General features: G+C 41.2%; 1 pseudogene; it reads right to left on the bottom strand.

Moving 5' to 3' along the window:
• Nucleotides 1-41,395: 41,395 nt before the first annotated feature.
• Nucleotides 41,396-41,882, bottom strand: LOC109273605 (60S ribosomal protein L21-like; annotated as a pseudogene).
• Between the last annotated feature and the right edge of the window lie 30,207 nt (nucleotides 41,883-72,089).

Below are 72,089 nucleotides of genomic sequence, written 5' to 3'. Positions count from 1 at the left end.
TATTTTAAAAATATTTTATTTTTTCCCCCAAATCTGAGTTTGATCTCTTCTGGGGAGCAATAGGAAGTGAGTTAGGGGCCAAACCAAGAGGATAAAAACAATTCACAGCCCAGTTTTCCAGATCTCCTTGTGGTTCCTTTAACTAAATGGATGTTTTGTGGACAGTTAGGTTATTTTTTACAGTAAATAATTTCTTTTCTTTTCTTTTTAGCCATTTAATGTGGTATCATGAAAGGAAGATCAACTTCTTAATGAAAAAAAGCTGAAAGGGGAGAGAGAGGCGAGTACATGAGGAGCACTTCCAGGCTTACATAAGTAACATTCCCGCTGCATAAACATCTTGGCAAACCCAGAGACTAAATCCCCATCCCACACTGCTGGCCTGAACCAAACACTGTATAATATTTTTAAAAAATCCTGTTGATGGTAACATTTTTCTGTCCAGAAACAAGTCATTAGTTTGGACAAAGGAATCCAAATGCATCTGCTTCATTCCCCAAAGTTCTAGTGGAAAATATTATCTAGAGAAAAAGTAAGTGAAGAATAAGAGTGGAGGATTGTGATTTCTTAAGAGTGAAACGGAGAAAAGACACAATCTCATGAAGCTCTTCTTAGCACAAAATTACAAACTCCAAACCAAATTAAACCATCCTAATTTGGCAAATGCCAACCAGAGTCCAAAACAAATCATTTTTCAAGAATTACTATTTCTATTGGAGATTTTAACCAAAATTGAATCTTTACTTATTAACCTAACTGAATTGACATGACATTGAAATATGCACTTGGTGGTTTTGGGGATCCCAGCTCTATTGTGATATGTACACACCAATGTATTTATACAAAGTTTTGTTTCAAGTAAAGAAAGGTCTTAAAGAATGCTATCTGTTTCACAACATACTATCAAGGACATTCAACTTCCGAAAAGATTTAATGTAAGTTGTGAAGAAGGACTATTTCTTCTTTCTATTGTGTTTAAAGCATAAAAACAAAGTAATATACCAATAAAAACAGTACCATGATCCCTGACCTGCAAAGAATATTTGCATTTCTTTGACTCCTGCATGTCATAACCCACTAGAAATGGCCCCCTTTCTTCAAAAAGTCTGAACAGACCAATTATCATAGAAGTAATAGAGAAAGTAGTTAGAGCTGTCCCCCAGCACCCCAAAAGAACATTAAGCCCAAATAATTTCTCAGGAGAATTCTAACAAACCTTCAAAAATTGGGTAATTCCAGGGCTATGTAAACTATTCTACAGCATAGAAAGAGAGGGAAAAGTTCTGACTATTGCTAAGAATATCATTTGAAAATATGAAAAATTAAAACTACAAACCAATATCACTTACTAATATTGATATGAAAATGTTAAAGAAAAACCTAAGCAAATAGAATCAAACAGCACATTAAAGGTAATACATTATGAGCAAATAGTGTTTGTTCCAGAAATTCCAGTGTGGTTCAATATAGGAAATCCAGAAATATAATTCATAATATTTATATTATGTAATATACCTAAGAACTAAGGATAAAAATAATGTGACAGTCTCCAAAGATACAAAAGACATTTGAGAAATGCAGCACTCATTCATACTAAAAATACTTTCTCATTGAAGTCAGAGCCAAGACAAAGATGTCCACATCACCAATACTGTGCCAATTTGTGTTGGAAATATTAGGCAAAACAATGAAACAAGGAAATATTTAGAAGCAGAAGAATTTGAAAAGAGACAATAACAAAATGATATCTGTTTATAGATGATATGATAATATATTGGGAAAACCCGAGAGAATCTATGGAAAAACTAACATAAACAATAATGAAACTCAAAAGTAGCAGGCTGTAAAATCAATAAGCAAGAGCAATGGCCTACATATTTATAAAGAAAGGCCATTTGAAAGAAACAATGAAAGAGGAGATTTCATTCATGATAGAAAAAGAAGACTGTGGGTATGAACTCAATGAGAAATGTTTAAATCTATGCAAGATAAATATAAAACTTTTGTGAAAGTAGCAAAAGAAATGGGGAGATATACCATGTTCATAGATAGAAAGACTGAACATCAAAAGATATCAATTCAATTTACCTTAAAATAAATTATGAATTTAACATAATACCATTTTTTTCTGGAGCTTGACAAATTGACTCAAAAGTTCAAGCAGAAATAGCCAGGGTAATCTAGAAAAAAGCAATGTAGAGAAACTAGCTTTACCAAATATTAAAATATATTACAAAGTCTTTATCACTTAAAAAAAGTGTAGAATTAGTAAATGGATAGGCAGACTGATAGAACTGAATCAAAAGTCCAAAAATAGCCTCCATTGCTTATAGAAATTTAGTATATACTAAAGGAGGTATCTCAAAAGATACACTTTTTAAATAAATAGTGTTGGGATAGCTGTACAGCTGTAGGGAAAAAGAAAACTGAATCTGTCTCTCACTCTGTATACCAAGATACATTCTAAATAGCTCAGAAATTAAACAGAATATTTAATAATATAGAATAAATCCTAGAAAATATAGAAAAAAAGGATTAATTCCTAAAATTCAGAGACTAAGGAAAACTCTTTAAACTATGATTTGAAAGAAAAAGTCTAATAAATCTAATAGCAAACACATAAAATTTCTGCATGGCAAAAACAAACCAAACAAAAACATCATAAATAAAGAGAAAAGCCAAATGATTAACTATGAAAAACAGATTCTAAAAGACAGATGGAAAAAAAATCCAACAATCTCATTTAAAAAACAGGCAAGAGCTATCTATAAACAAGTAGGTCAGAAAAGAAATGCAAATGGCCCTTACAAACATATACAATGCTTAACCTTCTTTATAATAAGAGAAATTTAAATGAAACCCATACCAAGTATCCCTTCTAACCTGTTATGGGACAAAAATTCAAAAGTTTGATGACAAACTTATTGCCAGTGGGAATAAAAAGGTGCTACAACTCTATGAGAAGAAATTTGGAAAGATTAGCTACATTACATAAGCATTTAATACAGAAATCCCGTCCATATAAATCAATACTGAAAATATAGTGCCAAGTATGAAAAAAATTATACACACAAGGCTATTCATAGCAAAAGAAAGGAAGCAAACCAAATGTCCACCAATGGGATTGTATAAATTAAATGTATAAACTATAGTACTTTCACTCAGTAGAATGCTATGTAGGTTTTAAGAGAAATTAAGAATATCTCTATACATTGCTACAGATAATCTCTAGAATATATTATGATGTGAAGAAGAAAATTGGACAATAAAATTGTAAAACTAATATATAACTAGACTTCTATGAATGTACCTGTTTCCAGTACTTGACTTTGCAGCCATGTAAATGTTTTACATATGCATAAAATTAAATAAAAGGAACACTTATAAGGTAATTTCTAAAAATAGAAAGCCAAATTGGAACAAATAAATCTTTTTATTCGACTGGTGGCTTATTCATACAAAGGGGTATAACTGCAAATGGTTTTAAAACACAGTAATTTTATTGAACATTTTTTTTGGATATACTCCAAAGACAAAAAATAACTACAAGGGACTCTTAACTGTTACTAATCATGATATTATAAATAATTTTGGAACTGATATTCTGAAAACAATATATATATACATATTTATATTATTTATTTATTTAATATATATGTATTTATATAAATATATATTTGGGGAATATATAATATATATAAATAAATATATATTTATATAAATATATATATTTGGGGCAAGTAAATAAGTAAGTATGCTAATCTTGTTAGGAATCAAGATTTAATGTAAAATTTCTGTAATCCTAAATTTGAATTTGAAAATAACATAAACTCATGATGTATTAAAAAATAAAGTTTTTTTCCTAGTTCTGTTCAGTAGCAAAGGCCTAAAATCAATGGCCAACCAAAGATCAGTGAAGACCAGTAATGCCCAGATTTTGGTCTCTCAATTCTATTTTCCACCAGAAGGAACAGGCTCCTTGAAGAAATGGCTAAATCCTAGTCTGGTACAAGAACTGTGCAAGAGGAACCCACAGCACCTTGTCAAGCTGGAGAACAAGGAAGTGGTTGTGGACTTCTAGGGATGGGCTAAAAGGACTCAGGAGCCAACTTAGAAGGTTCCCAATGGCCAAAGATAGTACAAATTGAATATCAAAAAGAATAGTGGTTACCAAAGAACGAAGCACATGAAACATGTTTAACACATGAGTTCATAATGATGAGGAGACACACAAAACAACACAAAATTCAAACTTATTTTACATTTATAGCCTGATAGAATGCCAATTCATTATTCTGAAACTGGTAAACAAAGGGAAAGAATCCAACATTTATCCTCTGTGTCTTCTATGAACTGTATCTCAGAGTAATCAAGTTGTTGATGAAAGGAAATTTCTTGTTGTAGATGTAGTCCAGCTAATAAATTAAGAAGGAATGATGGAAGTAGGAGATCACCATTTTGCAGCCTCTGATGACCATCAATGCCTGATAAAAGTATTAGGTGAAAAACTGATGGGGAACTTTATAATGGATGGATCAGGCTAACAATATCTGAAACCCTATTGATCAATTCTGATAGCATAGACAGGACCAGAGATTATGTACACAGCATGACTTATGAAATATTCTTGTCTCCAAAAGCCAATATGTTTATAATCAAGTCACCAAATCTACCATGTTACACAAGGAAGACTGCAGATGGAAGAGTATGGTAAATGACATCAGGGGTTGCAATCAGCAAAATCTAAAATACCACGAACTCCATAGGGTGAATAATTTAGACATTCAACAGGTACCTTAAGGGAGAGAGGAAGTTTATTATGGATTAAAAAAGGTTTAGGAAACTCATCAACCAATACAATGTACGGACTTTGTTTGGATCCTGATTCAAACAAACCAAATGCAAAAAGAATTATAAGATATTGGAGAAAATAAAAAAGCTGATAATATTAAGACATTTAGTCAACATTTTTAGGCTTGATAATAATAATATGGTTATTTTTTTAAGTCTTATCTTTTGTATATACATACTGAAGTATTTACAGATTAAAAGACTTGATGTTTGGGATTTGCTTCAAACAAATCCACTTAAGGGAAGAAAGGAGAGATGAAACAAGGTTGGCAATGAGCTAATGATTACTGAGACTCAATGATGGGTGTTCATTATAGTTTGTATGTATATTTGAGTATGCTCAAAATTTTCCTAATAAAGTTGTTCTTGGTATCTCAGCAGCCCCCCATTGTCTGGTGGGAAACCACAGAGTCCCCATCTGCTTATAGCACTACTTATGGCCTCAGAAAACAGGCCATCTGGTCACCTGTCTTGTATCCTCTATACCAGACCCTCATGGTGAGGACTACCAAAAATAGAAGAAGAATCTTTATGGTTCACATATAAGTGGGGATGATATATTTGGTAGGGACTGGTAGCTAAAGCCCTAGGTAAAAGGTGAGGGGAGTGGCAGTAAAACTTAATAGTATAATGGAAAGTAACCATAATAAAACTTCTTTTGAATAATGGGAGGGAAATTATGCAGCTTTCAATCTGAAAGTCATTATTTTTCTACCAAAAGTCATAGTACCCACACAGACCTAAATTCATTAACCCCATTCATAAAGTGTCATACTGTACCCAAAGGTGAATCCAAAATCACCCACAAGTTGCTATATCAATCATCTTTTCAGGCTAGCACTTTATTTTTTTTAATATGAAATTTACTGTCAAATTGGTTTCCATACAACACCCAGTGCTCATCTCAACAGGTGCCCTCCTCAATGCCCATCACCCACTTTCCCCTCCTTCCAACTCCCCATCAACCCTCAGTTTATTCTCAGTTTTCAAGAGTCTCTTATGGTTTGGCTCCTTCCCTCTCTTTTTTTTCTCCTTCCCCTCCCCCATGGTCTTCTGTTAAGTTTCTCAGGATCCACATAAAAGTGAAAACATATGGTATCTGTCTTTCTCTGTATGACTTATTTCACTTAGCATAACACTCTCCAGTTCCATCCACGTTGCTACAAAAGGCCAGATTCCATTCTTTCTCATTCCCACGTAGTATTCCATTGTGTATATAAACCACAATTTCTTTATCTATTCATCACTTGATGGACATTTAGGTTTTTTCCATAATTTGGCTATTGTTGAAAGTACTGCTATAAACCTTGGGTACAAGTGCCCCTATGCATCAGCACTCCTGTATCCCTTGGGTAAATTCCCAGCAGTGCTATTGCTAGGTCATAGAGTAGATCTATTTTTAATTTTCTGAGGAACCTCCACACTGTTTTCCAGAGTGGCTGCACCAGTTTGCATTCCCACCAACAGTGCAAGAGGGTTCCTGTTTCTCCACATCCTCGCCAGCATCTATAGTCTCCTAATTTGTTCATTTTAGCCACTCTGACTGGCGTGAGGTGGTATCTCAGTGTGGTTTTGATTCATATTTCTCTGATGAGGAGTGACGTTGAGCATCTTTTCATGTGCCTGTTGGCCATCTGGATGTCTTCTTTTGAGAAGGGTCTATTCATGTCTTCTGCCCATTTCTTCACTGGATTATTTGTTTTTTGGGTGTGGAGTTTGGTGAGTTCTTTATAGATTGTGGATACTAGCCCTTTGTCCGATATGTCATTTGCAAATATCTTTTCCCATTCCTTCAGTTGCCTTTTAGTTTTGTTGATTGTTTCCTTTGCTATGCAGAAGCTTTTTATCTTCATGAGGTCCCAATAGTTCATTTTTGCTTTTAATTCTCTTGCCTTTGGAAATGTGTTAAGAAATTGCTGTGGTTGAGGTCAGAGAGGTTTTTTTTCCTGCTTTCTCCTCTAGGGTTTTGATGGTTTCCTATCTCATATTCAGGTCCTTTATCCATTTTGAGTTTGTTTTTGTGAATGGTGTAAGAAATTGGTCTAGTTTCATTCTTCTGCATGTTGCTGTCCAGTTCTCTCAGCACCATTTGTTAAAGAGACTGTCTTTTTTCCATTGGATATTCTTTCCTGCTTTGTCAAAGATTAGTTGGCCATACTTTTGTGGGCCCAATTCTGGAGTCTCTATTCTATTCCATTGGTCTATGTGTCTGTTTTTATGCCAATACCATGCTGTCTTGATGATTACAGCTTTGTAGTAGAGGCTAAAGTCTCTGCTTTGGTCTTCTTCAATATTACTTTGGTTATTTGGGGTCTTTTGTGGTTCCATACAAATTTTAGGATTGCTTGTTCTAGCTTTGAGAAGAATGCTGGTGTAATTTTGATTGAGATTGCATTGAATGTGTAGATTGCTTTTGAGTAGTATTGGCATTTTAGGTTATGATTAGCATTGAATAGATCTGTGCAGTATTTTATATACTAGAAAGTTAGATCTACAGAACTAAGATTGACCCAACTTAAAGTATGAACTTTGAAGGAGGCAAAGGATAAAAGACTCTGGTGCATAGAGTGAGCCCAAAAGATGTTTGATTGTATGTTAGAAGAGCAACACTGATACCTACCTTACTCTGTTATACTTAGAGATAGAGACACTTCAAATTAGATACAAGTCACAAAAGTAAGTGCTCAATAAATGGTAACCATAAGAGAAAGACTAGCTGGGAGACAAAAGAAAGACTCATGACCAAGAACCAGTAGCTTAAAGAGAACTGAATAGGTCCTTGGATAACAGTCTTATGGAAGTCTTAATGAGGAAGAGTGGGAGCTGGACATTCCATTTAAATGTTGACTGTTGTGTATATATAGTGAATCATTTGGTTCATTCCATAGAGTGTGATCATTATCTTTATAAAATCCTAAGCAAGAAAGCACATCAGGAATCATTCCAGAGAAGGACTTGGACTAGAGAACAAATGGACCTTGGAAATCAATATTCTTGTGCACAGAGTGGCAGCTTGGATGAGCAGCATTCTTACAAAATGGTGTCTGATCTGCTCCTGCTCCTTTTGGTGGATATGTTGATATTAGATTAAAAATAATAAATGTAATAAAACTGTTGATATTTTGACTGTGAAAACAGCAACATCATAGGATTCTAAACTGATTCTGTAACTTCAACATGCAGAAGGTTGGGGAAGTAGGTCAGAATGAGGTTTCTCAAAGGTGGTAGTTCTTAACACTACCAGATAACATCCTCTTTATAACTAATGCTTTGCAATGTCTCCTTCATTTTCTTCAGAGTCAGGTAATATCACCCAACCATATGTATTTTTAGAAAAACAATAATGGTCTTCAACTTTATCATAAGGGAGAAATTAGATGAAATTGCTTTATAATAAGGTAATATTGTGATGGCTAATTTTATGTGTCAACTTGGCTAAGGCCATGGTATCTGGGTATTTGGTAAAATACCAGTCTAGCTTTGGCTGTAAAGATATTTTGGATGGATTAGGATTTAAATCAATAGATTTTGTGTAAAGAAGATTGCCTTTAATAATGTTAGTGGGTCTCAAGTAATCAGTTGAAAACCTTAAGAGACAAATAAATAAATAAATAAATAATAAAAAGAAAACCTTAAGACACAAAAACTGAAGTCCCCCAAGGAAGAAGGAATTCTTCCTCTAGACTCCTTTGGACTTGAGCTGCAACATTAACTAGGTATCCAGCTTGCTGGCTTGCCCTATGGATTTTAGACCTGCCAACATCCACAATTGTGATGATCACAGTCATGTAAACCAATTTCATAAAAATCTGTGTCTCTCTCTCCCTCCCTCTCTTACCCTCTCCCTCCCTATCACACACATACAGTTCTATTTCTCTGTAGAACCTTGACTAATACATTTTAATAACAAATTTTGGAGACCTCTACTTTTGGGAAGATGGAATAGACATACTTTTCCCTATTCTTCACACCAAGTGCAACTAAAAACTAGACATTATATATAAAACAAAAGAAGACTCTGAAAAGTGAAAAGAAGAAGACAGGCTGGCTAAGTGCCTTGAGAACAAGGAATGACAACATGGTGATGGCTCCCCTGGGGTTTCTTCCTGCCTCACATATACCAGTCTTGGAGCCAAAAGAGGTGGAACCCTTTAAATACCAATGGGGACAAACAAACAAACAAAAAAAAACAATAATAAAAGCCGTCTCTCTCAAACCAAAGGACCAGAAAAGGACAGCCTAGCAAGACCAAAAACTTTTACACAATAACTGCTCTATTCTAATAAAAAACCACAGAAAACATTACCCATGCCAGCAAAGACCAAGTGGGGAGCCTAGACTTCTATATTTGTGAAGCTCTAATGACATGTCCCAACACCCCCACAAGGGTGGTGTCAGAGAAGACCAAGCAGAAACCTGGGTTTTTATCCCTAGTGACTGAAACACTCCACTTTAACCAGGGTCAGAGTGGTGACCACGTGGGAAGCTAAATCTCCCACCTACATGAGGCTATAATGAAAAGCCTTATACCTCTGGTGTCTATAGTGACTGAGTGAGGGTACTGGACTTATACTTCCGTCTGACAATAATGAGGCAGCACCTCTGTCCTTCCCCTGCAGAGTAGCGGCAGAGAAAGCCAGCTAAAATAGAAAATTTAAATGAGATATAGATTCATAACATAATACAAGAATGTCCATTATAAAATTGAAATCAGGGGCGCCTGGGTGGCTCAGTCGGTTGAGCGTCCGACTTCGCTCAGGTCACGATCTCGCGGTCCGCGGGTTCGAGCCCCGCGTCGGGCTCTGGGCTGATGGCTCAGAGCCTGGAGCCTGCTTCAGATTCTGTGTTTCCCTCTCTCTCTGCCCCTCCCCCGTTCATGCTGTGTCTCTCTCTGTCTGAAAAATAAATAAAAGTTAAAAAAAAAAATTAAAAAAAAAATTGAAATCACTCATCATATCAAGAACCAGGAAGATTTCAAATTGAATGGAAAAGGACAATACCATATGATTTCACTCATGCAGAATTTAATAAACAAAACAAACAAATGTAAAAAGGAGGGAAAAAACAGAGTCTTAAATCTGGAGAACAAACTGGTGGTTGCCAGAGGGCACTGGGTGGGGTGGGGAGATGGGTGGAATAGATAAAGGAGATTAAAAGTGCACTTATGATGAGCAGAGTTAATATATAAAATTGTTGAATCATTATATTGTAAACCTGAAAGTAACATAATACCGCACATTGATTGTACTTCAGTAAAAGAATAAAAAAAATCAGATGCCAACATGAAGACAAATGAGAAGTTAAAATTATCTAAAAAAGATTTTAAAGAAGCCATGATCAAAATCCTTGAGGAAGCAGTCATGGTCACACTTGAAACAAATGTGGAGAAAGTAGAAAGCTTCAGCAAAGAAACGCAAAATGTAAAGAAGAACCAAATGGAAATTTTAAAAACTTTAAAAATTAAAAAAAAATTAAAAATACAATAACTGAAACAAACAGCCTGATGGATGGGTTCAATGGCAGAATAGAAGATGCAGAGGAAGGAATCAACTAAACTTGAAAACAGAAAACTAGAAATAATCCAATCTGAACAAAGAGAGAAAATAGACTGGAAATAAAATGAACAGAGGCTTAGGGATCTAAGGGATTATAACAAAAGGTCTAAAATTTGTGTCATCAGAATCCCACAAGGAAGAGGACAGAGATGAAAAAGTACTTGAAAAAATAATGGCTGAAAACTTTCCAAATGTGGCGATAGATTTGGCCTACAGATTCAAGAAGTAGAGCAAATGTGAAAGAGGATAAACAAAGAAAGGCATGCTAAGACATATAAAAACAGAACTTCTGAAAGCTAAAGGAAAAAATAAATCTTGAAAGGAGCCAGTGAAAACAACACATTACTTACAGAAGAAAAACAATTTGAGTGATAGCAGATTTCTCATCAGAAACCACAGAGGCCAGAAGGAAGAGGCATAATATTTCCAAGTTCTGAGTGTACAGAACTGTCAACCCAGTAATCCTGTACCCAAGAAAGACATTCATCAGGATGAAGGGTAAATCAAGACATTTTCATATTAAAAAAAAAAAAACCACTAAGAATTATCACCAGCAGATCTACCCCAAAATAATAGGTGGAAGAGAAATCTCCATATAGAAATGAAATAATAAAGAAGGAATCTTGGAACACCTAGAAGGAAGGAAGAACAAAAATATGAGCAAATAAAAGAGATTTTTCTTCTTCTCTTAAGTTTTCTAATTTATGCTTAATGGTGGAAGCAAAAATTATGACACTGTGTGATGTGGTTCTAAATGTATGTAGAGAAAATTGTAATACAAATGTAACTGGAGAGGGCAAATCCCTTTACTCTCCTTGTAAAGGAAGGCAAGTTTTCTATGCAAGCTTCAATTAAAATGGTAAAAGGACAATACCAGTAGACTGTGATATGTTATTATATGTAATGTAATACTTAAAGTAACCATTTAAAAGCTATACAAAAAATAGACTCAAAAACACTACAGATAAATCATACTGGAATTCTAAAAAATGTTCACAAAATCCACAGTAAGGCAGGAAAAGAAAACAGAGAAACAAAGACAGAGATAGCAAACAGAAAGCATGTAACAAAACGGCAGACTTAAGCCCTAACATATCAATAATTCTATTAAATGAAAATCATCTACTTTTTAAGTTTATTTACTTATTTTGAGAGAGGCAGAGACAGTGCAAGTTGGGGAGGGGGCAGAAAGAGAGGGAGAAAGAAAGAATCCCAAGCAGGCTCCTCACTGTTAGCATGAAGCCCGATGTAGGGCTTGAACTCACGAACCGTGAGCAAATGCCACTGAGTAAGCCACCCAGGCGTCCTTGAAAACAATCTAAATACACCAATTTTTAAGACAGAGATTGGCAAAGTCTATTAAAAAACACAATCCAAATATATGTTGCCTAAAATAAATTCACTTTAAACATAACAACATAAGCAGGTTAAAAGGAGATGAATAGAAAAAGATATATCATGCAAACATTAATTAAAGGAAAGCAGAAAGCTATATAAGTGTAATATAAAAGCAAAGAAAATTGTCAGAGACAGAGAGAGACATTATATAATAATGAAGGGGTCAGTCCACCAAGAAGACAGGAATCCTAAGTGGGTAGGCACCAAAAAATAGCCACAAAATATGTGAATCAAAAACTGATAAAAGTGAAGGGAAAAATAGATAAATCCACAGTTGTAGCTGGAGATTTTAATATCTCTCTCTCTCAGCAGCTGAGAGAAAAACTAGACAGAAAGTAAGCAAGGATATAGGAGAACTCAACAACACCATCAGATAACAGTATCCAAATAACATTCATAAAACACTGCACCAAACAGCAGAACTTACATTCTTTTCAAGTACCCATGAAACATATACCAAAATAGGCCACAACCTACGCTTTAAAAAGGAAAAATCAACAAATTTAAAAGAATTGGAGTCATACAATATGTCTCTGATCACGTGAAATTCAACTAGAAATCAATAGTATAAAAATAACAGGAAATTGTCTGGAAACTAAACAATACACTAAATAATCTATGGGTCATAGAGAAAGTCTCAAGGAAAAGTTTGAAAATATATTGAAATTAATAAAAATTAAAACAAATATATCAAAATTAGGGGGACACAGCATGTAGTGGTAAGAGGGTAGTTATAACATTAAATTCATACATTAGGAAAGAAGAAAAGTATCACATCATTAATCTAAGTTCTTACCTCAAGAACCTAGAAAAAGAGCAAAATAAATCCAAAGCTAGTGGAAGGGAGGAAGTAATATAGATAAGAGCAGACTTCACTGGAATTGAAAATGTTAAAGAAAAATCAAGAAAACAGGTAACTAGTTCTCTTTAAAGATCAACAAATTGTGGGGCGCCTGGGTGGTTCAGTTGGTTGAGCATTGGATTTCGGCTCAGGTCATGATCTCACAGTTCGTGAGTTCGAGCCCCGCATCGGGCTCTGTGCTGACAGCTCAGAGCCTGGAGCCTGCTTCAGATTCTGTGTCTCCTTGTGTCTCTCTGACCCTCCCTCACTCTCATTCTGTCTCTCTCTCTCAAAATAAATAAATAATTTTTTAAAAGTTTATTTATTTATTTTGAGAGAGTGAGAACATGAGCAGGGGAGAGGCAGAGAGAGAAGGAGAGAGAGAGGGAAAGAAAGAATCCCAAGCAGGCTCTGCACTGTCAGCATAGAGCCCAACATGGGGCTCGAGCCCATGAACCAGGAGACCATGACCTGAGCCAAAACCAAGAGTCAAAAGCTTAACCAACTGAGCCACCCGGGCGCCCTAAAAATTTTTTAAATACAACACCACTTACAATCTTTCAAAAGAAATAAAATAGGTGTAAATCTAACAAATTATTTGTGGGATTTTGTAAGCTAACACTACACATGCTGATGAAAGAAATCAAAGAAGATAGAAATAAATGGAGAGGCATATCATGTTTGTGAATTGGAAGTCTCAACATAGTAATTATTCCAAACTGATATATAGGGCTAATACAACTCCTATCAAAATCTCAGCCAAGATATTTTATGGATATGAACAAAATTATTCTAAAATTTATATTATTTATAGTATAGCCAGTATTTATAGTAGCCAGTATTACTATAAATACTATAAATAGCCAGTATTTATAGTAATTAAGACTTTGTGGCATTTGTAGGATAGACATAGATCAGTAGAGCAGAATAGAAAGCCCCAAAATAAGCTCATATAAATATGATTTTTCTTTCACATTGGAACAAAAACAATTCAGTAGGGGTAAAGATAGCCTTTGCAACAAACAGTATCAGAGCAACTGGGCATCCATAGGCAAAAAAAAAAAAAAAAAAAAAAAAAAAAAAAGAACCTTGCCCTGCAGTGTACAAAAATTAACTCAAAATGAATCATGGGCATAAATGTGACATGTAAAATTGTAAAACTTTTAGAAAAAAATAGGGGAAAGTATTTCCCTATTTTGCCTGACTTGGGGCACCTGGATGGCTGAGTTGTTTAAGCATCAGACACTTGATTTCAACTCAGGTCATGATCTCAGGGTTCATGGGACTGAGTCTTGCATTGGGCTCTGTGCTGACAGAGTGAAATTTGCTTTGGGATTCTCTTTCTCCCTTTCTCTCTGCCTCCCCCCGCCACCACCAAAATAAATAAACAAAAAAAAGTTCTTAGACTTGATATTAACAACATGATGTGTAAAAGGAAAAAAATGGATAAATTAAATCTCATCAAAATTTAAAACTTTTGTTCCACATAAGGCCCTGTTAAGATGATGAAAAGAGAAATTATGGAGTGAGAGAAAATATTTGTAAACCATGTATATGATAAAAGGCTAATCTTTAGAGTTTTTTGGAACTCTCAAAACTAAACAATAAAAAAGCAAACAATTCTTCAAAATTGGGCAAACCATGAACAGACATTTCACCAAATCAGATATATGGATGGCAAACAAGCACATGAAAAGATACTGAAAAGATACAGAGAAATTGGATTATTCCTACATTGCTGATGGGAATGTAAAATGGTAGTCACCCTGGAAAGCAGTTTGACACTTTCTTTTAAACCTAAACATGCAACTAGTATTGTACTCCTGAACATTTATCCCAGAGAAATGATTTGTGTTCAGACAAAAAACTGTATATGGATGTTTATAGTGGCTTTATTTGCAGCAACCAAACACCTGGAAGCAAGGCAGATGTCCTTTAGTGGGTGAATAATGGAACAAGCTGTAGTACATCCATGCCGTGGAATACTACTGAGCAATGAAAAAGGAACAAACTTGATTTACACAGCACCCCAGATGAATCTCCAAAGAATTATGCTGAGTGAGAAAAGCCAATATCCCGAGCCTACATACTGCATGAATCCATTTATATACCAATCTTTCAATGAAAAAATTATCAACATGGAAAACATATTAGTGTTTGTCAGGGGTTCAGGAGCGGGTGGGGAGGAGGGACGTGGGTGTGGCTACAAAAGAGCAATGTGAGGGATCCTTCTGGTGATGGAAATGTTCTGCGTCTTGGCTGTGTCAGTGTCAATTTCCTAGTTGTGATACTGTGCTATAGTTTTGGAAAAGGTTACCATTAGGGGAAAGTGGGTAAATGATTGTTGGGATTTCTTTGTGTTATTACTTTTTTATTTTTTTAAGATATTTATTCATTTATTTTGAGAGAGAGAGAGAGAGAGAGAAAGAGAGAGTGGGGGAAGGGTAGAGAGAGAGAATCCCAAGCAGGCTCCAAACTGTCAATGCAGTGCTCAATGCGGGGCTCAATCTCATGAACCTCGAGATCATGATCTGAGCTGAAATCAAGAGTCAGACACTTAACCAACTGAGTCACCCAGGAGCCTCTATTATTTTTTTTACCATTGCATGTGAATCTGTAATTTTCTCAAAATAAAATCTTAATTACAAAAATAAATACAGAAGCCACAGATACGATAGTAGACAAGATTCTTGTATTTATGGGATAGTCAGGAGGACAACAACAGGCTCAAATCCAGGATAATTCAGGAGTTTGTGCTGGTAACTCAAATACCACAAACAACATTGCCATTAATAATGTGTTTTCCAAAAGGATTAATAACTCTTAGTAAAGTTCTGAACAAAGCAACATGTAATCTTCTCTCATTTGCCATGGTAGTTGAATTCTTGGAAAATACTGAGTATATTAAAACTATGCAAACATTACTTTGTGTTTACATGTAAAATGGAGCTAGATTCCTGGCTCAGTTAATAGTGCCCTACAACTAATATGACAACTAAAAATATCTACAAAAAGCAGTACATTTTCCTGACACTAATGCCCGTGGCTCATTTTGAGTGGCTCTCAAACTGTCTATTGAAGCCCAGTGGGCCCCACCAGGTCAAACCTATTTTCATAATTAACACTAAGATGTTATTTCCCTTTTTCTTATTTCTTCTAAAGTCTCCAGGATGTGATTTATCAGAGCACATGGAATGCAGAAGCAGATATATGGATCCAGCTGCCTTCTATTAAATTCAACATTGAAAAAGTCTTATGGAATTTATTTCACATTAGTAAACATGTAAAACTATGTCGCTTCTTCTCATTAGCTTTCCCCCTGCCCTGTTTTGGAGAATAAAGTGGAAGAGCAAAGGGATTCTGAAATCAGAAAGTTTGAGAATCACTGCTCCAGGGCGGGATCCCATCTTTTAACCTTGCTCTTGCCAGCCTCTAATAAAGGGCCTAAGACATAATAGGTGCTAAGTAAACATCTTATTGAACTGAACAAACAGATCAGCTAAAAGAAAGTGAGATCTCAATTGACCAGAACTCCATGTGTTCCTTCAATACGCCGGATTTAATGAGTGGGGTGTAGGCTCCCTGAAGTTGAGTTCTTCCTTATGTTCTCATGCATCCCATAGCAGCATGGACAGTGCCTTGCACAGAGCTCCCAATTCCCATACTGGAGAGCTGAGGCCTAGTCTGGTCCAGGAACCTGCCCAAGGCCACAGTTGGTGAGAGAAGGAACCAAGACTTTTGTCTCAATTACCTCGATTTTCCCACCATGCTTGGCTACAATTTCTCTCTCCTATCTAGTTGGCTGTGGGGCAGAACAAGAGGCTATAAAAACTGTGACTCTGACTCTTTCCCCCACAGAATCCTGTGATGGTTGAAACTTTCTTGTGAAAAGGCTGGAAAAGTCAGGCTCTTGCCTCTGAGTTAGGAGATATCCCATCTTAGGGAAGGACTCAGCATTGGCCATTCTGGAGAGAAAAAGACTCATCTGGCTGCTACTAACTCTCAGACATGGCACCCATGCCCTGGGCCTTTGTGAGATCTCCAGGTGGTATTGAGTCAGGCCATAAGGACACCTTCCCACAAGACACAATCAAAGGCCTTGGTCCTTTGTGTGGGCCAAAGAGGCACCAGGAGAAATCTTCCCTGTGCCCTACTCACCCACCCACTGCAGACTCTGCAAGGGCCAACCAATTGGTAGGGGCCAGTCAAATTTCACTGAGTTCCAGGGGTATTTGGTTTGCAAGAGGCTGAACCAGACAGATGGTAGCTTGCCCCTTTGTGGGCAAAGACTGTGACCTTCACTGTACCCTCATTATGCCTACCAGGTAAAAAAGAGGAGCTGCCTCTGGAGCTCCACAGCTACCACCACCCAGCCCGGAGTGGGTTCTCTTTGGGACCAGGCCCATTGAACACATGAGTTTTCATTCACCCAATATCTCTCATCAACTGGTTCCCAGGGCCTAGAGTGCATGCAACACTGTTAAGTGAGAGTGAACAAGACAAGGTGCATGATTTCATATGACCTTGGGGGGCCCTGGAAACCCAGCAGGGAGGTGGTGGAGACCCGGAAGCCAAGGTACTGTTTTTACCCTCTTGCTTCCTCTCCATCCTGGCATACGGGAGCTCTCTTCAAGGTACAGTGTCCCTCCAGGCTTGGAGATGGGGGCGCAGGTTCCCACTGTGCTCAGTTCTCCCAGAACTGTCCTGCTCTTTACCTTCTCACCCCATTTCTCAGAGACCCATGCCCAGATGTGATGCTGTTTCTCTCCCCACCAACTGTTCTCCCTGCATCCCACAGGAGTTTTGTCTAGTTTGAACGGTGGGAAAAACTGGCCCTGACCCATTCATTCCCTTTGCACCAGGTGTCAGCTGGGATGCTCAAAGGTTAGACTTTGTTTCTGTTGTTCTCAGTGATCCTCAGTACCTTCCCTAAGGTGATAGAAGTCAAGACAGCATAAACAGGAGCATTGGACAGAAAAAGCATGGAAGGAAAACCAAAATAAGGTCCACAACCTAGTTTCCTGGAAGGTTGTGTTATGCCTGCCTGTGTGCTGCTGGGGCATTGTCACATCATCAGCAAGATGGTTCTGGTCATAGGGCAAAATATTATACCAAAACCCAGGTGTGAGATCTGGCATTAGAACTTGAGGGGCTGGAATTTCAAGGGAGATGGGTGAGAACCCTCTCTTCAGGACCTCCCAGGGCCTGGAAAGAATTTCCCCTGGCCCAGCATGGACCATCTTTGCTTATCAGTCTCCTAAGAGGCCCACTTCCCAAATATTAGCCAGTCTGTGCCTGTGATGGCCAATTCTACGTGTCAACTCAACTAGGCAATGGTACCCAGATATTTGGTCAAACATTCTAGATGTTTCTGTGAAGGTATTCTTTAGATAACATTAACATTTTAATCAGTAGACATTTTTTCCTCATTTACTTAGTTATTTAAATTCAAGTTGGATAACATACAGTGTAGTCTTAGATTTAGGAGTAAATCAGTAGACTTGGAATAAAATAGATTACCCTCTATAATGTGGATGGGCCCCATCCAACCAGTTGAAGGCCTTAGGAGAAAAATGACTGGTCTCCCCCAAGGAAGAGCAATTCTGCCTTCAGATGACCTTAGGACTCAAGCTGAAATATCATCTCTTCCCTGGGTCCCAAGCCTGCTGGCTCACCTTGCAGAAATTAGACTGCCATCTTCTACAATCATGTCAGTCAATTCCTTACATTTCTTGGAGAGAGATGGAGACAGAGAGACATATATATGCACATCCTATTTGTTCTGTTTCTCTGGAAAACCCTGATTAATACAATAACCTCCTATAGTACCTGCTAAAACATGTCCTTTAAAAGTGTTGCAGTGAGCACCCTCCACCAGGTCAGCGTGCTGAGTGTGTGTTTTCTCCAAGCCTCAAACTCTCTGAGTCTGCGGGACCGCCTGAGACACAGACACCAGGAAGGAGCTCTGGTTGAAATCTCAAATGTTAATCCAGTTTTTCCATGTTTAAAGGACATACTTTCCAGGATCAGAGTGAGAAATGTCTAGAATAAACCCCTCGTCAATTTCTTGTATCCGTTTTGATGGTCCTCATCCAGGGAGAAGCTAATCTTCTGGGCAAAGAGTGATGGTGGCATAGGCCGACCATACCCCAACTATAGGCATGTTGAAGATTGGAAGCTTCCCTCTGTTTCTTCATGTTAACATGAACAATAGTAAACCTTAATCTCCAGGCCTAGAAACATTCTACATTGGACCACTATGACTTTTCAAAACAAGCTAGAGAACACTTCATTCTGAAAATCAAATGAATCAAGGCAAAAACAAACAAACAAGAAAAAAAACCACACACACACACACACACACACACACATACACACACACACATGACTATGAGAGTTTTTAATTAAGCAGTTTTGTAAACTGGTTTAATGACTGACTTCTGCACAGCTGATCTGATGGTACTCAGGCGTAAGCTGTCCCGCACCATGCTCACTGGTTGTGTTTATGGTGGGGATGTGGAAGTAAACTAAAATTGCCATATTTTGTGTGTTTTCTTCCACAGGTAATCATCACTCAACAGAAAGTACAGCTCAAAGATCCAGAAAAGGCTCGATGTGCTGGATATGCTCAGAGCTATTAACTGCTTTGTGGCTGTTGCTGTCCTATTGAAGGATAAGAGAAGTAGGTAGAGGAATGGCTGTATGAGGCAGTGCCCAGCTCAAGAATGAGCCTGCGCTGCTGGCCGGAGGCCCGCCTTTCGAAGCCAGACGTGATGCTGGAGGTGTGCGCTGCTCTGCCGTCCTATGCCTGGGGAGGGAGACACTTATCCTGACCTGCGCTCAGATCATCTTCGGTCCTTTGAGCCTGAAAGCTGAGCTGCCTGTCATTTCATTGGGGCTATTGTTACCGGTGGCGTCTCTCAGTTTCCCACTTGGCAGGGCGCTCCTGGCTTCTTGCTAAGCCCAGCCTAGGGTTCCCCGCAGTGGTGTGCCCCGCCATTAATTATTTGTGGTCTGAGAAGTCTGTGATAATCCTCCTAGGATGGGTGGCCTTTTTGTTCCTTCTCATTGACAGAGGCTTGTAAGACAAACCAACCCGTCTTCGTTGTGCCCTAGGCTGCAAGGACAAGGACAACGCATGGGTTCCAACAAGACCCTCAGCTCCTGGGGAACACGTGGCAACGGTCAGAAGCCAATGGGCACAAACATCATCAGGCATTAAGCGGCATCAAACCACGCATGCGTAAAACACCCTGCTCACAAAGTGGGAAGCTGTGAATCCATTTCAACCTGTGGATATATTTTATTTAATTCCCGACAGTTTCACTTTTTAAAAACTTCGTTACACATTTGATTTTAATCAGGAAACTTTACATGAAAATCTGCACTTCTGGCTTCCTCTGAAAAATCAGGAGACCTGGCAGCATTAGGTTGTAATCCCCAAGGCAACCGCAGGCTGGCACTGGGGAACCAGCGCCCCCTTCAGGGAGGGCGGTGGTCCTCAAGGCGTGGTCCCCAACCAGCAGCAACAGCTACCCCTGGGCACTTGGGAGAAATGCCCGCTTTCAAACCCAAACTCACTACAGCAGAAATGCGGGGCCGGGGGGGGGGGGGGGGGCAGTAGTGTGCGTCCTGACAACCCTCCAGCGGGTTCTGCTGCCTGCTAGAGTGAGGACCTCTGAGGTAGAGCCAATCTGCCCAGGGGCTTGGAGGAGGGGGTGGAGCAGGCCCAGAGTTCTTCCCGCTTAGGTGTGAGCTGCCAAGGTCAAGGGCATGTGGATTTGTCTTAGTGTCCCAATCTGGCACTGTGCATTTCACAGAGCAGGTACACCCTAAGGTGTGCTGGGAGAAAGGAAATGAAAATGTGCTAAATGGAAGCTGAAGGGGAGAGTTCCATTTCTCATGTGCTCACCCAGCCCTTCATCCATTTACTGTGTGGGACACACAGGAACCACATCCTGCTCTGGGCGCAGGTGAGGCAGGCGGTCAGTGGCCGCTGGATCTACTAGGGAGAGTGAGGCACACGCATCAACACCTGCATGACACAGCAGGGAGAAGGGAGGCAGGGCAGGGGTGGCGCCAGAAGCTCTCAACCATTTCACTCATGGACCTATCAGGTGGCTACTCCTGTCTCAGCCGATGAGGGCTCCTTCCTCACCAACCCCCTGGAGTATGATGTGGGTCACCCCCACTTTAGCAGAGCAAGAGGAAGACAGAGCACTACCTACTCTGTGCAGTGTGGTGCTAGGAGCCTTGGACCCTCACCACCCTGAGGAGGAGGTGTTGTCTGCATGGGAAAGAGGATCTTAATAATAGCGGGCACCGATACTTACAATGAATATTATTATGACAATAGAAGTGGTAGCAATAGCTACTTCCTTTTCTCACATTCTCACTAAGACCTAGACCCGTGTCAGGGTCCTATTTTCTACTTTATAGCATTTACTCATCCCAGCAATGGAAGTTGATTTTTTAGCCTGAATTTACAGATGAGGAGCCCAACAGTGTAGGCATCAGGCATCTTTTCAAATTCAGTGAGGTACTTCAGAAGGAGAGACAGCAATGGAAAGAAAATAGAATTCAAGGCCAAGGTCCTGAGTTTCACCTGGCTCTGTTAATGATTAGCTACAGGGACACTATGTTCAGCTACCCAGGTAGTGCACTGCACAACTCCAGGAGGTGCCATTCACTTAGATCACAATGTGAATGTTGCCCCAAGTAGTGCAGCGTAGTGGTTCTGGTTAGCTCTGTGACCACCTAACTCTCTCTCTCTCATAGTTTTGTGAGGGTTCAAGCAGATGTCTGCACAAAGACTTTGTGAGCAGAGCAGGGAAGTGCTAGTCAGATACCTGTGCCTTTCCACAGGGTGTCCCCTCGATGGAGAATCTTCCATGCATCACCCAGGATTAGCCAAGACCTGGCTGGCAGAAGCAAATGCTCTCACAATAGCAGTTTTCTGCCTCTTTTTGCATGACAGGACTCATCATGGCCCTGTGGAGAAGTTGTATGGATGCTAGGCTTGCTCTCCCCATCCTCAGATGCTTCCAGGCAGGTTTGGAGGATGAAAGTTATGCATCCTAAATGAGTTATGGATCAGGGTTGGACTCCTGGACGGACAACTTTAGGAGGCCCTGGTCCTGCTGCACTGAGGACAATCCCATTGGGAGGAGTGGCTGACACAGTGTGCTAGGGCTGAGCTGGGCCCCTCCTTGTAGCTGATTGGTCTGGGGGTGAAGACCCCCATGCTGGGCCTGGGAACTTGTGGGTGGGATTTGGAGATGTCAATGTTCTCTGTTGCTCACCTGAATTGAAGACATGTCAGCAAGGAGGTTCAAGGTCAGCTACCTTGTCCCATGGGCCTGGCCACAAGCCTGCTCAAGAGGCAATGTGGAGAGGCAGACAATGAGAGAAGGGAACCCAGAAGGAAAGAGGGTTTTCCATGGCTTTCCCATTCCTGGGTCCAGGTCTTCCTAGGCTCACATATTTTGAGGGGTTCCCTCTGCTTTGTGATAATAAATGCACCTCATTTATACACCTTTTTTTTTTTTTTTTTTTGCCTATTTGAGTGGGTTTCTGCTAATGGTCACCGAAAGCCGTGACTATCAGAGCTGCAGACTTGGCACCCCACTCCTCACCCCAGTGGTGCAGGAGAGAAAGATATGGAAGCCACAACATCAGACATTCCCCAACCTTAGGATTAAAATATGGGGTCCAGACATGGAAACTTGCATGAGTGCCTGTTAACAGTCAGACATGCATGTTCCTCATCTCAATTAATTTTTTACAATATCCCTTTGAGGCAGTTCTTGTTCCCGGTTTATAGGTAAAAACATCGAGGCTCAGAGAGGCTAAGGAACTTGCCTGCGGTCACACAGAGCCAGCTGATTCTGCATATTTATTCCTCATCTTGCTCAATCCATTCCCAAGTGCTAGAGACCCCTGGTCAGAAGTGCTCACAGAATTAAAAATGTTAGCCGGAGCAGGACTCTGAGGAGTTTACTGGTCCTATTAAGGCCTGACACATGTTTTAAATTTCATTTTCTCAAGCCCTGGGGAAGACTTGCTAAAACAGCCGAGTAGACGGCAGCTGTGGACACAGATCACTTCCTAGGGGCCCCACTCAGTGACTCTTCTCATCAGATGGATTCTCTGTGCTGCTGTGGCTATTGCCTGGAGAGGAGGAGACTGTTGTGTTTCTGAGAAACCCCCTGCTCTGCACCCCCAGGCCCAGTACGGTCCCAGACCCCCAAGTCAGAACCACTAGGGCCACTGGCCATAAATGCAGTTCTCTGGGTCGCTCTCCCCCCCCCCCCCCCGGTTGCATTGAATCAGAGCCTGCTAATGTCAGTCCTGGGATCTGCACATTTAAAGGCAGATGCAGAGAGTCTTACGCACACTTGACATTCAGACTTGGGCATCGTTTTGGAGACGTTGAGGACCCTGTGTCCTCCAAGTGAGCCAAGAACCCTCCTCGTGGGACCTTCCCAAGTGTTTCACTTACATTCCTTTCCTTCATTAGTGCTTTTGGTTTCCGTTGGAGCCACTGTCTGACTCGGCCAGGGAGTGCTTGGGAAAGCAGATGCATTTCTGCCGTCCCACCGTCTTCCAGGAATGCGGGAGGTCGTCCTGGGTGGCTCTGGGAAGTTTGCTGTCCTGCTGACCAAGAGAGTGAAGACCCCCAGGAACAACTGGGTGATTTCCAGGGGCTACAGAGGCCTGGAACCTGAAAGGGACCAGGGAAGTGGAACCCCCTGTAGAAAGCCCCTGAGCAGGGCAGGGAGGGGTCCCTTTAGAATCTTTACAAAAGAAGGTCTGGGAGGCAGTTGGGTGGGACAGAGGAGCTGAGAGGTTGAGACAGTCTGATACTTCATGCAAGTTTGAGAAAATCTGAATTCCCCCATCTCAAATGTGGGGGGCAGGTGTGCAGATGGACACTGAGAGGGTCCCTGGTGGTTGTGGACTGAGCTACCACTAAGGTCTAATCCCTTGAGCCACGTGGGAATACAACCTGAGGCTGAAAAGAACATCTGATTTTTCCACAGAGGTTGGAAATCCTGATTTTATGTGAAGTCTCCCCATTTTCAATAAAATGTTAGCAACTAATGTAATTTACAAACAAGATTCTATGCCAGCCAGATATGTCTGCTGACTGGATGTGGCCCCCTTGCTTGCGTTCAGCTTTGTCTGGGAGGCAATGACTCTGCAAGAGGTGAGTAGAATTCAGTCGGACACAGGCCCTCTGGTGGACAGCCTCACAGGCCCAGGCTGAAGGCGTTGTTGTAGGCAGAACCACTCAGGACACAGGCTGGGGTCTTGAACCCTTGGGTAGACCAAAGCTGGCTTGGGGAGCATCCTTGGCTCCTTGGCTAGGAACATTCATTTATGCTTTCAACAAATATCTATCAACTATCTGCCATGGGCCAGGCACTGGGATATGGTAGTGTATTTACTTTCTGTGGCTGTTGTAACAAATCACCACAATCTGGTGACTTAAAACCACAATGAAATATATTCTCACAGTTCTGAAGACCAGAAGTCAGAAACCAGTATCGCTGGGCTGGAATGAAGGTGTGGTAGGGCTGCGCTCTTTCCGGAGACTCCGAGGAAAGAATCTGTTCCTTGCCTCTTCCAGGTTCTGGCAGCCGTGTCCCTCACCTCCCAGCTTCTGTGGTCACATAGCCCTCCTCTCCTTCTGCCTCTCTCTTAGAAGGGTACTTGTGATTTGGTTTAGGACCCCCCTGGATAATTCAGGATAATCTCCCGTTCTCAAGATCTTTAATCATATCTACAAAGACCCTCTCACTTTATAAGGTGACATTTACAGGTACCAGGAATTAGGACTTGATATCGTTAGGGGAAAAAGATTGTTCAGCCTGCCACTGGTGGTTAAAAAGAAAACAATAAGTCCCTGGCCTTGTAGACCCTACTTTCTCGTAGGGGAGGCAGAAAAATGCCAACAAGCCAACAAATACATAAAATAATGTCATACTATGCAAGTAGTAGGAAGAACATTCAAGCTTCTTTAGGTACCCTCCAACCTCAGGGGTGCTTTATGGGACAGGAGGGTCTCCTTGCCCCATTGGGCCTGCCCTGGCCTCCCTCCAGACAATCAGACAGACCCAGAGTGTCCCCAAGCTGCACTTCTGTGTTTCTCAGCTCACACCTGTTGCAAGTGTGTGTTGGAGCCCTTGGGACTTGGTGAATGAGAATGTCATCTGGTGGAGGTTGAAAGCACAATGGGGTCAGGACCTTTCCAGATGTAGGATGTGGTCAGCCTGGTTGTTGCCAGGCTCCTGCAGGGCTTACCTTGATAGATGAGAACAGACTTGGAGTATACTTCCTTTCTAAGTTCCAAACCCCACTGGGGGAGATTTTCCAGGCTCATGAGGGCACACATCATGGCTTCCAAACCTGCCTATCACTGGGCAGGTACCAAGGGAGTCTCAGTGGCAGTGACCTTCACTGAGGGAGAACTCTTGGTGGGAGGGTGTGGCAACCACCACACAAGGCCCCCAGAACAGTCACCTCAAACTTTTGATATCTGACCTGACATAGTCTTTTAACCAGTGAGCCCAGCCTTGGAGGCATACCTTGGAAGGGCCTGCTGAGAAGGGGCCAGAATGGGGAGTCTTGGACACCTCAAGGTCACACGATGCATTTCAACATGTAAGTGCCTTCCCCAGTCCCACTTGATCTCCCCTGCCAGGCGCATTACCCTGTTATTGTCCCTTTATGAATGAATGGGGAAACTGAGGCCCAGGGGTAATGTCCCTCATCTAGAATCGTTCAGCATGCTGTACCTGCTGGCATCTGAATTTAAATGTAATTTGTATATAAAACCCCACACCACTCCCTCCTCCCCTCCCTCCACCCTCTGTCAGCCCCACATCTCCCCTCCTGGACATTGGGAAACTCTGGAATAGGGAACCTGGTCTACTCATCCCCAAGAGCAGCAGGAGCTGAGGCCTCTCCCTCCTGTCCCCAAGAGCGTGGGCTGCTGGCAAGTCAAGCGCTTGGTATCTCCATTGTGAAATGTTTCTTCACCTTTTTTCAGAGGGGGGAAATGCTGGGGCAGGTCTATGGAAGCCAAGGACAGCCCTAGGCCCCAAGGCACCCTTGAGGACAGGGAAGGGATGGGGAATGTTCAGGCCTTGTCGCAGTGCCAGGAAGCAGCTGGGCATGGTGGCTTCAGAAAGAGTGGGGACAGCATTATCCTGCTTACTCACCTGCCAGCTGTATGACCTTAATGAAGACCCCTTGTGGGGACTATTGAAAAATAAGAAGAAAGCTCTCTCTTGCATTGTTGTTATGAAAATTAGATCTAATTTCAGCATATCCCCTAACACAAAATAGGCACTAATTAAATGGGAGAATATTATTGTTCTTTTTCATTTAAAAAATATTTTATTTTAGAGAAAGAGATAGAGCACAAGTGGGGGAGAGGGGCAGAGTGGGAGAGAGAGAGAGAAAGAGAGAGAATCTTAAGTAGGTTCCACGCTCAGAGCGGAGCTCAGCATGGGGTTCCATCCCACGACCATGGGATGATGACCTGAGCTGAAAATCAAGAACTGGACACTCAACCCACTGAGACATCCATGCACCTGGGGAAAATACTATTATTATAGCTAATACGACATGACTTTGAGAAAGCCATTTCATCTCTCTGGAATCAGTTTCCTCAGCTGTCAAATGAGGCATTCTCAGGGTCTTTGGTTTTCTCGTCTTTAAAATTGGAACGGTTCATAGCAAGTTCCCTATCAGTTGTTGTGGGGGTTACTCAAGTCATTTGGGCACAGAGTTACTGCCCCCAGGCCCACCACTTTAGCCTGGCCTCTGTGGCCGTGGCTCTGCCATATGGCAGAAGAGGATAGCATTGTGCAGAGGTCACTTCAGCAATGACCTGGAAGGTCCAGGCCCAAGAACAGGCTGCAGGATCACAATGTGCATGGTGCCTAGGGCATGGGATATACTCACAGGCTCAACTGTTGTTCCAAAGTTCTCCTCCAACCAGGCTTGTTTCCAGTCTTGCACCTTTATTTTTTTAATGTTTATTTATTTTTGAGAGAGAGAGAGAGAGAGAGAGAGAGAGAGAGAGAGAGAACGAGTCAGGGAGGGACAGAGAGAGAGAGGAAGACAGAATCCCAAGCCGGTTCTGCACTGTCAGTGCAGAGCCCGATGCAGGGCTCAAACTCACAAGCTGTGAAATCATGACCTGAGCCGAAATCAAGAATCAGATGCTCAACTGAGTCACCCAAGCACTCTTCCAGTCTTGCAACTTTAAAGTACTGCTGTAGTATGGACACATGTGAACATAGTGTGTTATTTGATTTGTGAATACGCTGCTCCGTGATCACGGAGCCCCTGTCCGTTTTCCCCCTGGGAACACAGCTAGACAAACTTCGCTGTCTCTCCTGCCATTTGGAGCATGCTGACTCGTGGGCAGTGGAATGCGGGAGGAGGTAATGTGGACACCTCCAGTCTGCCCAGGAAAAATGCCTACAAAATCCTCTCTGTCCTCTCTCTCCTTCAGTGAGAGAGTAGAGAAGACTTGAAGGTCTGTAAAGGGTGGAGCACAGGATCCTGGATCCCTGAGAACCCACTGGCAAAGAGCCGCCCAGGAGGGCCTTCCAGCCAGGAGCCCCCATGTTGGACCACTGCCTCAATGAGAGGAAACTTCCAGAGCTTCAGGCAGGGGCCAGCCAACTGTGGGGCTAAGGCCAAATCCAGCCTGCTCCCTCCTTTTCTATGGCCTGTGAGCTCCACATAGTTTTTACATTTGTAAAATGGTTTAAAGGATAGAATTTTGTAACACGTGAAAATGACTTGAAATTCAAATTTGTGTCCATAAATAAAGTTTGACTGGAGCACAGCCACACCATTCATTTGCTTATTGTCTGTGGTTTCTTTCACAAAGACAGAAATGAGCAGTTCCAACAGAGATTGTATGGTTTACAAAGCTTAAAACAGTTACTATCCAGCCTGTATAGATGGTTTGCCAACCCCGCCTTTCTCTAGCTAAGATTTGGGGGCTGTTGGTTATGAAAGTAAGCTTACCTGGACTGACATAACCAAAGGTCTTTTTTAAAGAGACAGGATGAAGAATTTCAAGACTGAGATAAAAGACAACATTGCCTTTTGGAGGATTATGCTAATTTACATTTCCAGTAAGGCTTATGAGCCGAACCATTTCCTGCTCCCTTGATAACCCTGGGTGTGTGATCCACCCTTACCTGGAAAATCAGGGTAAGAATTTCACCTTCATAGGGTTGTGATAGAGCTGATGTGAAATAATCTATGAACATAACCTGTGCTTGATGGAGTTGGTATCTATCTTTGGATGCCTGGGGGTCCTTCTCAAGACTGTTACAACACATGGATGTTTTCAGTGCCTAAGACCCACCCTGGGAGGAAGAGCTCCTTACTAAGTCAACTTACATTGCTTTGAGAGTGTCTGTGGATGGTGCTCTTTCTTCTTCTGACATGCATGTTATCACATGGCCTTGTGACAGAGTACCAGAACTCCGGTTCTTTTTTCTCCATTTGCTGGGTTTCCAAAGCTCCTCCAGACTCCACTGGAAGTAGAATGCAATCAGATGGTATGATACTGTGACTTACAAAAAGGAATATACATTTGGTCTTCCATCCTGTTTCTGGCTCCTAAAATCCTTGGAATTTCCTGAAATGAGAGGAGTAAAGCTGTCTTCTGCTATGTCAATGAAGTGACTTTTATACCCCCATCTAAGGGTAGGGGCTGGTTGCCTTAGGAACCAACCATGTGATTGTAGGACTGGAACTTTCAGTCCCATCCCCCAACATCTGGAGAGGAAAAGGAACTGGAGGTTGAATCAATTGCCAATGACCCACGGTTTAACCAATCACAGCTATGAAGTGAAGCTTCCGTAAAAAATCAAAAGGACAGGTTTCAGAAAGCTTCTAAGTTGGTGAACATGTGGAGATTTGGGGATACTGGTGGGCCTAGAGAGGACATAGAAGCTCACACCCTTTCCCTATACCTTGCCCTAAGCATCTCTTCCATTTGGCTGTTCCTGAGTCACACCCTTTTATAATCAACCAGTGATCTAGTGAGTAAAATAGTTCTTTGAGTTTTGTAAGCCACTCTAGTGAATTAATCGAATCGAAGGATGGGGTCATAAACCTCTCTGACAGTTGACACATGTGATAATCTCAGCTTATGACTGGCATCTGAAGTGTATGTGTATGGTGAGGACAGTCTTGTAGAACTGAACCCTTTAACCTGTGGGATCTGATGTTCCCCTTAGGTAGATAGTGTCAGAATTGAGTTGAATTATAGGATACCCAGCTGGTGTCAGAATTGGTTGATAATGTTGGACTCCGCATTCCCCAAAACACACTCAGATTGGAATTGGATCCAGAATTGTTGTGGGTAGAGGGTGGGCAGAGAAGCCTGAGCACTTATACAATGGAAAGCTCTATACAAATGGTAATAGATCAGTCCTCAACACAGGTAGAATGAGGACACCCAACTGTAAATTAACAGATCCCTACAGAAAACCAAGAGCCCTCTGTCTCCTTTGAAAATTCCTGCTGATGAGATAGCCAAAGAGTATTCAAGAAGATGGGAGGCAATGGTTAGACCACCGGAATTCTAGCACATGAGCTGGTTAAATGTAAAAGTCAGAGGCACAGATGGAAATTCTATCTGGCAACATCCACAGGTCTATCAGGAAAGTATAAAGCATAAAGGAGAGAGAAGGAGGAAGAGATGTGCTGCAGTGAGCTCCTACCATCCATCATGGTCAGTTATTAAATACTTAGGAACTTTGTGAGCCTATTGATAAACTGTTCATAACTTAAACTCAGCCATGGTGGAAGTATTTATACCACGGAGATTGGCAGAATCCACAAATCAAGACGTGATTATTTTCAGAGATCTAACTTACCACTTACTACAGGGAGTAGAGGAATGAAGAATCTGGAATGAAGACAATGTCCCAGGAGGGAAAGATCCTCCATTCAGGGAAGGAGAAACAGAAAAAAAAAAAAAAAGAGTAGAATAACCTTAGGAGGTAGGTATGTTTCCTTTAGGGAGATTTTTCAGTTAAAGCTCAATGGTTAAGTAATTTGCCCAAAGTTACACAGCTAATAAGTGCCAGGGCTGGAATCTGAAATCAAATGTTTCTGGCTGTGAGAGTATTTTTGTTTTTTGTTTTTCCATTCTGAAAAAAAAAAAAAAAAGGATGAAAGAATTGTTAAAATGGAATTACTGGGGTGCCTGAGTGGCTCAGTAGGTTAAGTGTCCGACTCTTGGTTTCAGCTCAGGTCATGATCTCATGGTTCATGAGTTCAAGCTCCACATTGGGCTCTGCACTGAAAGCATGGAGCTTGCTTGGAATTCTGTCTCCATCTCTCTGCCTCTCCGCTGTTCTCTCTCTCTCTCTCTCTCTCTCTCTCTCTCTCTCCCTCTCAAAAATAAATAAATAAACATTAAAAAAATAAATGGAACTGCCTGTTTTAGAGTCTTTCTAGGGCTGGTTCAATAAGCTACCTAAAAAAAAATCAGAGTCCATGAGTTAGAATTACAACTTGTTTTGGCTTGATTTTCAATAGCTTGATTTTCACAAATCAAATACACCCTCAGTAGACCCAAATTTGCTATCGTTAAAGGTTTTCTGTATGACTAATTCTTCATGTATAGTCCTAGAAGCTAATGCCAAAAATGTGTTTTGAGAAAGCTTTGGTGTTGTCCCTGGAGTCATGCCTAACCTCTCAAGAAAGCCAACTTTAGAAGCAAAAATCTGGATATAGTCACCACATCCAGGGACAGGGTGGTGACTTTGAAGGGGTTGACTGCCATTGAGAGTCTAAGTCCTGCCAGCTGTCTCATCATACCCCTTGGTGAACCCTTGGCAGATGTCTCCAGTGGGGACAGGGAGACGGGGAAGTTGGAAACTCACTAGACTTCTGTTTGCATTTCTTTTGGCAGGGATAGCTACATGTGTGGACAAGTATTATTAGGATGACTTACCTGAACTTAACTAGTCAGGATAAATTAAAAATCTTCTTGACTTTCAAAAGTACTTTTACATTTTATAGTAAGGTCTTGGTGCTTTGTCTGCAGTGAGGAGTCAAACACCAAAACCCAGTAGTTGGAAGTGATGATTCACTCAACACACTCACGGATTTTGAAATAGAACATGGATCTCTTTGCTCACAAAAATTTTATTTTATTTTCCTTTCAGAATTCAGAGTTATCAGGAAACTTAGGAATGAATGTCAGCTTGTTCTAGGCTGTGTTCAGGGTTTTGCTTATGTCAACATGAAGAGTGGGATGACCCTTGACATTAGCACTCCTCTTCATTCTCTGCATGTGTCAATGCTGCAGCTGGCTTGACTCTTGACTGCAAATGGTTCTCCCCATTAGGGTTGGGCTCTTCTTCTGCAAGATTTATTAGGGCCAATTAGTTCTTCAGAGGGGTATTGCAAAAATACTTACAAAGTAAATTCAGGAGACACCTCCCTTTAAATGGACAATGTTCTACCAACAAGATGTAACACATCCAGAACAGGGATGTTAAATTTTCAGTCTTTGGGACATATTCTGCAGCCCTCCTTCTTTTCCCCAGCTTTCTCTGGAAGCATTCTTACCACATAGACGCGACGGACAGGCATATGAGCTGCAAAGTAGTGGGGCACTGTGCCATATGTGAAAGAGATAACTGGTCTGGAATTACCCACTTCTCGTGTCTAATCTAATCTGGATAGTTGTGAGGCTTTCCAGAATACTATTTACATATTGAAACACTCTCAATAATTTGCAGATACTCATCTCTTCTGGAACGTTCATGAGTAATTTGTCGTGGTATCTCTATGTAACTGAAACAGAAGACTTGGCTCTACCCATGAAAGGATTAGTCACTTATATAAATAAGGATAGAAACAGCTTGAGGAAATAAATTCTGTGAGACTCAAAACGAGATCACTGAGCAATGAAATGTACACCACTGAGGCACATCACGCCACACATGGCACACACTATCTGTCATTGCATCCGCCCACCACCCCGCCCCCACCAGCAATACCAACAATGAACAATGGAGAAGAATGTGCACAGTATGGTGCCATCAACAAGGTATCATCAACATGTCCTCTTTCAAGCTAACTAGCATGGCATCAACTCACAGATTCATTCATTTGAGATTCATTCATTCCTTAATCTGACCTGATTTCCCATTCCCTCCCTCACCCTAAACCCTTCACCAGGTTCTCTGGAACTTTCCATCTCCCCAACCTCTTCTCTAAACTTTTCCTTAACTCTTTGCCTTAACTGGAATGGAGCTGCCCCTCCCTGGAGAACTCTACTTGCCCTGCTGCCTCTAGGAGAGTGGAAAGGGAGCTGGTATAAGAGAAAGATGGGTTGGGTCAGAAGGCAAGGAACTCCCACTGTTGCTTCCACACCACTGTCTTTCCCTTCCCGCTCTGCTGGCACCCTGTTCTTGCTGCTGTCATCCATCAACCCATCTGGCTGCTCCCCCAACCTTAAATGGACTCAACAGTTTGCCTTATCCACATGTTTGTCATTGCCACAGAAAGACTCCCAACCAAGTGGACAGGTTCCACCTCAGCCCTTTAGGACAAGCCTCAGAGATACTCAGTGCTGCTCAACACCCAGAATCATTCCCTTGGGGTTGATTTCAGGCTATCTGAGACAATTTCATGCCCTTTCCCACCCACATCCCATTTTCAGGGATGCCTTTGCCTCATATTTCCTGCACGGGAAAACTGAAACCAATAGAGACGCCATCCCTCAACTTCCCACCACCCCGCAAAGATGTGTACCTCCATGGTCCCCATCTCCCCAGGCCCCCCCCTGGTGCAGTGGGCAGTATATCCTACTCCCCTCCTCACCCTTGTATGGCATCCTACTTCCCTGTCCTCTTCCTTACCATCACTTTCCATCTTGCCACTGGATTGTTGCCTGCAGTGTACAAACATACTCTAGCACCCTTCAACCTAAAAACAAGCAAACAAACAACCCAGGATTACAAGATCCTCTGTCTCATCTCTCTGCTTTCTTTCATGGCAGAATGGCTCCAAATGCTGTCTCTACTCTCTGTCTCCATGTCCACACCACTACAATCTATACCTCTTCATTTCTTTCCAATCTGACTGTTGTCCTCTAGTCTCACTGAGACTACCCTTAGCAGGATCACTAATATCTCCTTGTAAACAAATCTGATAGACACTTTCTTCCCCCATTAGTATTGCTCACATTTGTCTATTCCCTGCTAATTGAAACACCCTCCTCTTGCAACTTCCTGGGCCTCTCCCCAACTTGATTTCGTCCTGCTGCATTTCCCGCCCATATTCTCTGGCCCTTCCTTTACTGACTAATACTCAATTTGACAGCACCCCAGGCTTAGCCCTGGGACCTCTTCTTCTCCATCTGCACTCTCTTCCTATATGATGCTATCTGGTTTCATGACTTTATATACCTTCTATACACTAAGGACCCCAAGAAGACCTCTCTAGACCTTGCCCCTGATCCTCATATTCTTATTATCAGGTGCCTCTTTGGAATTCCCATTTGCGTGCCTAGGAGGCATCTCAAATGGAATATGACCAACATGGAGCTGCCAATCCCCTCTTTCCCTCTGGGAAAACAAAGCAAAACAAATAAAGACATTTATTTTCTTGCCTTCTACAATTCCTCTCTCATGTCTGCATGTCCACAGTGCCTGCAGCCAAGAGGACTCCTCTGGATGCTTGGCACAGCATCCTGAGTCATGCTGATCTCAAGCCATTATGCCCTTTTGTGGGAAAGGTTGAGAAGAGAAACACCGTGGTCCACTAAAGCAACATGTTCAGCTTTACTTTCATTCAAGATTTTAACATCTCTCTGGTCTTCTGGGCTCCAGCTACCATCTGCTGCCATGCAGAACTGATCTCCTTACCTGCTCTGCAACTCTGCACCCTTCTCTGTGAACAACACCCTTATTTCCCCATGGGGAGCTCTGTGCTTAGGGTGACTCTACTCCCCAGCATAGGCAGGTGACCCAAGTATAGCCAACCAATCTATTCCATTTCCTTTGGAAGCATGACTCAAGCCTGAGCAGGAAGACAAAATTCCAGAACTTTGGAATTACTGGAAAAGTAATTACAGCTGCTCAGCTAAGAGAGTGTTGATAACATTTGAGCCCCGGATACAGCTAGGCTCCAAGTTATTTTCATATCTTGAAGCCAATAAATGCCCTAGTTTTATTTTTACTTAAGTCAGTTTGAGTTGGGATGATTTTATGCACAACCCAAGGAGCTCTAATTAATGCATCAATTCATTCATTTATTCACTCACCTACATACTAGGTACTAGGCATTAATCCATCTACTAGTGACTTATCTAAATCATGTCACTGAAACTACAAATGCTGCCCTCTCCCTGTCCTATTGCCTATGGGACCAATCTCAAGTATTTATAATCCATAATTGGGCCCCATTTGATATCATTTCTCAAGACTCTCCTTAAATGAGCCCCCCACACCAAGGAAGCCAATTATAGTCCCCTTAAAAAAACTGTGTTTATTCCACTTTCAACCCTTTCTTGGCACTCTCCCCATGTGATCCATCTTCAAGACCCATCTACCAGTCATAGCCCCCTGTGATCTATGGATCCTTCTGCAGCAGCTTCTGGGCTGCATCCCTTGCTGGAGCCCGGCCTCCCGGGTCTCAATACCTATGTCTTCTCTCCTAAAGAGCAATATGAAGGCTAGGTCTGGGTCTCATGCTTCTTTCAGGTTCTTGAGAGCCTGAAACAGAGCAGGGTATGCTCATCAGTGACAAGAACTGACATGTGTACATTGTCTAGTATTTGCCAGACCCAGTTCTATGCTAATTCAGCTAATGCTCACCATAATCAACAATTGAGAAACTGAGGCACCCTTGAGTTTACCCAGCATCAAACAGCTGATAGGTGATGGAACCAGAATGAAAACCTAGAACTATCCCAACCCACACTGGACTTTATGGGCACGAGACTGACACATCTTCAGTGTCAGTTTGAGTTGGGATGAGGAGAGGCAGAGGAGGCTTGCAAGGAACATGCATTTCTGGAGCTACCTTTTACCACCCAGCACCTCTCCCACCATCTATGGTGAAGGGCCAACTTGAATCCATGCTAGTGGTCCACAGGTCAGTTGTTTGGCCCTTGCAGCAGTGTCAAACTGCTCTAAAAATGTCTCACTCTCAATATCTGTACTTGTAGCCTTGCAGACAGTAACAAACAGTGGGCCAGGCATTGAGTAGCAAATATAACCAACTATTTTCCCAGGGAGTGTGGCGCCTTTCTCTCTGCCCTGTCTTTCTCAACCCTTTCTATCTGATCCTGGAGTCCACGTGCCTGGAGAAATGAGCTGGGAAGCAAGAAGCCAGCCCAGAGGGGACACCAGACTGACCAGAAGCCTGGCAGGGGCACTGCTGAGGCAACGATGGGAAAGCTCAGCCTCCTGCTCCTGGAGCCAGTGGCCATTGGCCAGGACCGCTCTGTCATTGACCAGCAAGGAAACATGGATTCAGTGCCAAGGGCCACTGGGTCTCCTCAGAAGGACTAATCTGACCACTTGAAGACAGAGGTCAGGCCGATGGACTCGAACCAGGGGTTAATGGCCTCTGTCCAGTAAATGCTCCAAGTTTGATTAATTCTTTCAACAGATGTTTATTGATTGCCAGGCCCTGCGCCAGCACTCGAGATAGAACCAGGCCATGTCTCCTGCTGGCTAGAGACAGACGCCTGAACAAGAGCTCACAGGGACAGGAGAGGGTGTGTGGACAGGGAAGCAGAGGGGGGACTGAGAGCTTGGTGGCCTCTCTTCCATGCTGTGGGAAAGCCATCTTTGCCCCTGCCTGGCCCAGCCTATTTCTTGGCATCAGTACAGCAGATTCTTCCAGGTGCCCCTGGGTTAACAAGCAAAGGAAAACCTGGGGGTCAGCACAATGTCTTGCACCTAAGGAATTGGAACTAAACCAAAAGTGCAGCACTAGCACAGGAGACCCCTCCCTACTAGACCCTCCTCCTCTCCCTAGCCCCCTTTCTACCCACCATTCTTTCCCGTAGTGGGAATCTGATGCTCTGAGCTGGGATCTGTCACTTCCCCAGCAGCCATCAGTGGGCCATTTGGAGAGCCAAGTTCCTTTCCAATCCTGAGAGGCAGTCTGACAGGGTAGAGAAGGTGGTCTGGATTCAAATTCTGGCCTGGTCACTTCAGAAGGATGACATAAAGGGGTCGAGAGCTTAGACTGTGAGTCAGACTGCCCAAGGCCAAATACCAGTGATTCCAGGTACTGGCTGTGTCATGTTGTGTCACTTACATTTCTAAACGTCGATTTCCTCCCTCATAAAGTGGGGATCGCTGCTGGAGGGTTGTCAGGAGTACTGGGTGAGTGAATTCATATAAACAGAGCTTAGCAGTGCTTAAAACAGAGCTAACCGTGAGTGCTTAGTTATTACTACTTAGTTATACGTTAGTTATTACCAGCTACGGTTATACCTACGCACAGGGGTGCTTAAGGAATTAAGTGGACTAATCGCTGAAAAATGTTGAGTAGGTGCCTGACATATACTAGTGTCCTTTCTTCCACGTTTTCTGATACAATGAAAAACACACAGAAGGCATAATCTGCCAGCTCCACCATCTTAACAGGGCACGGGCCTGCTGTAAAGAGGACTGTCCCGGGGGCTGTTCCTGCTGCCCCTCAGATGAACACCTCCCAACTCCTCTAAAGGGCTTGTGAGATTCTTGAGAAAGTATCCATTTAAGTTCATCTCAATGTTTACAGATGATTTTGTAATTATTAAGGAGCTTTTTGTAATTATTATTTTTTTAATTTACTTATTTTGGGAGAGAAAGAAAGTGAGCAAGAGAGGGGCAGGGAGACAGAGGTAGAGAGAGAGAATCCCAAGCAGGCACTGCACTGACAGCGTGGAGCTGATGGGGGGCTTGAACTCACGAACTGTAGATCATGACCTGAGCTGAAGTCAAGAGTCAGATGCTTAACTGACTGAGCCACCCAAGCACCCCCAAATGTAGGCAGAGAAGTGGAAGAAGCTGATGGCAGAATCCGGCCTGCCATAGGCCTGGAACACCCCTGCCGTTGACCCTGGGGTGGATGCCAAGGGTCGCTCTCCCTGGAACAGAACCTTTGCCTTTTGCAAGGAAGGAAGCCAAGGGCTGCCCCCCAAAAACAAGGCTTTAAAAATGCTTAGTACTCTCAGCATGTGAGTTTTCTTGCTGTCTTTTCCCAGGAATTTTTGTGAAGGAAGGAGGAACACCGTCAAGTGCCCCAGAGCTGAATCTCGAGGCCAGAGATGACTATGAGGAGGTGAGAACAGAAGGGGGAGGGCCCCAGGCACCCTCTTCCACCGGAAATTGATGCCCCACAGTCTGACCAAGGGATGTGGAGAGGGAGCTCGTTCTGCATGAGGTGTCTCCAAAGCCCTCCTCTCTGTAGCCGTTGTGGTGCCTAGCCCCTTATAACCCCTTACTGCCCATTACTGGGGAGAGGAAAGCCCCACTGAGGGCCTTTCTTCACACAGCCTCTGAAACCTTGGAGTCACCCCCAGGAGGGCTCCCAGGATGGCTGGGATGGACCTGGCCTTAAATTCTTGTTCCTGAACCCAGACTGGTGCCCCCTTGTGCTGACTGGATTCTCCATCCAACTGGTTCGTGCCAGCCCTCCCCCACATGTCCAGCCATGACTTGGGGCTGATGTCTCCATCTGAATGGTGACCCCAGTCCCTGACTTGGGCCTCACAATGGGATTCGGTTTCCTTTCACCCTCTGTCTTTGATCCCTGGCCTCTGTTTGCCTCTCTAGTTGGTGGAGTCATGTCATGCCTGAGCTGAGGACACAAACAGGCACCTCTAGACTGGGCTTGCTGAGGTGAGACCAGAAGAGTCCAGGGTAGAGGCCAGCAGGCAAGGCAGGTAATGTGTGATAAGGTCTCCTTGGGGTAGCCTTGTGGCAGGTGAATCACTCCTGAGGAATCCTCTAAGGTTATAAATAGGCCTGGCTGGCAATGATGGGAAAGAGAACAATAAGGGGACCATTGTCCTTCCTGATAGGCTGTTACTAAACCATGAATAATCCCTTTGAGGACTCAGATTCTACAGACAGTTCCCAAGCCCCTTCCGTGCCAGACTCCAGCATTGCAAGGGCACTAGGTGCCTGGGAGCACACTGGGGCTGTATATACATGCCTATACCAGGGCATTTAATGAATCAGCATACCAACCTGCGAGGTAAGTATGCTTATCCTGATTTAGAGATGGATCAACAGGTTAGAGGGGTTTCCTGCCCAGGCCCATGGCTGATTCACTGTCAGAACCCAGGTCTGTCTGTAGCAGAGCCTCTGCTCCTTCAGTCAAACCATGGGGCTCTCTAGCCTGACATGGGGCAGGAGGGTCAAGGAGCCCCCAAATGACCAGATCATGTGCTCTCACATCCAGGGCTAACTAACATAGCCCCACCAACCAAAGAATTCACTGAGACTTGAGTATAAGGCTGGCTGTGGGAACTGCCACTCAAGGGGAGAAGTGGTTGGGAATCCAGTTAAGCATGAATGGATCTATTAAACTTTTTTTCATCTCTTTTTCCCTTAAAAACATTCAATAAGAGGCCAGATCCAGGAAAGCCTTCCAAAAGGGACTAAGCAAAAAATACTCTTCTCAACTACAAGGTCATCCAGCTTCCATTTGCCAATGAGGGTCAGGTCTCTCTTCTTGCAAGAGTTCTGAAGACCATTCTCAGCAATTCCCTGGCCCATGTCATCACCCCCACACCTGCTTGTCCCATGCACCCCAGGATGGAACAAGGCTGGGACTGGCTGGGTGGGCATCAGAGTCTCCAGGAGATCATGATCAGGTTGGATTGAGACCACCCAGTTCCTTGGGCCTCAGGATCAACATGCAGCACGATGCACATTGCCAAGCTGCCTGTGACATGCACATTGGGGGCAAAGGTCATCAGAGCCTGAAAGAGCTTCCTCCCAGCTGACTCCTGGGTCTTCTGGGGACAGAATCTGGGAAAGGTTGTGTCTGAGAGAGCAGGCACTGGACTGGAGAGACAGAGCTGGACTGTCTACACCGTCTACCCTGTCTACACTGGCAAAGTTAGAAGGGCAGATTTTAGCACTAGTAATGCAAGCTAGGAGGGAGGTTGGTTTGCTTACTTTTGTTTTTTGATTTTTTTGCATAAACACCAAGCCATGGTCTTTATTTCCCCTCCCCAAACCAGCAGCTACATTGTGAGAGCTTTCAGTGGGGGATGCATTTCAGGGAAGAGACGAAGTCTGCCTGGGTGTCTGCAAGTCCAAAAAGGGATTTCTAAACAGGCTGTCTGGGAAGATCTTTCCTACACGAGATTCTGGATGGAGCTGGCAGTGGTCTGACACACTTTCTCTATAGACACCACTTGAAGGCCTCACCTTGTCCCCAATACCAGAGGATGACATAGTCCCTAAGTGAGGCCACAGGGTTACTTATCATTGATCATCAAGTCCTATGGCTTCCTTGAACTCTGGGCATCTTACACACAAATTAGAACCAAGTATAACTCTTAGGTTAAAACAGGCTTTGACCTCAACACCTAAAACCTCAATGAAATGGCTTGATTTTCAATGCATGTGTCTTTTTTTATCATTTTAATTTTTTTAATGTTTGTTTATTTTTGAGAGAGGCAGACAGAGCACAAGCAGGGAAGGGGCAGAGAGAGAGGGAGACACAGAATTCATAGCAGGCTCCAGGCTCTGAGCTATCAGCACAGAGCCCGACACGGGGCTCGAACTCACGAGCTGTGAGATCATGACCTGAGCCGAGGTTGGACGCTTAACCGACTGAGCCACCCAGGCATCCCTTCAATGAATATTTCAATCAATATTTAAACGAAATATCTGTGTAATAGATATTGTCTATGTGTCTGTGTGTGTCCCTGGAAGTTTGTTTCCTATGATGCCTCCAAGCACAGGAATCCAGACTCACAAGCCAAATGCAAACCCACAACAAGCATACCCCCTACCAATCCCAAGCCTTCCCTCCTAACATTGGCACCCAGGGTTACAGTGAGTATGGTGGTTCTAAGTTTGAAGAAGCCCAATAGGCACCAGGCACCCTGCTGGGGCCTCTGGCCTCCAACTCCACTAGATTTGCCAACGCATTTGTCCAATAATCCAAGATGGCAGAGGCCACTGACTCCATACTGAGATCAGTACAGCCCAAAGGGCTTGGAGGAAAGGAATCTGTGTGATCTGAGCACACGCCCAGTTGGCGTGCAAGCAAGACACCCATCTGCAGAGCCACTGTTCGCTCCTGTGCCAAGCCAGGCTCCCTTAATCTGCCAGCCGGAGTCCAGCCAAGGAATGGAGATGTAGGGCTGTCACTTCCAAATGGCACACAAATCCTCCCCTGCCAATTGGCTGCCTATGAGTAACTGGACCAAAAACATAAACATAGTCCATTAGGTCCATGGCAAAACAGGGCAGGGCAAGGCAGGCCCATCCTTGTCCAGATGGAGCTGGGCTTGGCGCTTTTTCCTATAAGAGCAGGGCCTGCAATGGACCCTGAGTGTTATGCCGAGGAATTTTCTGGTACACATAGCACTTGAGAGACATCACTGGCCCATTCCACTGGAGCTTATCTAGGAGACCCTGACCCAAGCCAGTCACCAGCCAGTCCCCTTGTCTTCCTTTCTCCTTGCCTTTCCTATGGTTCCATCCACTTCTGTGGCTATTGACCCATACCCAAACTTGTATCCCAGAGTCCTCTCCTGAGTTCCAGCAGGTAAAGAAGCAGTTCTTTGGGACACCCTGTGTCTGCTCTGCAGATGTCTCAAACTATGTCCAAGATGAACTGACTTTATTTTCCCACCTTTTATTTTCCCACCTTTATTTCCCACCTTTCCCAGCCCCAAATCTACCCTCCACCTACATTCTCTCTCTTGATAAAATTCATCTAGACACAGGGTCAGGAATTTCTGCTACTCCCCACCATCATCACCTCCACCTCCGCCACGACCATCACTAAAACTTCCACCCTGACCACTACCTCCATATTCACCTCTGTCTGTGCTTTCACCTCTGCCACCATCACCATCACCTCTGTCACCACCACCTCCACGTCCTCCACCACTACTATCATAACAACCTACACCACCTCCAGACTTACCTGTACCAACACCTCCACCTCCACACACACGTGCGCGTGCGCACACACACACACACACATTCACACACTCACACACTCACACATACCCCTAATGGGTCATCCAGTTTTGGTGGTTCTTTCTTCCAAATTTCTTGGAATCTGTCTCCTTCCATGCATCTACCCAAATGCTGCCTGAGCTAGGATTAGGGCACATTAATCTTGCCATAACCAGTCCATTCTTCATCTCTTCCTCCCATCTGCCTACACATAACTCTTAGGGGAACCTTTCTAGTGTGCTCAAAGCCCTGCAATGGCCCCCTAACACCTGCTCCTAAACTTCCCCAAATGTACCCTTAAAAAGAAGGTTTTGATAAAATATGGGAAATGCTGGATTAGAAATCTAAGACCTTTGTTTTTTGTGAGATTTCTCAGAATTTTAATATGAATAGCATGGAGACATTTCACTGGGAAGAAAACAGATATAAGGTGTAGTTTTCTGAATTTCTTTTCTTTTCTTTTTTCTTTTTTTTTTTTTTTACAGTCTAGAGGTTTGTTTGTTTGGGTTTTTTTTTTTTTATACTTATCATGCCATGAATGAATAAAGAATGGGTTCCAGAAGCCCAGGCTCCTTTCCATTGGTTCTCACAAAGTGAGCTTCTCTGGATGGAGCAGGCTGGTGCTTCAACTGAACCCAAGTATCTTTCTCTTTGGCTTCCTTCACTTTCTGATCATTTTCCTTCACATGCTTCAGGAAGCTACCTCAGCTCTGTGAGTGCTTAATATGATCAATCCGTACATTAATTCTCTCGGCAAGAATCTTGCCTGTAACTTGTTTGTTTACAATGATGCCAACAGCATGCTGGGTGACATTGCAGACTGTGCCAGTCCTCTCATGGTAACATTTGTGGGGTATTTCGTTTTTGAACAGTGCCCATTCCCTTGATGTCTCCAATATCACCTTTCTTAGAGATTTGCATATATGTGGCCAAAGGAACAACTCCATGTTTTCTAAAAGGCCTACAGAACATATAGCAAGTGCCTCTCCACTTTCCTTTTGTGTTGGTCATTTTGGCAAATTACTGGAAGATGGCAGAACTTGCTGAAGTTTCTCAGGGTGGAAGAAACAAGACCAAGACACCTGTTTTGGCTCTGGCTTCCTCTCCTCACAAATACCTTCCTGCTGTTTACTCTGCACAAAGGTCCTTTCTCTCCTTGACAACCTCCAAGGTCAACATAATCACCACCCCCCACATACTCCTACCTTACTCACTTTCTAATATTATAATTATCTTAATTTCTGATTTACCCACTGTTCTAGGATCTCCCTATGTGTAGGGAGTATTGGGGATCCCCTCAACCAACACAGTGCCCGAGAAATGGTGGTCCCCAGTGTTTGTGGAAAACTGTCCAGTGCTTACTGATCTAGGCAGGAAAAGTTGAAGCAGACCAAATAGTGCCTTGTGCTATTTGCCCACACTCTGAATGTACTTCCCTCTCCCCTCTCTTGCTCCTCAGACCACCGCACCCTGGAATCAGCCTCAGCACCCCCACCTACAGAACTCCTACTCATTTGCCAATGACCCAATTCACTAAACTCGCCCTGGTGTGTTGCAGTTTTCAATGGACTCAACTTCTGGGCAGAAGTCTACACAGCTGCCCCTCTGTCTTTCCCTAAGCCTCTCACCCACAACCCCACCTGTTTCTCTTCCCACTGGCCACTCTGTCCTATGCCTTCACCCTTCCAGTCAGTTCTGCCACTCATCCCCTTTCAGGTTTGGCCTGGTTCTCCTCTCCTGCCCTGGGCTCTTCCTCAGTGAGTTCTCTTTGCAGCTCCTCCCGTGGCTTTGGCCCCACTGCATCCTCTGATAATTCCCTCATGGTCTGCCTCCCTCAGTCCTCTTCTCCAAGATCCCGGTCTGATTCCACCAACTGCCCACTTGACAAATACACTCTGATATCTCACTGGGGCCTCAAATTCTGGAGAGCCAAAATATAAACTTTTGATCTGCAGGCTCAAGTATTTTTCCACAGTCCTAGATGGCACCACCATTCACGGCCATCCACCCACTCCCTCACCTCCCCAGCTTTGCCAACAGTTAGCTCCCGTAAATATGTCTCTTTTTAAAATCGTTAACATTTAAAAAAAATTATACTGTGATAATATTTCACATGAGATTTACCCCCTTAACAATTTTTCAAGTGCACACTGTGGTATTGTTAACTACAGTCACAGTGTTGTACAGAAGACCTCCAGAACTTCTTTATCTTGCATAATTAAGACTTTATGCCCTTTGATTCCCAATTCTCCATTTCCCCCTCCCTCCAGCCTCTGGCAACCACCCTTTTACTCTCTGCTTCTATGAGTCTCACAATTTCAATGACCTTGTCTGAGTGGATTCATACAGTGTTTGCCCTTCTGTGACTGGCTTATGTTACTTTGCATAATGTCCTCAAGGTTCATCCATGTTGTCACATATTGCAGGATTTCCTTCTTTTTTAAGGCTGAATAATATTCCATTGTATGCATAAACCATAACTTCTTTATCCATTCATCTACTGATGGACATTGAGTTTGTTTCCAGTACTGTGAATAATGTTGTAATAAACTCCAGGGTTCTACTATCTCTTCAAAATCCTGATATTAGTCCTTTTGGGTATAAAACCAGAAGTGGGATTGTTAGATCATATGGTGTTTCTATTTTTAGCTTTGCAGGAAGTTGCCATACTGTTTTCTACAGTAGCTGCATCATTTTGCATTCCCACCAACAGTGCACAATATTTCCAATTTCTTCACATCCTGGCCATTACTTGTTTTCTCTTTCTTTCCTTCTTCCTTCATTCCTCCCTCCTTCTCTTTCTTCCTCCCTCCCTCCTCCCTTCCTCCTTCCTCCTTCTCTTTCTTTCTTTCTTTCTTTCTTTCTTTCTTTCTTTCTTTCTTTCTTTCCTTGATAATAGTCATCCTGACAGGTGTGAGGCGCTATCTCATGGTGTTTTGGCTTTGCATCTTTCTGGTGATTAGTGACACTAACCATCTTTTTTAGTTACCCCCTTTTCTCTTGGTCCCCAATGCTGCCACCCAACCTGGACTCCACCCTCTCATGCTCGGATTCTTACTAGAGCCAGAGCCTCCAAACAGGCCTCCTCTTACCTATCCATACTTCTACCCATGCTCTGCACAAGCAGAAAGGTCTTTCTAAATATAAACCAGTCGTGATGAGTATAAACCCTCTGATAAATTTCCTCCATTACTCTTGAGATAAAGCAAACATCCCTAGTGTAGACCCTCCACCTCATCAATGTGTTTCCAGCTGCATCTTTGGCTTCCCACAGGTTAGGCTCGCCAGCTTTTGTGGGTCGCTCTTCCCACCCTCACCCTTCTTGCATCACTTACCCACATTGTTCCATCTAACTCTGTAAGTCCTTTGGAGTTCAGTTCATATATCACCTCATGACAGACCCCTTCCTCTGAGCTTTCCATATACACCTTCTTAAGACATCAGTACTTCTTCATAAACTTGCTACAATTATAATTAATGTGAAACTATATTTAGACTCTGTTTCTGCCACCAGAATGGAAACTGTGAGATGCCCGGGAACACGTGCTTCTTGTTTTCACTGTGTCCCCAGCGCCTGGCGAGAGTCTGGCACACAGGTGGGTTCAGCCCATACTTCTTGACTTCTTGACAGAGGAAGATAGTGGCATAGGTGGACACTGGGCTCACCGCGTCCTACTGACCACTTAGATTCCACCCACATCTGCCTAAATAACCCAGAAAACTGCCAGAAGACTAGCAGAACAGATTCTCCAGAGCCAAGCATAGACGAGAGGCCCACGGAAGAGGATAGGAAGGGCGGAGAGGTGGTGAACGCTACACGGACTGGCGGGAGGGAGCTGGGGTGGTAGAGGGGCAGCTCCCCTGGCAAGGCGGAGCCCCTGAGTCTGGCTTGCAAAAATGGAGGGGCCGGACGGAGTGTGTTCTGATAGCCAGCGGGACTTAACATCTGGAATGTTATAAGTCAACAGCTCTGCTCCGAGGGCGGGAAGGCTAGAGGACAACGGGAGGGAGAGTTGTTGAGCCCCGGAGGACAGAGCTCAGCTTGGCGGGGAACAAAGGCGCTCGCCAGTGCCATCTCCCTTGCCCATCCCCCAGCCAAAATCCCAAAGGGAACCGGTTCCATTCAGGGAACTTGCTTGCACCAGGCAAACACCCAATGCTGTGCTTCTGTGGATCCATCCCTCCAACGGGTCTGCCTCCCTCCTGGTGCTGCAGGGCCCCTCCCAAAGCAGACCACCGAATGCAAAGTGAGCTGAGTCTGCCCTTCCCGCCCCTGTGCACCTTGCGGATCCACCTAGACTAATACACCAGATCCCAGATTACCACAAGCTTGGCAGTGTGCAAGTAGCCCAGACAGGGGCCACAACACTCCACAGTGAGCCCTGCCCCTGGCAGAGGGGAAGATAAGGTACACACCAGTCTGACTGTGGCCCCAGTGGTGGGCTGGGGGTAGACATCAGGTCTGACTGCAGCCCCACCCACCAACGCAAGTTACTCCAGACAGCACAGGGGAAGAGCCCTGCAGTTCCGCGCCACTCCAGGGACTATCCAAAATGACGAAACGGAAGAATTCTCCTCAAAAGAAACTCCACAAAGTAGCGACAGCTAATGAACTGGTCAAAAACAATTTAAACAATGTAACAGAAAATGAATTTAAAATAGTAGTCATAAAATTAATCTCTGGGCTTGAAAAAAGTATAGAGGACAGCAGAGAATCTATTACTACAGAGAGCAAGGGACTAAGAAATAGTCATGAGGAATTAAAAAATGCTATAAATGAGCTACAAAATAAAACGGAGGTGACCATAGCTCGGATTGAAGAGGCAGAGGAAAGAATAGGTGAATTAGAAGATAAAATTATGGAAAAAGAGAAAGCTGAGAAGAAGAGAGATAAAAAAAATCCAGGAGTATGAGGGGAGAATTAGAGAACTAAGTGACACAATTAAACACAATAATATATGCATAATTGGGATTCCAGAGGAGGAAGAGAGAGGGAAAAGTACTGAAGGTATACTTGAAGAAATCATAGCTGAGAACTTCCCTGATCTGGGGAAGGAAAAAGGCATTGAAATCCAAGAGGCACAGAGAACTCCTTTCAGACGTAACTTGAATCGATCTTCTGCATGACATATCATAGTGAAACTGGCAAAATACAAGGATAAAGAGAAAATTCTGAAAGCAGCTAGGGATAAACATGCTCTAACATATAAAGGGAGGCTGAAAAGAATAGTGATGGATCTATCTACTGAAACTTGGCAGGCCAGAAAGGAATGGCAGGAAATCTTCAATGTGATGAACAGAAAAAATATGCAGCCGAGAATCCTCTATCCAAGTCTCTCATTTAGAATAGAAGGAGAGATAAAGGTCTTCCCAAACAAACAAAAACTGAAGGAATTCATCACCACTAAACCAGCCTTACAAGCGATCCTGAGGGGGATCCTGTGAGACAAAGTACCAGAGACATCACTACAAGCATGAAACCTACAGACATCACAATGACTCTAAACCCATATCTTTCTATAATAACACTGAATGTAAATGGACTAAATGCACCAACCAAAAGACATAGGGTATCAGAATGGATAAAAAAACAAGATCCATCTATTTGCTGTCTACAAGAGACTCATTTTAGACCTGACAACACCTTCAGATTGAGAGTGAGGGGATGGAGAACTGTCTATCACGCTACTGGAAGTCAAAAGAAAGCTGGAGTAGCCATACTTATATCAGACAAACTAGACTTTAAATTGAAGGCTGTAATAAGAGATGAAGAAGGGCATTATATAATAATTACAGGGTCTATCCATCAGTAAGAGTTAACATAATGTCTATGCGCCGAATACAGGAGCCCCCAAATATATAAAACAATCACAAACATAAGCAACCTTATTGATAAGAATGTGGTAATTGCAGGGGACTTTAATACTCCACTTACAACAATGGATAGATCATCTAGACACAGGATCAATAAAGAAACAAGGGCTCTGAATGATACATTGGATCAGATGGACTTGACAGATATATTTAGAACTCTGCATCCCAAAGCAACAGAATATACTTTCTTCTCAAGTGCACGTGGAACATTCTCCAAGACAGATCACATACTGGGTCACAAAACAGCCCTTCATAAATATACAAGAATTGAGATCATACCATGCATACTTTCAGACCACAATGCTATGAAGCTTGAAATCAACCACAGGAAAAAGTCTGGAAAGCCTCCAAAAGCATGGAGGTTGAAGAACACCCTACTAAAGAATGAGTGGGTCAACCAGGCAATTAGAGAAGAAATTTAAAAATATATGGAAACAAATGAAAATGAAAATACAACAATCCAAAAGCTTTGGGATGCAGCAAAGGCAGTCCTGAGAGGAAAATACATTGCAGTCCAGGCCTATCTCAAGAAACAAGAAAAATCCCAAATACAAAATCTAATAGCACACCTAAAGGAAATAGAAGCAGAACAACAAAGACACCCCAAACCCAGCAGAAGAAGAGAAATAATAAAGAGCAGAGCAGAAAAAACAATATAGAATCTTAAAAAAAAACTGTAGAACAGATCAATGAAACCAAGAGCCAGTTTTTTGAAAAAATAAACAAAATTGATAAACCTCTAGCCAGGCTTCTCATACTTCTTGCCTTCAATGCTTGATGAGCCTTGCTTATTCAGAGGCAGCTTCTCTAACTGTTAAAAACAAAGGTTTTGGAGTCAAACAGGACTCCACCTCTCACTAGCTTTGGGACTTGTGACTCAGTTTCCTCATTGGTAAAGGAAGGATAACTGTGTGTGAGGGCTGGCCCGGAGAACGAGCTCAGTGAAGGTCAGCAGCTTTTCCTACCATGTGAGGCAGCAGCCTCACCCCTCTCAGCAGAGGAACAAAGATCCCTATTCTTGCTTTCTGAAGGTTCCGTGTTCTTAGACATTTCACTCACTCATGTTGCACAGAATGGAGACTGTATTAAGTAGTTTACAGGGCGCCTGCGTGGCTCAATTGGTTAAACATCCAACTTCGGCTCAGGTCATGATCTCACCACTCATGAGTTCGAGCCCTGTGTCAGGCTCTGTGCTGACAGCTCAGAGCCTGAAGCTTGCTTCCACTTCTGTGTCTCCCCCTCTCTGTCTGCCCCTCCTCTGCCAGCACTCTCTTTCTCTGCCTCTCAAAAATAAATAATAAACATTTTTAAAAAAGTAGTTTCCTAGGGCAGCAGTAACAAAGTACCACAGACTTTAGGAGGTGGGGCTTGAGCTATAGAAATGTCTTGTCTCAGGGCTCTGGAGGCTGAAAGTCTGAAATCAAGGTGCTGGCAAGGCTGCTTCCTTCTGAGGACCACGAGGGAGCATCTGCTCTCAGCGTCTATCCTGGCTGCTGGTGGTCTCAGGCATTCTTTGGTTTATAGAAGCATTACCACCATCTCTGCCCTCATCTTCAAGACTCCGTGTGTGTGTGTGTGTGTGTCCAAATTTCCCCCTCTAAAAAGATACCATTCATATAGGATTAAGGTCCCACTCCACTTCAGTATGATCTTAAGCACTTACAACTGCAACAATCCTATCTCCAAATGAAGTCACATTCTAAGGTACTGGGGGTCAGAACATCAACTTCCGTTTTGGAGGAACACAATTCAACTCATAAAGGAGTCTGTCCATAGGATCTGAAAACGAGTCCTGGACAGGCTGACGGGGATTGGGAAGGGGTCCCTCTGTGTTCGGTGGTAGGTGGACAGGCTAAGTTTCCATGTGATGAAGCCCTCAGACTCAGCCTGGTCCAGAGAATTTCACTTATCTCCAGAGCAGACAGAGAGCCCCACTACATCTCTGTTGAGGGGGTTGAGAACAGGCCTCTCCAGGGCTCTCCTGAGACCCCTTGTCCATTGTTCCACAAGCCAGCTCCACTGAAGGTACCCTGCTCGCCAGAGGGCTCCTGGTTGAGCTGGCCCGCCACTCACCCAAGGGGAAGGTCATGGCAGCTCCCACAGCTCACCTTATCTGCTGCAGAGAAAGGCACCCAGCCTGCCTTGCCTTTCGCCCCATTACTAAGAACTGAGATGAGCCAGAGCCTTTCCAGAACTTGCAAGACAAATGGGAGTGAGCAACTATTTCTGTGACTTGGTTCAGTTCCCGTGGCTATGTGGTCCAGGGTTCAGGGTCTGGGGTCTTCACTCCTCCTGACTCCGAGGAGTGCCCAAGAGTACACCTACAACAACCACACCGGCTTGTCTAGACCCCACAGACTGCATGATCCCCAGCAGCTGACAGGCAAAGTAGGCCCTTCACAGAGGCATTTTGTCTACAGTGAAGGTGGCAGAGATTTCTGCTGAGGCCAGTCCTTGAGGTTAGCTTGTCACAGTTGTGATTTCTTCCCCATTTGCCTCCCACACACATCCAGGCTCCTCAGATTTAAACTAGTGCCTACAGATGATTAGTGACATTCCAGGCACGTAGTAGCTGCTTGATAAACATGCTCCAGACTGGCATTTCCATTTTCAAAGTGGAATTATCTTCTACTGACCTCTCTTTCTCAAAATACCTCTGGGTGTCCCCTGCCAGGGTTCCAGATTGTCCAGTCACCTCAGCTGGGATCCCTGACCCCTCTCCCAGCCTGTCTGCTAGAGGCTTCTGGCATCTGTCTCCCCATTTCCTCAAGCCCTCTTCACCTCTCCATCCACACAACCTCCAGTCAGGCCTGCACTTGTCTTACCTCCATCTTGAGGGCTGTCTTCATGCCCATGTCTACCCCAGTGGTATCTCTCCATCCTATCCATCTGTTGTCTGCCTCCAGATCCCCAGGGAAGCCTGGGACCCTGTGTCTGATCATTCACTGTTTGGATGGACACTGTCTGGCCTCCGCCTATCTGGTCATCTTCCCCTGCCAGCTTTCCCCATGCCCCTCTCCCTCTGCCTCAGCCACACTGACCTACTGCCTAGTCCCAGATCACACTGTGCTGTTCCTACCATGCCCTTCCTCATGCTGTTCCATTGCTAGGGAGCCCTCTTTCCCCAGTTCTCCAGCTGGCAACATGCCTATTCACACTGAAACCCAATGCCAATATCATGTCATGGGAGTTGACCATGATCACCCAATCTTTCCTTCCAGAATAGTTTGGACACACCTCCACTGTTGCATTTGTCACTCCACATTGTGATTGTCTGCCCATTAGTCACTCTCTCCCATACGCATCCCAAAGGTGCCCAAACTCCAGTGTGCACAAAATTACGGCAACATCATAAAAAGGTGGCTTGCTTGGTTCCATGCCCAAGATTCTGATTTGGGGGCCCAAGAATGTACATTTTAACAAACACACCAGGTGGTCTTGTTGCAGGTGGTCTTTGGGCCCTTCTTTGAGAACCACTGGTCCTGTGGGTTCCAGGCTGGGGGATCTTGTCTTATTCAGGGCTATGTGTCCCCAGCTCCAGCTCAGCCCCCGTCACATGGAATTATAGGAGAGCTGGAGTGGAGGCCTTATTGTGGCTATCCCCTTCCACTATGGCAAGTCCCTCAGAACCCCTGAGGCTGGCCCCTAGCTCCATCTGAAGAAGGCAGATCCCACCCCCAGCCTGGCTCATAAGGCTGTGGAGAAAATTGCAGAATGTAAAAACCCCAGACACAGCTTCTGAACCTGATAGCTTATCGGTGGATACTACCGAACCTATAGCAATCCATGCTTCTTATGATTTTCCAGAAGTGCAGAGTCCTCTCTCTCCAACACATTCATGAGCCATCTATTCACAAATAGTCCTCAGAGGAAAAAACCCTTCCCTTCTTCAGAATTGATAGAGTTTAAAACCTGTCTTGAGTTTCCTTAGGTCTCTTGCCAAGTTTTAGGAGGGTGGGTGTTAATGCATAGAGATGAAGGCACCAACATTTCCTGAGAATACAAAAGGTAGGAGGTGTTACTAGCACACTGCATGCCTCTCTGATGGGGATGGCCCCAGTGATAGGGAACAGCAATGGCCCTGGGCCTCTGACATGCTGGCCAGCAGAAATGCAGGTAGCCAAGGGCCAGGGCCTGCCTAGAATTTAGCACCCTTGTTTGTGTTTAACTCAACTCCAGTTGGATTTGGCCCTGCACCCACCTGTGAGCTCTGTCTCACCCCACACTGTCATTCATTCATTCATTGATGTGCAAATATTTATTGAGTGCCTGCTACCTGCAGTTACGGTGCTAACCTTGTGGATACAGGGACGACAAAAGACGTCTCCACACTACAAGGTTTACACTGTTTGGGGGGACAGATAAGCAAGCAGGAGCAAAGCAAGACAGTAATTATTGGTATTAAAGCAAATGGAAAGTTCTGGAAGGACTTGAGGGAAAGACTACTAAGGTAGAGTCTTGCCTTTGCCTGTGAATTGGCATAGAAGAGGCCAATGCAATAAGAAGCCCTTATTTCAGAATCTAGGCCACTCTGGGTGCCACATGTTGTCCCACCTCTATGGCTGCAGCCCAAGGTCACTGCAACCTCATCCATCAGTCCCTAGGTCCAGACACCTGCAGGTAGAGGGACTGGCCAGAAAGACCAGGCAGAAAGGGTAGAAGGAGCACAGAGGAGCCAGTGAGCCAAGAATCTATGATGCGGACCCTGCCAGACCTGACACAGAGACTCAGGGCAGCTACCCTGGTCTGTAATTGATCTCCACTAGTTGAGGGGACCCCTTCTTAGATTCCCATGAGCCCTTTGTAGTCTTATTTTAAGAAAATATTTCACTTGAGCTGTATTTGTTCATTCGTTTATTCAAAAAAGTATTTATCAGGGGCACCTGGGTGGCTCAGTCAGTTGAGCATCTGACTCTTGCTTTCAGCTCAGGTCATGGTTTTTGACCTGAAGGTTATGGGATTGAGCCTGACATTGGGCTCCAAGATGAACATGGAGACTGCTTAAGATTCCCTCTCTCTCCCTCTCTCTCTCACTCTCTCTCTCCCTCTGCCCCCTCTCTCCCACTTGTGCTGTGTCTCTAAAATTAAAAAAAAAAAAGGTATTTATCAGGCATCAACTAGGTACCAGGCATAATTCTATGTGCTTGGCCTATATCAGAGAACAACATTAAAAAAGACCCTGTTTTCATGGAGTGTGCATTCTAAAAGGAGGAAACAGACAATAAGCAATAAGTATAACAAGTAGGTCAATTATATAGTATGTAGAGTTACAGGTGCTAGAAGGCTGAGAGTAGAATAGAGGGAGGGGATTGGGGGCCTAGAGAGTGGGGAAGTAAGTTGTAATATTAAATAGGATGGTCAGGTGAATCCTTGTTGGGTTAAGGAGATGAAGGTGATACTACCTGAGGGAAGGCTGCTTCTGGCAGAAGGCACAGCAAGTGCAAAACCCCACATGGGACCACTTCTGGGATGTTTGACCAACAGCAAAGAGACCAGAGAGCTGGAGCCACGTGAGCAAAGGGCAGAGCTATGGAGAAGGGGGCAAGAGAAGTAAGGGGCTGGGGGACCCGGGCAGCCCCTGGGGGGCATGAACAGAAGAATGTCACCAGCTGACTTAGGCTTTAAAACATTCATCCTGGCCACTTTTTGAGACCAGATGGGAGAAAAAGAAGAGAATGGCTGGGCCATGTGAATTACGGTTGCCATATTCAGGTGTGAAGTACTGATGCTCAGATCAGCAGCAGTTCTGGATCTATACCACATGAGGACCAACAGGGCTTCCTGACATTGGATGTGGGAAGTGAGAGAAAAGTCTGAATTTGAATGTGTTTCTGTTGCTTGTAGACACAAGAGTGAAGCCCTGAAACTGGTATCCTTTGCTCTCACAGGGACTTCCAGGTGGCTGCCTGAGCCTGACCTGCCCTGGTCCCAAGGCACTGAAGACACTGCCTTAGAAACCACCCATTGCCCCATGAGGAATTAGAGATGATGACTAAGCCAAGGGATTGAGTGACCTAGGCATATTTACACACAGAAGCTAAAGTCAGAAAGAACAAAGGGTGTGAATGAGAAATCCAGGAAATAGACCATGGGCCCCAGAGCTTGTTTGGGCTCAGCACACTTTCCCACACACTGTCAGCAGCTGCAAGGCCAGTCCTTTGTGGCTGAAACTCCTCAGTGAGGGCACGAGACCACACACATGAGTTTATTTACCGTGACTTTGCTGGTGTCATGGGAACAGTTGATACTCACCTACCTACCATCCTTGAGCTTCCCAACATTTCCCAGCCTCCCTTGCTATTAGGTATGACTAACTCTGGCCAATGGATTGTGAGCACAAGTGATGTGCTTTCCTTCCAGGATAAGAAATAAGAGACAGTGTGTGTTCTCCATCCCTCTCTTCCCCTACTTCAGTGACCTGAGACAAATGGACAGTTTGGATTGCTGAGTCACCAGGTGGCAAGAACCAGCTCTCAGTGGACCTTATATGAGCAAGAAACAAACTTTTGTTTGTTACAGGGTTCATTTATTGCTACAGCATGACATAGCCTTCTCTGATGAATATTGGCTAAAGACTTTAAGACCAATTCAAACAATAGCAAGAATAAGTAATATTCACATATTATTTTACAGCTTGAAAGAGCCTTTTCTTACTCTCATTTGATCTTGATCTATTCCACAAACTAGGTAGTTCTGTTTGAACATTTTCAAAAAGACACCTTCTAACCAGCTAAGAAAAATAATCACAGAGAAATCAGTAGCTTTTCTTTCTGGAAGACTGCTTTACCACACTGTCAAAAATTACCTATGTATAGTGATAGATGTTAGCTAGACTTATTGTGGTGATCATTTCACAATATATACAAATATTGAATCATATGTTGATGGATGTTAACTCATTGTGGTGATCATTTTGCAATCTATACAAATATAGAATCATGTTGTACCCTTGAAACTAATATAATATTATATGTCAATTATACCTTAATAAAAAAAAAGCAAGAAAAAAGAAGAAACATGTAGCATTTAGGGTGAGTATGAGACCAAAATCCTAAACAAACGCATCCTAACAAAGATTCCTTTTACAAAATTTTATTTTATTATAAATTCCAGTATAGTTAACATAAGTATAATATTAGTTTCAGATATATCATATAGCAATTCATCACTTCCATACTTCACCCAATGCTCATCACAGCAAGTGCACTTCTTAATCCCCATCACCTATTTAAACCAACCCCCACTCCCTTCTAGTTTGTTCTGTACAGTTAAGAGTTTATTTCTTGGTTTCTTTCTCTCCCTCTCTTTTCTTTATCGTTTTCTGTTTGTTTCTTAAATTCCACATATGAGTGAAATCATATGGTATTTGTCTTTCTCTTACTGACTTATTTCACTTAGCATTTATACTCTCTAGATTCATCCATGTCTTTGCAAATGGCAAGATTTCATTCTTTTTTATGGCTGAATATATATATTCCACATCATATCTCCTTAATCTTCTTCATTCATCCATTCATCTATCAGTGGACACTTGGGTTGCTTCCATAATTTGGCTATTATAAATAATGCTGCTATAAACATAGGGGTGCATATATCCCTTTGAATTAGTGTTTTTGTATTTTGGGGGTAAATACCCAATAGCTGGATTACTGGAGTGTAAGGTAGCTCAGTTTTTAACTTTTTGAGAAACTTCCATACTGCTTTCCACAGTGGCTGCACCAGTTTGGATTCCCACCAACAGTGCAAGAGGGTTCCTTTTTCTCCACACCCTCACCAAAACTAAAGAAGCAATTAGTGTGTTTTTGATTTTAGCCATTCTGTTAGGTGTGAGGTGACATCTCATTGCAGTTTTGATTTGCATTCCCCTGATGATGAGTGATGTTGAGCATCTTTTCATGTGGCTGTTGGCCATCTAGATGTCTTTGGAGAAATGTCTATTCATGTTTTCTGCCCATTTTTTAATTGGATTACTTGGTTTTGGGTGTTGATTTGTCTAAGTTCTTTATATATTTTGGATTCTAACCCTTTATTGGATATGTCATTTGCAAATATCTTCTCCCATTTAGATTGCCTTTGAGTTTTGTTGATTGTTTCCTTCACTGTGCAGATTTTAATTTTAATATACAAAGATTCTTTTTTACAGACTCTCAGAGAAGCAATACTTTTAGTTACTAAAAAAATATTAACATACACATAAGAATGAACTTACCATAAAAAAGCAGGATTTGTTGAGAAAGCTAGTATATGAACTCTAGTATATGTGCTGCTGAAGTGAGCACAAAAGCTTTGAACTCTAATAAGGAAAATAAAATAAAATTTTAACAAATGTAGAAAGATACTGAGCTCTTGATTGGAAAGGTTGAATATTGTAAAGATGAAATTTCTTCCCAAATTAATTTACAAGTGTAATGTATTTTCAATCTGTGCTCAAGATGACCTTTTGAGTGACCTAAGAGCATTAATATAAAATTCTTCTTGAGGAATGAAAAGCTAATATTAATGAAGAAAATTTTAAAACAAAAAAGCATAATGCATTTCCAGATATTAAAACAAAGCCTATTTTATTTGGACATGTTATTCAGTATTTGTAATCAAGAGGGGACATATGGGGAACTTTCTAAGAGTGGTAGAAATGTTCTATTTCTCAATCTGATGACAGGAATTTTCACCTTGTAAAGATTTAATAGATTATTATTCACTAATGTTTTTGGTACTTTTCTGTATTGATACATATTTCCTGTTTTAATAAGAGATTTAAAAAGATTAATAAAGATAATTTTCCATGGCAATTTTTTAAACAGCCTATCTTAAAGCTACGATCATTAAGAAAGTGTGGGACCAGTGGAGAAGTAAACATACCTATGAAATGGGATAAAAAAGTTAAGAAGAAACCTAAGTGCTTCAGTAATACAAGATAAAATTCAAAGGGATTAATGACAAAGGTTTAATGATTTTCAAACTCAGTCTCTGGAGTACTCCACATTTTCCCAGAGTTACAGTGTTTCTTTATGGCAAAGATTCTCATTGAGAGGGCTTGAGATGGAAGGAAAACCATGTTAAAATATCTGTGTGTGTGAATTTAAAAACTGCCCCAATGCATATACGTGTAGTAATGATGAAAAGCAAGAAAGTGATAAATAGCTCAAGATATTTCTTACTTCCTCAAGAGAAGAAAGAGAATGAGATCAGAAAGACCTTCAAAAGGCATTCGAAGACTTGGTGATATTTAATTTTTTAAGCTGAGTGGTGGATAGAGGAGGGTTCATTGTATTATTTTTTATCCCCTATGTAGACATTATACATATTCTTTGTATGTGTGAAATATTTCCTAATACTGAAGTATATTTGATGTGCCTCCTCAGAAGGTGTATCCACCCCATCTCCAGTTATGAATCACTGGATTAATAAATGATGATAAAACAATAGAAGAACTTGGGGTGCCTGGGTGGCTCAGTTGGTTAAGTGTCCCACTTTGGCTCAGGTCATAATCTCAGGGCTCATGAGTTCGAGCCCCGTGTCTGGCTCTGTACTGACAGCTCAGAGCCTGCAGCCCACTTCAGATTCTGTGTCTCCCTCTCTCTCTCCCCCTCCCCTGCTCATGCTCTGTCTCTCTCTCTCTCTGTCTCTCTCTCTCTCCTTCAAAAATAAATAAACATTAAAAAAAATTTTAAATAGAAGACCTTGAAGAATTATCAGTAGTATCCATGACACAGAGTTTACAAAAAAAATAAATAAATAAAAGATGATGAAGATGGGGTATAAGTACTTCCATGAAAGCAAATGAAGAAATACTTTTTAGTCACTCCTTTATTCCCCCAGCACCTCACTGCCACACACAAAGGCATATACTTCCCAATTAGTATTTATAATTGTAATGGGGGGGAAATGCTATTCAAAACAACACCAAATGAAATATTTTAAATCTACTATAGGAAAAAGAGTATAAATTCTACATGAAAAAATGGAAACCAATTTACTGAACAACGTTTAAGAAGTCTGAAAAACTCCATGAGCTTCACTGGAAATGTTCAGTTTTATAAAGAGGTAGAGTCTGTCCCAAATGATGCACAAATTGAATAAAATATGAACAAAAATCCTAAAGGATTTCTATGGAATGTACAAAATGGATTCTGTTTAAAATATAGAATAGCCAAAAGTGTTGGAAAAATAAAAATGACAAGATCTTGATGTGCTAGATATCAAAATATTCTATAAAGTTACAGTAATTAAAATATTGTGATATTGATAGCCAGAGTAGACAAATAGATGGATGGAAAACGACAAGTCTTGGAACAGATTCATGATTATTTCGGAATTTATCACATAATAGAGGACCATCACCAGCAGAGACAGACTAGAATGTTCAATAAATGAAGGTACTACTATTAAAAAATAATATACTTATATTCCTAAAACATCACTATATACAAAAATAAAATCCAGCTGCATTAAAGAATCAAGTGCAGAAAAATAAAATTATAAAAGTATTAGAAAAAATATATAGGGGTATATCTTCATATTTGATATGTAATGTCATAAGCAGAATACCAAATCCACTGGCCATAATAAAAACACTGACAGATTTAAATACCTATAATTTTTAAAACTTCTATATATTAATGACATCATTTGCAAGGTTTAATGATGAGGTAAACTTAGAGAGAAAATATTTGTAATATGAATAAAAGACATTCAAGTTTTAAATTGTAACAAATTTCTAAAAATTGATCAAAGAAAAAAGAATAGCCTAATAGAATAAATGGGCAAATGGTATTTATAAAAGGAATTCACAGAAGAAATATAAATGGCTGGTAAACCATGAAGTATTGGGCATGGAAATGCAAATTCAAACAACGAGATGACATTTTAAAATCTATCAGATTGTCAAAAATGTAAAAACATTGATAATATTCCATCTGGGTTAGAGTATGGGAAAAAGGGACCCATCACACACTATTGATAGAAGTATGGAACAGGGACCATGTTTATACAGGGCACTGACTGGTGTCCATCAATGGGTCACCCTCTGACTCAACAATTTCACAGTTAAAAACATAGCTGACACAAATCCTTACACCATGCATAACACCACATGTTCAGGATCATTTACTGCAGCAGTGCTGGCAATAACTAAATTTGGGGAAATTTCAATGTCTGTTGGGTTGACGCTGTAAAAAATTAATAATGGTGTATTTCTACTATGAAATGGCATGCAGCCCTTTACTAGAATGAGGCAGTTCTACATGTACAGAAGGAGGAAGAGACCAAAGACCTATTTTTTCTTTCTTTTTATTTTTAATGTTTATTTATTTATTTAAATATGAAATTTATTGTCAAATTTGTTTCCATACAACACCCAGTGCTCATCCCAACAGGTACCCTCCTCAATACCCATCACCCCCTACCCCTCCCTCCCCCCCTCATAAACCCTCAGTTTGTTCTCAGTTTTTAGGAGTCTCTTATGTTTTGGCTCCCTCCCTCTCTAACCATTTTTTTCCTTCCCCTCCCCCATGGTCTTCTGTTAAGTTTCTCAGGATCCACATAGGAGTGAAAACATATGGAATCTGTCCTTCTCTGTATGACTTATCTCACTTAGCATAACACTCTCCAGTTCCATCCATGTTGCTACAAAAGGCCAGATTTCATTCTTTCTCGTTGGCACATAGTATTCCATTGTGTATATAAACCACAATTTCTTCATCCATTCGTCAGTTGATGGACATTTAGGCTCTTTCCATAATTTGGCTATTGTTGAAAGTGCTGCTATAAACATTGGGGTACAAGTGCCCCTATGCATCAGCACTCCTGGATCCCTTGGGGGAAATTCCTAGCAGTGTTACTACTGCTGCTGCCAAAGACCTATTCTTTTTTTTTTTTTTTAATTTTTTTTTTTTCAACGTTTTTTATTTATTTTTGGGACAGAGAGAGACAGAGCATGAACGGGGGAGGGGCAGAGAGAGAGGGAGACACAGAATCGGAAACAGGCTCCAGGCTCCGAGCCATCAGCCCAGAGCCTGACGCGGGGCTCGAACTCACGGACTGCGAGATCGTGACCTGGCTGAAGTCGGACGCTTAACCGACTGCGCCACCCAGGCGCCCCCCAAAGACCTATTCTTAAATACAAACAATACAGCCTCAAAACAATACATTTATTATGACCCATTTATCTACGTTCAAAATATATATACCTATTGCAAAACAAAGAACTAGAATGATCCTCACCAATCTATTACTCTGGCGAGAGAAATGAGATTGGGGGTGAGATGGGAAGATAGGCTTTGCAATGAAAAACTTTTAATAATCCATAGTTCTGTTGGATTTGACATTTTTATTTATTTATTTATTTTTATGTTTAATGTTTGTTTACTTTTTGAGAGAGACAGAGAGACAGAGACAGAGACACAGAATCTGCACGCTCCATGCTCTGAGCTGTCAGCACAGAGCCCATCATGGGGCTTGAACTTGCGAACCATGCATGAGATCATGACCTGAGACGAAGTTGGATGCTCAACTGACTGAACTACGCAGGCACCCCAAGGACTTGACATTTTTAAAAGATTATAATTAAAAAATTGAAGGGGCACCTGGGTGGCTCAGTTGGTTAAGCGTCCAACTCTCGGTTTCAGCTCAGGCCATGATCTCATGATTTTGTGAGTTCGAGCCCCGCATTGGGATATGTGCTGACAGTGTGGAGCCTGCTTGGGGTTCTGTCTCTCCCCCTCTCTCTGCCCCTCCCTTGCGTATGCTGTCTCAGTCTCTCTCAAAATAAATAAATAAACTTTAAAAATTCAGAAAAAATTGAAGAACAAGGGATGCCTGGGTGGCTCAGTTGAACATCCCACTCCTGATTTTGGCCCAGGTCATGATCCCAGGTTTGTGAGATAGAGCCCTGAGTTGGACTCCATGCTCATCATGGAGCCTGTTTAGGGATCTCTCCCTCTCTCTCTGCCCCTCCCCAACTCACGTGCTTGCACAAACACACTAAAATAAAATAAAGTAAAATTTTTTTGAAGAACAGCAAATCCAGAATTATGCCATTTTAGGTTTTAAAAGGCAAACACTTAAATTTTTACAGGATTCTTCATTTTGCATGATAGTGCGGGGCCATAAAAATGTGTGATCTGAAACCATGCAAAGCAATCTTAAGAATAAATGGAGAAGACACATTAAACTTTCCTGGATCTTGAAGAGGGACTTAGCCATTTTTCCTCAATATACTTCTGGGTTATTGAATACTTGACAATGATCCTTGGAATGTTAAAAAGAAGAAAAACACATGCAGAAAAAGAAAAAGTCATCTGAAAAAAAACCATTGTTTTTCTAAAAAGATATGGAAAGTGTATATAAATAGAAATATTCCATTAGATTGTTTTTAAATTGTCTTTATTAGGTTTTTTTAAATTATGAAGTAATACATATCTTTAATAAGTGAAACAAGCCAAAGACAATAAGGAAAATGTTAATATTTCTGGATTTTATTTTGTTTCATTTGTTTCTGATTTATGTCATTTCTATGCCAACTGTTAAAGCATTTTGAAGTAAATTGTAATAATCTGGTGAAGCAAAACACTCTCCCCACACCATTTCTTTTTAAATAAAATATTCTGGGGTATTCTCAGACTTTATTTTGTCATATTACCTGTAAAACATATTTGTTCCATTCTAAGATATACCACCGAAATTCCATTTACAACTGCATTTTGTTTTTGTTATTGTACAGCTTTGTGTTTATATCTCAAAACATGGTGTGTCTCTCCAATGTTGTTTTAATTCCTTTAACAAAGTTAGAAAATTTTTTTCAATAGGTATCATATCCCTTTTGCTAGACTTACTACTGTAAATATTGTTGAATTATTGTCACTGACATGAATAGGATCTTTCCATTTTAATTTCTAACTAAATTTGTTAGTACAGAGAAATGCTATTTATTTCTATAGATTTACTTTGTATCCAGCAAGCTTATTAGATATTCTTATCAATACCAGTTTTTTAATTAGTTTCTTAGGTTTTCAAGATATCCAATCCATTACAAGTGCATATAAAGATAATTTTACCTTTATTTCTGATGTTTATATTTTAAATCAATTTTTCTTTATCTTAGTAATAAAAGCACATAGTTTAAAAAATCAAATAATATACTAGAAGATTTATAATTAAAAATAGCAGTTCCTTGCCACACTCACTTTTGATTCTGAATCTTCAGGTGCAACTGCTTTTATTTATTTTAGCTATTGCTTCTGACATTTTTATAGTATTTATAATTCCAAATGTCATGCTTGTATTTGTATCTTTATTCTTATTTTTTGGTTTAGAAACTATCTATTGACTTCCTATAATGGAAAATAAGTATTTACTGTCTTATACCACCCCTCACCCACAAATGTATTCCCCATTCTCTGAATACAGTTTTGTCACAATAAGCCATTTTTTCATATTCATGTAGTCATATTATCTATAGTAAATATTACTTATAATATCTATATCTACGTCTAATTGTATATATTATCTATAGCACAACCACATACATAATGGCAAGGACTGTCTTTCCTTACTGTACAACTTTTCTTTTCCCTGAAGTTATTAATGGCTTTTGTTTTTTATTTGTTTCTTTGTTTTACATGTGTGTGCACATGTGTTCTTATTATCTTGTCTTGCTTAGTTATTCATTAACATTGCTCTGGATACATTCTCTCAATACATTTGAACACATCCAATCATCTATTGATTTTGTTTCTTTTTTGGAGATCTCTTTTCTGTGGCCCTCTACCTTCCTGCTTTGAATGGGACCAGCTGCTCTGATAGCCAGCAACATAGCTATAATTCTGGACTTACATTCATATTAGCTTTTCACAACAGTCCTTTGCTTCTCAAGTGTGTTTCCTGTGTTTCATTTATTTCAGTTTTTTCACTTTCTCTTTCCTGCTTTACTCCCTACTGTAAGCCAGATAGAAGATAGATTTTGAGGAAGAAGTAATTTCCACATGCCAGAGAAGTTTTCCAGTGAAGAAAGAAACATGAACCATTAAAAAAAGGCAGAAGAGAAATAGTAAGGTGAAAAAGAGAAAAAAAATGTGTCACCTGAGAGAAGGAGATAATATGTAGAAGGTTCCCAGAGATTACACATGGAGGAGCTGAGTTTGGAGAGGGAAGTCTTCCCACAACAATCAGCAGGAGGAATTGAAAGATAGATTCTATTTCTAGGAATTTGGCAGACTAGATTATTTGGGCCAACTCTCCTGCTGAGAAAAATTAAAAATGCTGGATAGAAAAGCAGCATTTTTTTAAGCATCCAAAGCCTGGTTAAATATTATATTTGCTTTTCGGCAGTCAAAAGAGGTCAACCAGTAGTAATTTTACATGTTTCAACCCTAATAGTAAAGACTTAACAGGACAAAAATATAAGGGAAAGAGGAAACTCCAGAGAGGTAAGAGCAATACTGGAGTTACTTTTGCTCTGAGGGCATTTATTGATTGAGCCAAACTTGAACTCTGATTTGAGTTCAGATGGTGAGAGGGCAAACATCAAAAGTGAGCAGTATAATAGGAGACTTTCCCCACATTAAGCTAAGAACCTGAAAAGCTATACTCTCACAATAAAGATGAATTGGGGAGCTAAATGAGAGTTGCTGAGTCACTAAGCAGAGTGTGAGAGGGACTACCCCACTCCAGAACTTGAAATCTTAAGTAGGGCGTTATGGAGATTTGCATCCCAAGTTCACATTTTTAGGGTAGTCTAGAAGTAATCTCAGTTGCCAGTTTAGTTTAAAGTGGTCATTAGCTGGTAGTCATCCCAGACAACTAGCAGAAACAAATGTAAATCCTGAAGAAAAGGACTTCATCCCACAAATACTTTTTCAAGAACAATGAGCAACGTACAATAAAAAATAACCAAGTATATAAGGAAAGAGACAGCAGGAGGGAGAGCCAATAGAAACAATGGGTAGCAGAAACAGCCCTCAAAAAGAGTCAGCTATTAGATTGTAAGACACAGAGCACAAAATAATAACGCTTGGGATGTTTAAAGATATTGAAAGCTTAGACATATCTGCAGAGAATAGGAAACTATAAAAAGTAATAAAGAAGACTTGAAATAGAACCAAATAGAACTTCTAGGAATAATTTAAAAGGAATAATCAAAATTCAAAACTCATAGTTCTTTTACTTCCATTTTTTATTGTGGTAAAATATACAGGACATAATATTTACCATTTTAACAAATTTGAAGTATATAATTCAGGGGTATTAAGTACATTCATATTGTTGTGTAGCCATCACCACCATCCATCTCCAGAACTTTTCCATCTTCCTGAACTAAAATTCTGTATTCTTTAAGCACTGTCTCCTCATTCCCCCCCTCCCTCAGTTCCTGGCAGCCAGGATTCTGCTTTGTGTCTGCCTAAATTTGATGACTCTATGTACCTTGTATGGGTGAAATCAAATGGTATTTTCCATTTTGTGTATGGTTTATTTCACTTAGCATAATGCTTTTAAGTTTCATCCATGTTTTAGTGTATATCACCATTTATTTCCTTTTTAAGAAAAGGAATATACACATAGCATAAAATTCACCATCTTACCCATTTTTTAAGTGTACAGTTCAGTGGTATTAAATAGACTCACATTCTTGTGCAACCATCACCACCAATCGCAAAGTCTCTTTCCATCATATAAAACTGAACCTCTGTACCTACTAAACAATTCCCCATTCTCCTGTCCCCCCTCAACTCCAGTAACCACCATTCTGCCTTCTGTCTCCATCAATTTAACTACTGAAGTACCTCATATAAGTGGAATCATACAGTATCTGTCTTTTTGTGACTGACTTATTTCACTAAGTATATTAGCCTCAAGATTCATCCATGTTGTCACACATTGCAAAATATCCTTCTTTGCTAAGGCTGGATAATATTTTACTGTATGCATACACCACATTTTGCTTATTCATCTGATTACAGACACTTGGGTTGCTTCAACATTTTAGCTATTGTGAGTAATGCTGCTATGAACATGGATGTACAATTCGGTCTTTGAGGCCCTGCTTTCAACTCTTTTAGGTATATACCCAGAAGATTAATTGCTGAATCATATGCTAATTCCATTTTTAATTTTTTGAGGAACGATTATACTATTTGCACAGCAACTGTACCATTTTACAGTCTTACTAACAGTGCGCAAAGTGTTCCAATTTCACATCACCAGCACTTGTTTTCTGTTCTTTTAATAGTAGCCATCCTAATGGATGTAAGGTGATATCTCATTTTACTTTTGATTTACATGTCTTTAATGATTGGTGATACTGAGTACTTTTCATGTGACTTTTGGCCATTTGTGTATTTTTAAAAAGTTTTTATTTAAATTCCCACTAGTTAGAGGTGCCTGGGTGGCTCAGTCAGTTAGGCATCTGACTTTGGCTCAGGTCATGATCTCACAGTTTATAAGTTTGAGCCCCGCATCAGGCTCTCTGCTGTCAGCACAGAGCCCACTTCAGATCCTCTATCCCTCTCTCTCTCTCTCTCTCTCTCTCTCTCTCTGCCCCTCCCTTGCTTTCTCTCTCTCTTTCTCAAAAATAAATAAACATTAAAAAATCAAATTCCCATTAGTTAACATACAGTGCAATATTAATTTCAGGTGTATGACATAGTGATTCAACACTTCCATACAACCCCTGGTGCTCATCACAAATGCACTCCTTAATCCCAATCCCCTATTTTTAAAATTTATTATTTTTCATTTAAATTCCAGTTAGTTAACATAAAGTGTAATTTTAGTGATGAATGGATAAAGAAGATGTCACACACACACACACACACACACACAATGGAGTATTACTCTGCCATAAAAAAGAATGAAATCTTGCCATTTGCAATGACATGGATAGAGTTAGAGAGTATTATATTCAGCCAAATAAGTCAGTCAGACAGACAAATACCATATGATTTCACTCATATGTGGAATTTAAGAAACAAAATAAATGAGCAAAAAGAAAAAAAAAATAGAGGCAAACCAAGAAAGAGACTTAATTATAGAGAACAAACTAATGGTTACCAGAGGGTAGAAGGGTAGAAGCATGGGTGAAATAGGTGATGGGGATTAAGGAATGGACTTGTTGTGATGAGAATCCCGTGTTGATCACTATATTATACACATTAGTCTATCTTTGATGAAATGTCTATTTAAGCATCCAGCTTCATGGTTTTTTTTTGTGTGTTTTTGTTTTTGTTTGCATGTACATGTAGTTTTCCCACCATCATTTGTTAAAAAGATTGCCATTTTCCCATTAATTAATCTTGGCAATCCTAGCAGTAGTCATTTGACAATATGTGAAAGGGTTTATTTCTGGGCTCTTTATTTTATTCTATTGGTCTGTGTCTGCTTGATGTCGATACCACACTGTTTTGATTACTAGAGAGTTTAGTAATTTTTGAAATTAGAACGTGTGAGTCCTATGGTTTTGTTCTTCTTTTCAAAGGTTGTTTTGGCTTTTCAGGGTCCCTTGAGAATCTACATGAATTTTAAGATAAGTGTGTCTATTTTTGCAAAATATCATTGGGATTTTGATAGGGATAACATTGAATCTGTAGATTTTAGTACTGACATTTTAACAATATTAATTCTTCTCATTCATGATGTGTTTCCATTTATTTATGCATCCTTGATTTCTTTTGGCAATGTTTTGTAATTTTTACTATATGAGTTTTTCAACTCCTTGGTAAGTACCTGAATATTTTATTCTTTATGATACCATTGTAAATGGAACTGTTTTTATAATTTCCTTCTCAGATTATACATCATTCATGTATGCAAATGTAAGTAAGTTTTTGTGTATTGATTTTGTATCTTGCTACTTTGTTAAATTCATTTATTATTTCTCACAGTTTTTGTGTGTATGTGTTTGGAATCTTTAGGCTTTTCTATATATAAGATCATATCACCTACCAGCAGAAATAATCTTACTTTTCCTTTTCCAATTTGGATGCCCTTTATTTCTTTTTTCTTGCATAATTACTCTTCCAGTATTATTGAACTGAAGTAGTGACAGCAAACACCTTTGCTTTGTTCCTGATCTTAGAGCAAAAGTTTTCAGTCTTTCACCATTGAGTATGATGTTTGCTGTGGGGTTTTCACATACAGCTTTTATAACATGGAAGTAGTTTCCTTCTACTCCTAGTTTTCTGAGTGTTTTTATAATGAAAGCATGTTGAATTCTATCCAATGCTTTTTTTATACAATTGAAATAATTATGTGGTTTTTTCCCCTTCATTCTGTTGATGGGACATATTATACTCATTAATTTTTGTATGTCTAACTGTCCTTGAATTCCAGGAATATATTTCACTTGGTCATGGTGTATAATTCTTGTAATATGCGGATAAATTCTGTTTACTAGTATTTTGTTGTGGATTTTTGAATCATTTTTAAAAAGGGATGATCATCTGTAGTTTTCTTGGAGTATCTTTTTCTGGCAATGGTATCAAGTAATGCTGGCCTCATAGAATCGGTTTGGAAGTATTCCTTTACCTTAAATTATTTTGGAAAAGTTTGAGAAGGATTGGTATTAGTTTTTCTTTGAATGTTTGGTAGAATTCACCAGTGAAGTCATCAGGTCCATGGCTTTTCTTTGTTGGGAGATTTTTTATTATTGATTGAATATCCTGACTAGTTATAGATCTATTCCAATTTTCTAGTTCTTCCTGATTTAGTCTTGGTTTGTTTTGTATTTCTAGGAATTTGCCCATTACATTTAGTTTATCCAGTTTGTTGGCATACAGTTATTCATAGTACTTTCCTGTAATCATTTTTATTTCTATAGAAACAGTAGTAATGTCTCCACTTTCATTTCTGATTTTAGTAATTTGAGTCACTTTTTTAATTAGTCCATCTAGCTAAAGGTTTGTCAATTTTGTTGATCTCTTTTTAAAAGCCAACTTTTGGGGGGTGCCTGGGTGGCTCGGTCGGTTGAGCATCTGACTTCGGCTCAGGTCTCGATCTCATGGTCCATGAGTTCGAGCCCTGCATCGGGCTCTGTGATGACAGCTCAGAGCCTGGAGCCTGCTTCGGATTCTGTGTCTCCCTGTCTCTGCTTCTCCCCTGCTTTCACTATCTCTCTCTCTCTCTCAAAAAATAATACACATTAAAAAAAAAAATAACCAACTTTTGGTTTCATTGATTTTTCTCTATTGTTCTATTTTCCATTTCAGTATCTCTTCTCTAATTTTCATTATTTCCTTCCTTCTTCTAACTTTATGCTTAGCTTGTTCTTCTTTTTCTAGCTCCTTAAATTGTAAACTTAAGTTGTTGATTTGAGATCTTTCTTGTTTTTTAACGTGTTATAGCTATAAATTTACACTGCCCTGCCATGTTTATATTGTCTGATCCGTTTTGGTATGTTGTATTTTCATTTTTGTTTTTCTCTAAGTATTTTTTTCATTTTCCTTGTGACTTTTTCTTCAATCCACTGGTTGTTTAACAGTGCACTGTTAAATTTTGAGGGCGCCTGGGTGGCTCAGTGGGTTAAGTGTCCAACTCTTGATTTCAGATCAGGTCATGATCTTCCAGTTCATAACTTTGAGCCCCATGTCAGGCTCTGCACTGACAGCATGGAGCCTGCTTGGAATTCTCTCTCCCTCTCTCTATGCCTCTCTCCTGCTCATGTGTGCTCTCTCTAAATAAATAAATAAACATTTGAAAAAACAGTGTGCTATTAAACTCCCAAAATTTTGTGAGTTTTTCAGTTTGCTTTTTGTTGTTAATTTCACATTCTTCAAGAACATCTTTAAGATAGTTGCTTCATCTCATTGTGATGAAAGAAGATATACATTGTATATTTAAAATTACATCTTTTTAAAAATTTTATTGAGACTTAATTTGTGACCTAACATATATGGTCTATCCTGGAAAATGTCCCCTGTGCACTTGAAAAGAATGTATGTATACACTGCTGTTATTGGGTGGAGTGTTCTGCATATGTCTGTCAGATATAGTTAGGTTAATGTGTTAAGTTCTCTATTTCCTTACTTCTGCCGAGGTTTTCTATCCATTACTGTGAGTGCAATATTGAAGTCTCCAACTATTATTGTAGAAATGTTCATTTCTCCCTTCAATTCTATCCATTTTTGCTTCACATATTTTGAGGGTCTGTTATTAGGTGCATAAATGTTTATAATTGTTATATCTATTTCTATATTGAGTTTTACTAACATATAGTGTCCTTTTCTGTGTCTTATAAACTTTTTTGACTTAAATTCTATTTTTTCTATTAGTGTAGTCACCCTGCTCTTTTTTAGTTACTATTTGTAGGGAATATCTTTTTCTATCTTTTCACTTACAACCTGCTTGTAAATTTGGTTCTCAAGTGAGTCTCTTATAAATAGAATATAGTTGGATCATATGTTTTTATCCATGTTGCAATTTTTGCCTTTTGATTGGAGAGTTTAATCCATCTACATTTAAAGTAATTTCAGGTAAAGAGGAATTTACTTCTGTCATTGTGCTATTTGTTTCCTGTATGCCTTATAGATTTTTCTCTCTAATTGCCTGTATTACTATCTTCTTTTTGTTTAGTTAGGTTTTGTTGTTGTTGTTGTTGTTGTTGTTGTTGTTTGTTTGGGGGTTTTCTTGGTAGTGAAATGTGTAAATTATTTTTTCATTTCCTTTTGTGTTTATTCTATAGCTATTTTCTTTGTGATTACCATGGAGATTACATTTAACATTTAAAGTTATAATACTCCAGTTTGAATTTATATCAGCTTAACTTCAATAACATAAAAAAGAAATCTCTGTTCTTTACAGCTCTGTCCCCACATCTTTTGGTTGTTGATGTCACAAAATTACATCTTTATACATGTGTGTCCCAAATCATAAACTAATAATTTCAAATGCATTAGTCTTTAAGTTATGTAGGAGATAAGATTTGAAATCATAAACAAAAGTTACAATAGCACCCTTTTTTACACACATAATTTTTTTCTTTAAACATAATAGTCTCTTCAATCATGTAGAAAACAAAAAGTGCAGTTGCAAGCTATTGTTACAATAATATTTGGTTTTAGAATTTCCAGTGTATTTTCCTTTATTGAGACTTTTATTTCCCCATTCTGCTCAAGTTGCTATCTAGTGCCCTTTCATTTCACCTAGCAAAGAAGTCTTTGAGCATTTCTTGTAGCACAGATCTAGGGGGCACAATTCCTTTGGCTTTTGTCTATCTGGGAATGTCTTAATTTCTCCCTCACTCTTAAAGGATACGTTTGCTGGATATAGTATTCTTGGTTGACATATTTTTTTTTCTTTTAGCACTTTGAATATATTGGCCCACTGTGTTCTGTCCTCCAGGATTTCTTTTTCTTTTTTCTTTTCTTAAGAACTATTTTATTTTATTTCTTTATTTAATTTAATGTTTTTTTAATTTACATAAAAATTAGTTAATATATAGTGCAACAATGATTTCAGGAGTAGATTCCTTAATGCCCCTTATCCATTTAGCCCATCCCCCCTCCCTCAACCCTTCCAGTAACCCTCTGTTTGTTCTCCATATTTAAGAGTCTGTTATGTTTTATCCCCCTACCTGTTTTATTATTTTTGTTTCCCTTCCCTTATGTTCATCTGTTTTGTCTCTTAAAGTCCTCATATGAGTGAAGTCATATGATATTTGTATTTCTCTGACTGACTAATTTCACTTAGCATAATACCCTCCAGTTCCATCCATGTAGTTGCAAATGGCAAGATTTCATTCTTTTTGATTGTTGAGTTATACTCCATTGTGTGTGTGTGTGTGTGTGTGTGTGTGTGTGTGTGTGTGTGTATACCACAACTTCTTTATCCATTCATCAGTTGATGGACATTTGGGCTCTTTCCATACTTTGGCTATTGTTGATATTGCTGCTATGAACATTGGGGTGCATATGTCCCTTCTAAACAGCACATCTGTATCCCTTGGATAAATACCTAGTAGTGCAACTGCTTGTCCTCCAGAATTTCTGATGAGAAATATGCTGATAGTCTTATTGAGGATCCCTCACATGTGACAATTAATTTCTCTCTTGCTGCTTTTAAGGTTCTCTGTCTTTAACTTTTGAATTTTTGATTATAATGTGTCTCATTGTGGTTCTCTTTGAGTTCATTTTACTTGGAGTTTGTTAAGCTTCTTTTATGTTTATATCCATGACTTTTATCAAATTTGGAAAGTTTTAAGTCATTATTTTAAAAAATATTCTCTCTCTTCTTCTTCTGGGACTCCTACAATGCATATATTAGTGGACTTTATGATGTTCCACAGGTTCCATAAGCTCTGTTCAGTTTTCTTCAATTTTTTTTCTTCTAGTTCCTCAGATTCCACAATTTCCACTGTCCTGTGATCAAGTTTACAGATTCTTTCTCTCGCTTACTCAAATTTGCCTGTGAATCTCTAGTGAACTCTTCATTTCAGTTATTGTATCTTTCAGCTCCAGAATTTCTTTTATTTATTTTGGTTTTCTATTTCTTGATGATTTCTATCTCTGTATTGATATTCCCATTTTGTTCACACATAATTTTCTTGATTTTCTCCACATCTTTCTTTAGCTCTCTGAACGTCATTAAGATGTATTTATTTTAAACTCTTTGTCTAGGGGTGCCTGGATGTCTCAGTTGGCAGAGGATGCAATTCTTGATCTTGGGTTGTATGTTTGAGCCCCATAGAGGGTATAGAGATTACTTAAAATCTTTTTAAAAATATATAGAAAAAGTATTTCAAAAAATAAAGTCGTTGTCTAATATGTCTGCCATTAAGACTTTTTCAGGGACAGATTCTGTTGATTTATGTTTTTCTTTGAATGGACCATCCTTTCTTATTTCTTTGTATGTTTTGTAATTTTTTGTTGAACACTAGACATTTGAATCTAATAATGTGGTAACTTTCGAAAGCAGATTCTCCTCCTTCCACAGGGTTTGCTGTTTTTTAGTACTGATTTTTGTTTTTATTTTATTGCTATAGGCTGTCTCTTTGAGGAGGATCAGATTGAGTTATAAACCTAAGATCTTCTCAGGTCTTTTCTGAGCCTCTCCATGGGCATGTGTGATCATTTTCTAATTTTCCTCATACATGCAGTTGTTTTTGAATGTCCTACTCTCTGACGTCTGGCTCCCAAAAGAGGAAAAAGCAAAAAATGAACAGAGTGACAAAGGACAGTAGCTCTTTAAGTCCCTGGATGCCACTTTAGCCAAATGGAGAGAAGTTCCCAAAAATGGAGGGAGGTATATGGTTGCATGCCTCTTTGACTACATACCTGTGAGCAGAAGTAGCAATCAGTGATCACATATGGAGTGCATGTCCTTGTATTTGGAGGACAGGAGGATAGGAGCCCACTGTAGCTCCTGTAAGATGTGTGCAAGCTGTTCTAGGAACACATGCACAGCTGCCTGCCACATGGCTGGGGATGGTAGATGGGTAGCTGCTACTGTGCTAAGAGCTTGCCCAAAATTAACCAATTTTACCATCCAAGTCTTTTCCTGGATGTTATAAGACTTCAATAGACCCCATATCTCCAAATAGCTATATCAAACATTACCAGTACAATGGTTGTTTAGGTTGAGAGACAGATTTTTGGTGCTTCCTTCTCTGCCACCTTCCCAGGATCCTCCTGTAAACTCAGATATTTTATTTTTGTTTGTATATTTTATTTTTTGAGAGAGATACTGAATGCAAGCAGGGTGGGGCAGAGAGAGAGGGAGAATCCAAAGCAGGCTCCAAACTCTGAGCTGACAGCACGAAGCCTGATGTGGTGCTTGAACCCACAAACCACAAGATCATTACCTAAGCCCAAGTCAGACACTTAACCAATTGAGCCACCCAGGTGCCCTAAACTCAGATCTTTTAATAAGAGGTTAGAAAAAAGCTAAAGAAAGAATTTGGGAACTGGAAGTTAATTTCATAGAAATTATTCAGAATGAAGCACTGAGACACATAAAAAATGGAAAATATGAAAGAAAGGTGAAGAGACATGAAACATGGAGTTAGAAGATAAATACGTATTTAATCAGAAGAAAGCACAGAAAGAATCAGGCAAACTCAATATTTGCAGAGATAATGGCCAAACACTTTCAGAACTGATGAAAGTTTGGAATGTGTTTCTGGGTGGTGTTCCTCAATAAACACATAACAAAATTTGCTCTGCTGTTATATTGTTGTGGGTGTTAGAAGGACTCAGGAAATTTTTTAATTTTATTAAACCAGGATCACATCACTCCACCCCCTGAGCTAAAATCCAGTTTTAGTGTGATAATGCACTGCAAAATCAGCCTTCACTCCTAATGGGAATGATGATTTCCAGCCCAGCTGAAATGGAGCAGAGGAAATTCTTTAGAACACTGATC

Source organism: Panthera pardus, unplaced genomic scaffold (assembly GCF_024362965.1).
Source record: "Panthera pardus isolate Hobbes unplaced genomic scaffold, ASM2436296v1 HiC_scaffold_24, whole genome shotgun sequence".
In the NCBI taxonomy this organism is placed as follows: domain Eukaryota; kingdom Metazoa; phylum Chordata; class Mammalia; order Carnivora; family Felidae; genus Panthera; species Panthera pardus.
Note: the sequence above shows the minus strand (reverse complement) of the source record. Positions and strands in the feature narration are given on the sequence as shown.